At 42.6% G+C, this 72,089-nt stretch overlaps 1 long non-coding RNA gene and 1 other non-coding gene across 7 annotated transcripts; both read right to left on the reverse strand.

The window, feature by feature from the left end:
- Positions 1–4,982: 4,982 nt before the first annotated feature.
- Positions 4,983–5,064, reverse strand: TRNAK-CUU (transfer RNA lysine (anticodon CUU)). The gene has a single exon. It is a non-coding gene; the product is annotated as a tRNA-Lys (tRNA).
- A 22,175-nt stretch (positions 5,065–27,239) lies between these two features.
- Positions 27,240–51,691, reverse strand: LOC129624753 (uncharacterized). 6 transcript variants are annotated; one of them, XR_008701148.1, is made up of 8 exons: positions 50,547–51,691; positions 49,530–49,657; positions 49,149–49,400; positions 48,329–48,657; positions 32,498–32,723; positions 30,448–30,585; positions 29,112–29,235; positions 27,240–27,564 (listed from the first exon to the last, which is right to left on the reverse strand). It is a non-coding gene; the product is annotated as an uncharacterized LOC129624753 (long non-coding RNA). The 6 variants fall into 6 exon arrangements; XR_008701149.1 differs by lacking the exon at positions 48,329–48,657 and adding an exon at positions 42,016–42,204 and having other exon boundaries at positions 50,547–51,689; XR_008701151.1 differs by lacking the exons at positions 48,329–48,657; positions 49,149–49,400 and adding an exon at positions 42,016–42,204 and having other exon boundaries at positions 50,547–51,686.
- Positions 51,692–72,089: the final 20,398 nt, after the last annotated feature.

Genomic DNA, 72,089 nt, shown 5'->3' on the forward strand with positions numbered 1-72,089 from the left:
GATCATCCTTCCCAGGGCCAACCCAAGAAAAGCCAAGACTCATCACTGGGGAAGAGCCTAGAAAAGATGGATGGAAAGTGAGACTCGTACTCGGGCGCTCATCTCAATGTTTTGGTTTTTTTCACTGCTGTTTTACTATTTCCTTGTGCCTTTATTTCCTTAAGGTACGTTTGACAAACCAGAAAAGGGTATTTGTTCAATAGCCACACTCCACTATATATGGACTAGCTATACAAGCACCTACTGTGCAGCACAGGGAACTGTATTCAATACATTGTAATAACCCATCATGGAAAAGAATATGAAAAAATACATGTGTAACTGAATCACTTCCCTGTACACCTGAAACTAATATAACATTGTAAGTCAACTATACTTCAAAAAAACAAATATATACTCAACAAAACAGAATGGCTGGGGTGCCCTCACCACCACCCCCCTTTCAAAGTCTTATCCAAGGTCCACTCCTGATAAAGAAGAAAGACTGAGCCAGAGAGTTAAAGAGCCTGCTGTCTCACAGGTAATACTCGTGCACTGTGGTTCCAGTACTCTTGCCTGGAAAATCCCATGGACGGAGGAGCCTGGTAGGCTGCAGTCCATGGGGTGGCTAGGAGTCAGACACGACTGAGCGACTTCTCTTTCACTTTTCACTTTCATGCATTGGAGAAGGCAATGGCAACCCGCTCCAGTGTTCTTGCCTGGAGAGTCCCAGGGACGGGGGAGCCTGGTGGGCTGCCGTCTCTGGGGTCGCACAGAGTCGGCCACGACTGAAGCAACTTAGCATCAGCAGCAGCAGTGGTCCCAGTATTCCAATAACTAAGTGGATATCTTTGCCATTGTTGTTGTTGTTTAGTTGCTCGGCCGTGTCCCATTCTTGGTGACCCCATAGACTGTAGCCCTCCAGGTTCCTCAGTCCATGGAATTCTCCAGGCAAGAATACTGGAGTGGGTTGCCATTCCCTTCTCCAGGGGATCTTCCCGACCCAGGGACCGAACCCTCATCTCCTGCGTTGGCAGCCAGATTCTTTACCACTGAGCCACCAGGGAAGCCGTAAGTGGCTATCTCCTTGATCTATAAACAGACTCATCCACTGCGCTTCCTGTGTTCCAGTAACTGAGTATCTGTGACATCTGAGTGAGACCACGTGGAGGATACACGCTTCGGCCGCTGCTTCTCCAGATCTCTTGCTTGATCGCTCCTACCCTCTCCCTCCCTGCTCCCAACCAATTCTTTAAACCATCTCCAAGCCACATGAAAGAATGAGTTCCACCAGGCTTGACTTCCTTCCTTCAACACCTCCACTAAATCACAATCAGAAACTAAAGACCCCCAGATTCCTCTTCTGTATCCTAGACCACATTCCAGTTTCGACTCGTATGTGGAGGCTACTTAGGCATCTTGATTTCTTCAGATAGTTTTCTGACCCAGCTTCGTTGGAAACGACTTCGAGGTAAAACCTGGGACTGACCCTTTCACCCAGTGTGACGAAGCCCTTCAGAAGTCGAAGGGAGTGTCTCTCCAGCAGTTTGTGGTGAGGCGTTCTCCTTAATTGCAGTCTTTAAAACGTCTCCCTCAAGACTAATGGCTTCATAAATTGAAGTCTTTTCTTTCTTCATTTATGCTTCCAATAAATAGTCTTCTAATTCTTTGAGGGAGAGCTTTTGAATAGCTAATGTTTGGAAAATAGTCCAAACCTGTTTACGTAAAAAAAAAAATTCCAATGGCATGATGTAAAAGACAGTGTCTATGAAAAACTGATTTAAAAAATTAACTCTTAGATGACCTCTTTTATGAAAACTAGGATACACAGATGGATTTTAATGAGGAATGACATTGGGAAGTGCGTGGAAAACTTTAGGATAAAACTAGGATAAATCCATGTATGGAGACGAATATAGAATGAGGTAGTTTGTCATGAAAACAAGAGTTCTACTGAATATGCTTGTTCAAACTGTATCTGACCCCACCTCACTTGCTCAGAAGGGCAGGATTTCCCATCCCCAATCACTGAGACATCATCTATAGGGACCTCGGGAAATGCCCTTATCAGATCAAGCATATCACTGCAGCCTCACAGTCTTATTGGAAATCTCACTTGTTTCCAGGCAAAAAGCACATAATAGCTATCAACGTTTGAGGGAACCGGAAGATCTGAGACATCACAAGCATTTGAATTTCAATTTCTCCATCTCCGGACTTGTGATGCAATAAAATAAAGCCTCCCACTGTAGTCCAGTCCACAGCAAAGTCAAGCCCCAAATGGCTGAATGAAGATCTGAAAGGCTTGGAAAAAAATAAATGAACTGCCTGCTTTTCATTATGCTTCCCTCTCAGGATGGAGATACATCTGGTTTTCTGATTACACTTTACCGTAGTAAAGAAAATTCTAGCCTAGCAGGTCAAACCAGCTGATGACTAGCCAGCTCCAATTACTGACCTGACCTGCTTCTAACCTCAGAGGAGGAGGGAAGGAGAAAGCCCTTTTCTCTCATTCTTAGAAACTGAAACATGGGCATAGAACGTTGTGGGGTTTGTTCCTTGATTAATTAAAGTTGCTTATTCAAATTGTGCTTTAGTACATGGTCTTTAATTATAAACAAAATAATGCCTGACTTCCTCCATAAAACACTCAAAGGCAAAGGGAAAGACTCGGACTCTTTTCTTCTTGTAATAAAACAGACAACAAAAACACAGGAGCTTCAATATGGCATTTGGAACTTGATTTGTTCTATTTAATGAAGAAAAGATAATAGTACTTCTCAAAGGAGTCAGTGTCTCCTAAAATAAGGCTTTTTTGAGGTTTTTCTAAACAGGCAGTCTAAAAGCCATTTCTAACTTCCGAATAAACTTCAGTGTAGGTTTTGATGAGCTTTACTAAACAGTGCCTGTAGTCTTGCTTGTGTATTTTAAAATATGTTCATCTGATCTAACTTTGACTCAAAAAAAACGTCTTGCCTTCAGTTCCCAGTTTATGGAGGGATTACACAATACTTGAACATTGTTTCGGTCAAGCCTTTCAAAGTAATAGGAAAAATATCTACCTTCATGTTGAAAGCATGCTATTCAGGCCAATGGCTCGCAGCAGGATATACACAAGCCCAATATTTCTATTTTTAGGTGACAATTTGAAATGTATTTTTTAGATGAAGGTAGCTCTGTTTGTTTGAACCAGATGAAGGTGCCAATACTCAACTTTTTGACCTATAAATATAATTTCAAATGATTTGACCTAATTCTAAAGAGAACCAAATATAATAAAGTCACTGTATTAAATATATCTAAATAGTCATCTTTAGCATATTACCATAAGTGACTTTTGGAAACAGTTATTTTCCAACTGAGGAGGGTGATGAATCCCCACGATCCCTTTAGCAGGGCTTTGCAGCTTCCAGGATCTAATGCCTGATGATCTGAAGTGGAGCTGATGTGATAATAAAAGAAATAAAATGGGCAGAATAAAGGTGATGCACTTGAATCAGCCCCAAACCATTCCTACTCCTTGGCCCATGGAAAAATTGTCTTCCACAAAATAGGTCCCTGGTGTCAGAAAGCTTGGGGACCTCTGCTCTGCTGCATCAAGATGTAAACACTCTGAAAAGTGTTTTCTGGAATACTTTACAAAATAAGCAACCTGATCCCTCCTTCTAGAAAGAGCACAGGTGCTCACTTTGACTCACACTTTGCATCATCCCTGGGAAGCAGGGTGTGCTTTGCCATGCTACAGATGAACCAGCCAAGGAGAGCCTGTGTACAAGGCAGGAGTTACTCTTTAGATCTGTTGTTGTGGAGTCCACTCCTAAAGCCTGGATTTATTTCCTTTGGAGTATTTAAAAGGCACCCAATAAATGAACACTGATGTTCTGGAAGCTTTTAATGACAGTAGATTTGAAACAGTCCATAGATGCTTGCTTTATAGGCTTTTAATTAAATTAAGCCAGTAAAAATACCAGATGTGTGCATTCATTTTATCATATCTGGTATGGCTTCTCCCTTCTTTTTATTCTGGATTCCAGTGTGTATATTTCAGCTCAGTTTCAAACCATTTTTGGCCTGATGTTATGTTCCCAGCACCTCCATGGCTGCTGTTAAGTCTGAAGCGTTACTGGGAAAGGAACATGGTACTGCATATCTAGAATCTAGGAAGTCAGTGGAAGAACTTTAACAGAAATGTAATGAACAAAATAAGCATAACATCACAGGATAGATAACAAATCATTATATTACAGAAAGCCATAGGATTCTTTTGGACAGTTGAGCGTGGCTCCTATTGAAAGACCCTCTCTGCAACCATTTCTCTCATTTTAGATAAAGATGCTTCAGCAGAAACTCTGATCAGAGTATTCCCACATCCAAACAAACATTTATAATTAAAAGCTTTCCACCGGCCAAGCAGGAAGTTTCTCTCTGGGCTGGGTTCCTGCTTTTCATTCTGACCACTCTGTTGTTAAAACCAGCAACAACTTTTAAGAAAAAGTCCCCTCCATCTTGCCTCCTGCTGAGCAATTCACAGCTTCTGTCTTTGTCCCCTTACGTCCCTCTACGAAAAACAAACTGCACCCATACTTCTCAAACGCTTGTCTCTGAGGATGAACCGCTTTCCCACCCGAGGTTCATTTAATCCAAAAGGAATGTTCCTTTTGTTGCATCGAAGCTGGAATGTTGAATGTTTTCAATCAAGCCTACATCCTTTCAGGCTCTCCGTATTATGTCTAGCAGAGGTAGATGGTTCAATCCAGCCTTAATTAACAATTCTAATCTCAAAAATAGCAATGTCAACTATGAAAAGAGGAGGAGGAGATAGCACCGCTGGCCTTGCCACGTAGCAGATAAGCCTACCCACATCAATTCCAGCTTTGTTGTTGTTCTGCCACTAGGTTGTACCACTTCTTTGCCATCCCATGGACTGGAGCCCACCAGGCTTCTCTGTCCCGCACTATCTCCTGGAGTTTGCTCAAATTCATGTCCAGCTGAACTCAGCAAACAGATGAGGATGGGATTCAAACCTACGCGTGCATGGCACAATGGATTAAGAGTCCATCACCTTATCCACTGGGTCACCTCATCACACAATTGCAGCTTTAAGCATTGCTATTTCCCCTCTAGCTCTCTCTCCATTTTCAGGCACATATCCCTATAGAGAGCAGCACACTCACCCCTCACATCTCCACTCTCCCTAGACTCTTCTTACCCCACCGTCATCTGCCCCATCCCCCACCCCCCTCAGAAATGCCCCCTTGGAGATGACCAGTGACCTCTACATCGCCCAGCTCCGTGGGCTCTAAGCAAGCTGACGTCTGTCATCTTCAGCACAGCATCTTTGTCACGAATGAGAGGACTTTCTAAGTGGACTCCAACTGCCTTAGTCTATTCAGGCTGCTACCACAGGACACCATGGACTGAGACGCTTGTTTACAAGCCGCCTACAGTTCTGGAGACTGGAAGTCTGGGACCAACGTGCTGGCAGACTCAGTGTCTGGTGAGAACCTGCTTCCTTGTCCATAGATGCCTGTCTTCTCCACGTGTCCTCACACTCCGGTGGGCAGGGAGACTTCTCTGGGGTCTCTTTTATAAGAACATGAATCCCATTCATGTTCTCATGACCTAATCACCTCCCTAGTCTCCTGATTTTGTGACTGCATAGGGAGTTTCCTCCACTAGAAAACCCAGCTCTCTTCATTTGTCAAGTGAGTTTCTATTTGGCATGTAAGCCTAGACTAAGAAGATACTTTGTTCAGGAAGTCTTACTTATAACCACACCTCTACCCACTATGTGTGTGTTAGTGGCTCAGCCGTGTCCAACTCTTTGCAACCCCACGGACTCCAGCCTACCAGGCTCTTCTGTCCAAGGAATTCTCCAGACAAGAATACTGGAGTGGGTAGCTGTTCCCTTCTCCAGGGGATCGTCGTGACCCAGGGATCGAATCCACCATTGCCAGGATCAAATGCTGCCTCCTCTAAGCTGTGAAGGCATGTTAGAAGCAATAGCTCCATGTTGGTGCTTACTGAGCTGTAACTGTTCATGTTTTGCCTCTTCTAGACCAGGATTTCTCAATCTTTGCACTGGTTTCATTTTGTACTTGTTAATCCTTTGTGGTGGGAGATAGTCCAGCCCATTACGAGACCTTTCATAGTATCCCTGATTGTTACTCACTAGACACTTACCCTAGTCCTGACAATCAAAAATGTCTACAGACAGCACCAAATGCCCCCAACCCTGAACAATCACTCCCAGTTGAGACCCTCTGCTCTGGACTGAAGAATTCACTTTAGGCAAAGCTCTCATCCTCATCAAGCATGGGATGCGGAAATGCAAGTAGTCCATGCATGTTTATTAAATGAAATCTACTGACCAGATGATGTCCTAAGCCTTATGAATCAACTATTTAAAGATAAATCTTGAAATGACACTAACTTTACTATGAACAGGTCATCCTTTGTGTATGGCATTGTGGACTCGTGAAAGGAAATGATTATATCTTAGTTGATTCACAAAAGATGACTCAGTTTCTGCTCTGGAGATAATAACTCATTATATAAAATAATTACTTTATGAAAGTATTCTATTTATTTCAGTGGGAAAACAGGCAATTAAAATCAGGATAGGTCAGCATGTCGTTTCAATTTTTATTCAAAGAAAAGAACATCTTTGCAGTATGTATCATGTTTCAATTGATACTTTCCCCTGCATTGTTACATTAAATCTGGCTAAAGCGAGGAACTTGAGAGATAATGTAACACACTTGAAATACAGTCTAAATTACCTTACAACGAATCGCTGGCAGTGACCCTTATGCTTTAAGATCTGTGCTTGATTAAAACTTACATTTTAAACCTTAAATGAGGCCCACCAATTTCAAATCTCTTTCCTCCTCTTCCAAACCACACAACCAATTACATATGCATTTTCCTTCAAAAGCTTCATCTCTCAAAAGGATCCTGCCTGCCTTTATCCAAGGATTATGATGAGAGGCAAAACATGAGCTTGCTTCTCTTCTGAGAGAACTCCTAAGTAATTAAAAGTTTCGCAAGTGGAGAATCTGTCCGTTAGTTTGGGACAAAGTTTGGCTTCAATCAACAAACCAAATTAAATTAAAACCTAAAAGTAATTGGTTGTAAGTGTGTATGTATTGAATCTTACCCCCTGGTCTTTATTCTCCATAATCAATGATAAAATTCTTTTATGTCCTCTGAAATGGATTAACCAACTCAACAAGCCTGCCTCACTTTTCCCAGCTGTTCAACGGAAAGTTTTAAGACACCAAGTTCTGCGTGGTCTGGTGGAACGCAGTAACAGGAAGCCTTCTAATTTTGAGGTTAGTTACGTACTACTTAGAGAAGACTGAAGCAGTCCCAGGGGCTGACAGAGTGCCTATGTGTCAGGTGTCACTAATAATGTCACATTTAAGGCATATCTTCTTCTCTCCTTTAAAGATTTTTCAAATAATTAGCATTTTTGATCACTTTGTGATCTTATTGTCACCTTTACGAATGCTTTAATTGACGTGCGTTATTCAGAAAGTAGAACTCTTAAAGATAGAAAGATCCCTTAAATTGTATAATTCTTCCAAAATAAGTACACAGTAGATACCAAAAGTAAAAATCAATAATAAATACCAACATACTTGAGAGGTAACATGTGCATTATCGTCAAATGTAATAATCTGAAAGTTAGGACACACAGCAAACTGAAGAAACTCTGACATAATGAACTGTTTGGTAAACTATCTCAGATCTCAGCCCTTAAAACATCCCCAGGTCGGTCTAGATTTCCCCCACAATCCCAGAACTCTTGTCCAGTTAACTATTTTACATTTTCTTGAGTGTGGGAATAGATGATTCAAATCTCACACATCAAAAGTTAAACCCCCCAAAGGGCTAATTAGAGAGTCTGAAATGAACATGTACACACTGCTATATTTAAGTTGGACAACCAGCAAGGACCTACTGTAGAGCACAAAGATCTCTGCTCAGTGTTAGGCGGCAGCCTGGATGGGAAGGGAGTCTGGGGGAGAAGGGATACATTATATGCATGATTGAGTCCCTTTGCTGTCCACCTGAAACTATCACAATACTGTTAACCAGTCATACCCCAATATAAAATAAAAAGTTAAAAAAAACTAAACCGCCGGCTTCCTCCTGAGTCTAAGAGCAACTCCTACTTCTCAATGCATCCTTCATCTCAAGTGACTGGCAAGTACGTGGTACAGTGGGCCCCACCAGGAAAAATTAGATTGATTCTTTGATTTATGAGAATATCCCTAGTCTTAGAAAATATACTGATATATTTAGGAGTAAAGAGCCATACAAAAGTAACTTATGCTCCAGGGATTCAGGACACAAATGATATCGTTTATGTATATTACACTGTAGACCCATACCAAGAGGGGGAAGAGACGTGAAGCTAACAGGGTAAAATGTGAGTAGCATCCCTTGCACTACACTTGCCCCTTTCTGTCAGTTTAAGGTTATTTCCTAGGACAGTTTTTTTTTAATGGTATTATCACCCACTCTTCTCTCCCTCACCCATGTTCAGGTCATCAGAAAAGCCATGCTGACTCTGCTGTAAATAGGATCCACAATCTGGCCATATCTCCCCCTCCGCCACGCTGGCCCCGGCCTGAGCCCCAGATCCCTGCTGCAGGAGCCTCCAGCCCAGCCCCGACCTCCTGCCTTTGGGCCCAGCCCCAAAGGGCCTCATTCTCTGCTCGCAAGCTGCACCTGCCTCGCGGTAGCATCCTGCTGACGGCCTACTCCACCCGCGTGACCTGCCTCCTCTCACTCCCCTCCTCTCAGCTGTTTGCTTGGCTTTGCTTTTTCTTTCTTCCTCAACTGTTCTTCCCCCAGGTGTCTACACAGCTGGCTCCAAGATCACAAGTCACCTCCATCAGCCTGGTTTCCTCTGAATGGCCTCTTGGCCTCAGTCCTCTCTTATCTTTCTGGATCAGGGATGAGAACGCTTATCCTTCAGGACCAGAGCCAGTGTTTTCAGCCACGTGGTCTCTGCACAGTTACTCAGCTCTCCTTGTAGTGGGGCTTCCCTGGTGGCTCAGTGACAATGAGGCAGCCTGCAGTGCAAGAGACCCAGGTTCAGTCCCTGGGTTGGGAAGGTCCCCCGGAGGACGGCACGGAAACTCACTCCAGTATTCTTGCCTGGAGAATCCCCATGGACAGAGGAGCCTGGTGGGCTACAGCCCAAAGGGTCGCAAAAGAGTCAGACACGACTGAAGCAACTTGACATGCACTCTGTGCGTCAGAATACTTAGAGAACGTCAGTAGATTTGTATTGAATGAAGAAATTGATCGTGACAACAAGATCAGGGTAAAAATAAAGAAGGCTAAGCCGCGGTTGGCGAGAGGAGCCTCCAGGGGAAAGGACACCTGACGAGTGAAGTTGCTAACGATCTTCATCAATTACAGAAAATGCAGATGATCGTTCTGGGTGTCGTTGGTCAACCACCACCTGGAGGGCTTCATTCCACCACCAATGCCCACACTTTTCAGGAAGTTATAACAGTGTCCAGGTTTTAAGAGAAGCACAGCCAAGACACTGAAAGGCAGGAAACTTGACATTTGAGGAAGAGTTGGAAAAACCTAAAGTGGAGGCACTTAGCATTGAGGCTTAGCCTAAGAAAGCAGAGATTTAGACTAACATGCTCACAGTCTCCAAATACTTAGAGTTGTCAGATTGGAGGATTAAATTCTCCCTGTTGCTCCAGAAATCAAACCACCTTGTGAAAATTATAGAGACGTTGATCTTAGTCCAATAGAAGGGAAGAACTTTCTAGGGACTCGAGTCATCTGAAAATAAGATGAGTTGCCATCTGAAGACATGTGCTTCTTATCACCAGAAATGTTTCAACTACTTGTCAGGGCCAGCCTGGGAACACTTGGGCAGGAGGTCAAGATCTTCGCCCAACCAACCAAGGTTCCCCTAGACTCTGTGATCAGATAATTCTACAAGAAGTCTTAAGGAGGAAACGCATGCAGAAGCAGAACTGATAAACCAACATGGCAGCTCACAGGCAGTTGAGGTTATTAGGTTGGGCTCCAGACTAGTCCAGTAGACATGCTCAGAGGAAACAGTTTCAATTAATCATCTTGAATTCAGACAAAGCACAAAAGACGTTGGGGCAAAAAATCTTAGGACAAATAAGGATGATGGGTGAAAAGCCACGCTACAGAGAATATGAAGTCTTTCAAATGTTAGTTATGTGTGTGCATGCATGCTAAGTCACTTCCGTCATGTCTAATTCTTTGTGACCCCATGGACTGTAGCCTGCCAGGCTCCTCTGTTCATGGGATTCTCCAGGCAAGAACACTGGAGTGGGTAGCCTATCCCTTCTGCAGGGCATCTTCCCAACCTAGGGATCAAATCCATATCTCTTATGTCTTCTGCGTTGTCAGACACATTATTTACCATTAGCACCACCTGGGAAACCCAGGTCTATGTATAGACAAAGAAAAATGAAAAAGTGAATATTATTGACTTTCCCATCCTGTGTCACAGCCAAAGGAAGAGAAAGGAGAGGCCCTCAGGACATAGGCTTTTGTGACTGGTCTCCAAGGAAGCCTCAGAGAAGGGCCAGAGGTAAGACCAGGCCAACCGCCAGGCCAGCCGCCAGGCCCAGATCTGTGTGAGGCACGGGATCCCAGCCCAGGCCCCCGGGAACCCAGCTCTGACTTAAAAGTCCTGCTGGACAGTTTTCATCAATATCCCTGACTTTGCAGAGATCTTTAAGCTCTTCAGAAGCCTTGCTCTCACTTTCAAACATCAGAACCCCTTCTCCTGATCATATGCTCTTCCAACACCCCAGCAGAGAAGGCTCCTAAATGGCTTGCCTCCAGTTTGCCTTCCTCAGTCTATCCAGGCTACTGACATGCTTTTAACACAGCCACGCCATTTGCCAAGCCTCTGCTGAGCAACCCCCTGGATGCTTTGCGCATGCTGTCTTTATTCGAAGCTCTGAGAGCATCTGACGCTGGCTAAGCCTCTGCCTCTTTATAGAAATGCTCTCTTCCTTTTCACTGAGAATTCCTTTTGGAGCTCTGTGTGTCAGACACTAAGTTAGCATGCAGAGACAGCTCTGGAGATGATGTATATTCCCTTCTCCAGGGGATCTTCCCAACCTAGGGATTGAACCCAGGTCTCCCACATTGCAGGCAGAATCTTTACCAGCTGAGCCACCAGGGAAGCCCAAGAACACTGGAGTGGGTAGCTTATCCTTTCTCCAGGGGATCTTCCTGACCCAGGAAATGAACTGGGGGTGTCATGCGTTGCAGGTGGATTCTTAACCAGCTGAATCCCAGACATATATATAATGAAATACTACTCACATATATATAATGAAATACTACTCATATATATATAATGAAGTACTACTCATAAAAAAGAAGGAAATTTTGCCATTTACACCAACATATACAGAACTAGAGGGCATTGTGCTAAGCGAAATAAGACAGAGAAAGACACAGTATGATATTATTTATATATGGACTCTAAAAATGCAAACTATGTAACACAGCATAAAAGAAACTGACTCACAGATACAGAGAACTGGTGGTGATGGTGGGGGTGGGGCTGTAACATAGCGTGGGGGAGGGGAGGCACAAGCCATTGGGTATAAGATGGGCTCAAGGGCATAGTGCATAACACAACATGGATAATATAGCCCAGATTTTGTAATAACTGTACATGGAAAATAACCTTTAAAAATTGTATACAAATTAAAAACAAAGAGACCAGAAGGCAGTGAATCTGAGACTTGACTCCCAGGCCACGGCTTGGTGCCCTGCAAATAAACCCCTACTTCGCTACAAACAAACACGCAAACAGATGATGTGTGTGGTCTCGGTGTCGAGTTTACGTCTCCGGGACAGTGGGTACGAGTGCTGTGGCTTGTGTCTCCCAGCTGGATAACCCACAGAGCTGCTCCCTCTTGCAGGCCAGTCATTAGCAGTATTCGTTCCACCTACCTCCTTCCCTGAGCACCCCCCGCCCCAACTTTGCCATCTAACATATTCACAGGTTTGTCACGTGACCCTGATTCTGCCCATGTCACCATTCATATACGCCATGCAGATCCCCGCACATTCATGCTTTTGCTCCCATCTGGGTTATTTTGTGGGCTCTTGCCCTGCCAGGGGCACCCCTTCTCTGATATTGCCTGCTTCACTCCTTTGCTCCTCTGATTCACCTCCACATCTCTCACCATCTTCCCTGTTGGCCCCTCCCTGCAATCTCTGTAGGTTGGGGTGGACAGTCCAGCCCTCAGTTGAGTCCTCTGTGCTCATGCATCTTGTAGCACCTGTGATGAGTGCTTGACTGGCCATCACTAGCTGTATTCTCTATACCCCTTTAACTCTACACCCAGAGTGACTGGCAGAAGTCTTCGCTCTTAGTAAGTCCTGGAGGGTTTGGCACAGACCTGGCACTCCAGATTCAGTCCAGACAGGAGCATTAAAGCCGTGGGATAGGCTGGACTCCAAGATCTACCATGATCCATCCAGAGGATCTTTGGGTATTTTTGTTGTTGTTGTTGTTGTTTGGTTGCTCAGTCATGTCCAACTCTTTTTCGACCCCCTGGATTGTACCCCACCAGGCTCCTCTGTCCATGAGATTTTCCAGGCAAGAATACTGGAGTGGGTTGCAGTTCCCTCCTCCAGGGGATCTTCCTCATCCAGGTTTTATGTGGTGCTAAACCACTTATTTTTCTCCACTTTCTTCTTTGCTTTTTACAAAAGCTTACATGTATACAGTCATGATTTTCTTCCTCATATTTCAAGTGATGCTTCTTAAAAAGGACCCCAAGTTCCTGGATCATCTGTAGATTCCCGGTAGTAACCTAGAAAATATCTAGACGATCCCTTCCTGTTGTCAATATTTCTTCATGTCTAAATGTTGTTAACTGAGTGATACAGACTCTGAGCCTGTAGGACAGAGCTCGTGTATAATGCACTCTGTTTATGTATGAGCCCACCAGGAACAGTCTACAAACCAAGGCTACAATGATTACCATATATTATTTGTACAAACCAACACATGCCTTTATAATTAGCACATTTGTGGCAAGTTTTGTTATTTGCAAAGATGGCTCCCACTGGAGGCTACTTTCCTAGAAACTAGGTCAGAGTATCAAATATCAGAATATTGGATTCAACATAGGATTTGATTTAGAACCCTTTTCTCTCCTCTCCCCAATACTGTGGTACTTCACAGAACTTAATTTATTAATAATGTACGAATTAATAAAATTTGAGGAAGTTAAATGGTTAACATTAATTATACTGCTAATTGTATATTCCTTAAAAGATAACCATTTTGCATTGCAGTCCTCACAAAATCGAGCGTATCATAGGAAGTCAGTACAAAGCTGCACATCAACAAGCATAGAATACTGAAGTACAATTCAGAAACTAAATACAATTATTAGCATCATCTATTTTTAAAGTGGAGCTTCCCCGATGGCTCAGTGGCAAAGAATCCTCCTGCCAATGCAGGAAATGTAAGAGACACAGGTTCAATTCTTGGGATGGGAAGTTCCCAGAAGGAAATGGTAACCCACGCCAGTATTCTTGCTTGGAAAATGCCATGGACAGAGAACCCTGGCAGGCTACAGTCCATGGAGTCACAGAGGTGGACACAATTGAGCAACTGAGCACAAACACACATGTTTAAAGTGAATATAGAATTCTGTGCATATTGAAGAAAATCATGAATAATCAGATTATAATAGAATTACCCCTGGAAAGTTTTCCTCGGGGAAAAAGTGTCTTCCAGGGGAAAAGCAATGGGATAGGACTGAAAGACTGAGCTGGGCTAGTACATTATTTAATAACCAGGGAAGTAAAGAGAAAGAGAGCTAAAGCCATGTGACCACTGTGTCTCTAAGATGGAAGAAGACAAAAGCACAGTAGGTTCAAGGAAGACCAAGCCAACTGAGAAACTCTCTGGTTAAATGCAATGAGATATCACTGGAGAGGGAAAAAAAAAAAAAAAGAATGCTGAAGAGTCTTAGGAAACCTGTGGTTTACACCTGATCTTTAATCTTTGCGCAAATGTTCATTGATCACCTACTATTGCAAACCACTGAGAAATCCATCAGCTTCTTTTAAGGGGAGGCCTTTATTAGATAAGACCCATTTCCTTCTCTGATGCTTAAGGCTTTATGCTCCCAGGATAAGCTGTAACCTCTGTATTAGTTAACCGATGCTTAAAAGTTGAATCATAAGACATTACGCTTAATGCCATTATCCTTTTCTTTCTATTTCTGGTCTATATTTTTACCTGTTTACACATCTGCTAGCCTCCGGACACTGCCGTCCACTGTAGGAGCTACTTTCAGCTTTGTGCAATCCACAAATATCAGTGTGGTTTCTTTGGTTTGACTCACACCATTAACAAGAAGGGGAACTGGCACGTGACTTGAAGCGTGGGCTCTAGTCAAGAAGGAGGCACACATATGTCCAAGGATCTCTGCTGACCTGGCGAGTAAAGTCCTTGAAGATAAGCAGCGATTCCAGTAGCACAAATAAAGGAAAGGCCCAGAGAGGCGTGGAAGGAAGGAAGCTCCTGGGCCTGAGCAACCATCCAGTTACAGAGAGACAGTCACCGATGGATACCCTTTCCTTTCAGAGAGTCTGTTCCCTTCTTCTCGGATAACTTAATAAGCCAATATAGTTAAAGTTCAATCACCATGTTTCTTCTTTTAAAAGCTATTTATTTTTTTTATTTCTTTAACTGGGCCAGGTCTTAGTTGCCACACACAGGATCTTCAACCTTTGTTGTGGCATGAAGGTTCTAGTTCCCTGATAAAACTTGGGATAGAACCTGGGGCACCTGCATTGGGAGCACAGAGTCTTAGCCATTGGACCACCAGCAAAGCCCCCCAATCAAGATGGAGGGCTAGATATAGATACAGATAAATGATTCATTTAAAACTCAACATTCAACATTTAAAACTCAATGTTCAAAAAACTAAGGTCATGGCATCCAGTCCTATCACTTCATGGCAAATAGATGGGAAAATAGTGGAAACACTGATAGGCTTTATTTTGGGGGGCTCCAAAATCACTGCAGATGGTGACTGCAGCCATGAAATTAAAAGTCGATTGCTCCTTGGAAGAAAAGCTATGACCAACCTAGACGGCAAAAAAAGCAGAGACATTACTTTGCAATGAAGGTCCATCTAGTCAAAGCTATGGTTTTTCCAGTAGTCATGTATGGATGTGAGAACTGGACACAAAAAAACCTGAGCACCAAAGAATTGATGCTTTTGAACTCTGGTGTTGGAGAAGACTCTTGAGAGTCCCTTGAACTGCAAGGAGATCCAACCAGTCAATCCTAAAGGAAATCACTGCTGAATATTAATTGGAAGGAATGATGCTGAAATTCCAATACTTTGGCCACCTAATGCAAAGAACTGACTTATTGGAAAAGACCCTGATGCTGGGAAAGATTGAAGGCAGAAGGAGAAGGGGATGACAGAGGATAAGATGGTTGGATGGCATCACCAACTCGATGGACATGAGTTTGAGCAAGCTTTGGGAGTTGGTGATGGATTGGGAAGCCTGGCGTCCATTGGGATGCTAAGAGTCAGACACGACTGAGCGAGTGAACTGAACTGAACTGAACTGATAGCTGATTCATGTTGTTGTACAGCAGAAACTAACATAACATTGCAAAACAATTTTCCTCCAATTAAAAAAAAATTCACCTTGCTTCTTGCTGTTGGCCTGACATTCCTAGGTAGGAATAACTAGGTAGTCATGCACATCCTTTCCAGTATGGGGGAAAAGCTTGAGACTGTATTCTTCTTGTGCAGACCTCAACTTCCACAAGCCAGAAGTTCAAATCTCTGCACAGATTAAGAAAACGTTTATCAGCCTGGGATTCCCTGGGTTAACATTAAGCTAGGATGAACTTCATAACCAAGACTTACTATAGAGTGGAGCCCTTGAGAAATTTATGAATTTCTCTGTTTCTCAGCTGTAGATTTAATACTTCGTAACTCAAAAGCTCATCAGTTCAGTTCAGTTCAGTCGCTCAGTCGTGTCCGACTCTTTGTGACCCCATGAATCGCAGCACGCCAGGCCTCCCTGTCCATCACCATCTCCTGGAGTTCACTCAGACTCACATCTATCGAGTCAGTGATACCATCCAGCCATCTCATACTCTGTCGTCCCCTTTTCCTCCTGCCCCCAAAGCTCACAGAAAGGTCTAAAATGAACTTTTTTCCCCTCACAGTTTCTTTAAGCCACAAGAGTTGTGGAGTAGTTCATCTCTAAATTATGACCAGCTATTGAAAGAGATGGCGCACAGAGCTTCAATACTTTAGGTTCACACGTTTCCTATTTTTCCCAAAGAGTATCTTAAGGACTTTCTCTCAAAGATCTCCTGAAATCCATCATATGCAAATTGAACACATTATAAATATCCTCTCTGCCTTCAGGCAAGGCAACACCTAAACCGTTATTAAAGACCTTCAGTAAAGACTTTGCCATCTCCTGTGTTTCAGTATTTTATAAACCTTCCCATCAGCCAGCTCTTAAGTCTAACTTAAGTCCTGCTTCCTGGCGTTTCAGTTGAGAAATATCCTTCTATGAAGGGATTTGAAATTTGGGGAATTACTCATCAGCATAGGTATCACTGCCAGAGATTAACCACACATGGAAATAACTGAAGCCTGATGCTTTTGAAAATAGAATCCCATTATTCACACTTTCTGCAGCCAAAGACAGAGCCACAAGATATTGTGGTAACCTATTTGGGGAGCCAGTCTAGCTGTTAGATTCAGCCGTGAGATGAAGCTCCCACCTCCAGACTAACCTCAGTCCAGCCAGCACGATGCAGAGAAGCAGTTTCTACATTACAATACAGAACTCTAGGCTCTTTACTGTCTTTGATACCCTCAGGGTGGTAAGGACCTGCTTACACATCTTTTCAGATGAATATCAGTAGGGATGGTTATTGACCACAGAGTCCCTGGAATTTCCCCTGGGGACCCTTCAGAATTGGAATGCAGCTCGTCACTTTGCTCCCCCTTCATCTAGAGGACCCTGTGCAAGGAGCATCATTCTGTCTGCTTTCCTGTCCCCTGGTGCAGACTAGGTTAGTTCCATCTGATGGTTGCTTTTCATGGTGAGAAAATCCTTATCTGGCCTTCCCCCTGAAATTCTGAAAGATCTAATGTCTGTCAAACTGACTGTGCAGTGTGAACAATTACAAGGGCAAGAACAGCACCTGCAAAGTTGAGTTCTACAGCCATAATAACATGGGGCATTTTTACACACAGATCTTCCTTTATTTATTACATCCTGATAAATCCACTGTTAGTTGAAAATATCCTAAGTCAAAAATGCATTGAATACACCTAACCTCGCAAAAGTCATACCTTAGACATGTTCAGAACATTTACATTAGCCTATAGTTAGGCAAAATCATCTAAGACAAAGGCTATTTTATAACAAAGTGTTGGATATCTTGTGTAAAGTATTGAACAGTGTGTGTGTGTGTGCTCAGTCTCTTAGTCAAGTCCCATTCTTTTGTGACCCCATGGACTATAGAATACCCAGCTCCTCTGTCCATGGGATTTCCCAGGCAAGAATACTGGAGTGGGTTGCCATTTCCTTCTCCAGGGGATCTTCCTGACCCAAGGATCAAACCCACATCTCCTGGGTCTCCCGCCTTGGCAGGTGGATTCTTCACCACCAAGCCACCTGGGAAGCCCATTGAACAGTGGACTGAAAGTGAGAAGCCGCAGGGTTGTCGGGATCCAGAATGGTGGTTGGTGTATCAGTTGTTTGCCCTTGTAATCATGTGCCTTGCCACCTCTCCCCAGCATCACCAAGAGCCTTAAACTGCGAACCTTCAGCTGGGGAGAAAATCAAAGTCCAAAATTTGAAGTACGGTTGTTACTGCATGTGTATGGCTTCCACACTACAGGAAAGTCGAAGAATCCCAAGTCGAACCATCATGTCCGGGGCCATCTTTATGGTCCTTTGGAAAGAGAGCTTTTACATATTTCCAAGCAACATTGCAAAGAAAATTCGACAAATCCCTTCAGTAGGTGCTAAATACCATCAACATCTGAATCATCTTTAAATCATTTCCTTAACAATAGCTCCATTTTGAATGGTACAAATTACTTGGCTAAAAGAGACGAGGAGAGCGCCAGCATGCTGGTAAACTCTCAAACTCAGATGACGTCGGTGTGGCTGTCACTTCAGATACGTTCGGCAAGGGAATGGCGGAGACACCTTGGAAATGCTTCCAGTTGTTTCTCTTGAAAATTTCCAGGACTGCTTACGAAGCAGACTTTGCCAGACTGGAAGGGACTACATACTTCTCTAGAGGAATGTAGTGTTATTAGGAATGGTCTTCTCCCTGCCCCTCTCCAGTGCTCATCGTCACTGCTGTGGCAGACAGAAGGATGCTCCCGCAAGGATGTCCTCATCCGAACCTGGGGGCGTAGTACCTTCCAGGTGAAAGGGACTTTGCAGATGTGCTTAAGTGAAAGGTCTCGAGATGAGGAGGTAACCCAGCGTTACCTAGGTGGTCCCAACGTCATCCCTTAGAGGAGAGAACAGCAGATGAAAGTCAGAGATGTGGCCAGAGAAGCAGAGGTCAGACGGATGGGAAGGGGCCGTGCGTGAAGGGGTGTGGGCAGCCTATGAAGCTGGAAAAAGCAAAAAAAAAAAAAAAAAAAAAACCGATTCTTCTCTTTCAGCCTCCTGAAGGAACACAGCTCTGCGGACACCTTGACTTTAGCTCACTGAGACGTCTTCCTCCAGCACTGAAGACAGTGGGGCTGTATTTTTGCAGCCACTAAGTTTGTGACAATTTGTAACAGCAGCAATAAGAAGCATCCAATCGGTCTGATGTTCAATGTGTTCTTACTTTGTATCACCTGATAAGGCACTCACTTTTGGCCATTTTGTCTTTCTTTTCTCCTTTCAAAAAGCAAAAAAAAAAAAAAAAAAAGAATCAATTATTGAAGGCCTTCCATATGGTCGGTACTCTGTGTGGCAGAAGGGTATGTCAAATATGAGACAGGAACTACTTCAAGGAACTGTTTCGGTTTGAACTTAGATTGGAAGATAATATATATATATATATATATAGCAAGACAACTCTGCAAGAAAAATGGAATAATAAAAGTAGGATTTACATTAAGAAGAAAAGAATATATAAATTCAAAAGAAAAGAAAAGGAAGGGAAACATACATTGCATTTCTTCTCAGAATTACAATAGTTTGGGGCTTCCCAGGTAGCATTAGTGATAAAGAATCTGCCAAAGCAGGGGATGTAAGGGATGCAGGTTCAATCCCAGGGTGGGGGGTATCCCCTGGAGGAAGGCATGCCCATCCACTCCAGTATTCTTGCTTGGAAAATCCCATGGACAGAGGAATTTGGTGGGCTACAGTTCATAGGGTTGCAAACAGTCCAACATGACTGAAGCAACTTAGCACGCACCCACATTAACTTTTTTTTTTTTTAAGAAAACTAATCCTGCCTAATGGCTTGTTTTGAAAATCTATGGATCATTTCATGTCATCTTTAGTCATATGATGGAGAAGGAAATGGCAACCCACACCAGTATCCTTGCCTGGAAAATCTCATGCACAGAGGAGCCTGGTGGGCTGCAGTCCATGGGGTCACAAAGAGTCGGGCACGACTGAGGAACTAATACACACACACACTGTTCACAGAAACACAGCAACTAAGCAACAACTGTTCATAGAGTCAAAACGTACACCAAAGACTTATACAGACAAGGACTAAAAAACTTCCATTTTTAGAGAATGAAAGGTTATCACATGATCCAGCTTTTCTTTTCCAGTTTTAACTCTCATCCTCTATTTAGCTAACTTGGTGTTCTGAGCTCTTAAGTCTCCCCATATTAGCTAAGATGAAAATTCCCCCCTCTTCCTGCACTTCCCTAAACAAGAGGCACTAAAGGGGGTTTTATTCAGTGGCATTTCATCAAACTTTCTAAGGGAGCCATTAAGTTAAAACCTTCCATTTATCCAATAGCTTAGAACTAACTTAGAAAAGAGACCTCCCTCCCCCAAATAACTGGAACACCAGAGTGTAGTTCACAGCAGATGTTGGCTACCTACAGATCCTGGGCCAAATGCACCATTTTTGTGTATGAAGGTTTATTAGGATGCACGACACCATTTGTTTATGTACATGATTGCTTCATGCTGTACACACAAGCTGAGTCTTTTCACAGAGGCAGTATATCGTACGTGAGCACCTATATGATATTCCCATTTTTTCCTCACAGCCTATAAAACCTAAAATATTTACAACTGGGCCCTTTACATAAAACACTGGCTGACCCCTGAATTAGAGGATTCACTCTGGAGTCAGACAGACCCATAAATTCTAATTTCACCTCAACCATTTATGAGTTATGTCATTTGGACCAAAGGATTTAATCTCAGTGGACCTCAGTGTTCCTTATTTGCAACACGGAGGTTTCAGCACCTAACTGAGAGGAGACTGAATTTTTCCAATCCTTAAATATGCAGAAGACTTGATGCTCTTTCTAAATCAGGAGAATTAATTCTTCAGGGTCGTCGAGCTTTGACTATGCCTCTTTCCAATACTTCACTGCCATTTTTGTCATTTCTCTGAAGACAACCTTGGCTGTCACCAGTGAAAAAAGTTAATTGGATTTAGAGTCAAAACATCCTGGTCTGAAACCAGCTCTGTAACTTCCTGTTTTTCTTGTTGTTTAGTTGCTATGTCGTGTCTGTTTCTTTGAGACCCCATGGACTGTAGCCCGCCAGGCTCCTCTGTCCATGGGATTTTTCACTCAAGAATACTGGAATAGGTTGCCATTTCCTCTTCAAGGGGATTTTCTCGATCCAGGGATCAAACTTCTGTGTCTCCTGCATCTCCTGAATTGGCAGGAAGAGTATTTAGCACGGAGCCACCTGGGAGGCCCCTATAACTTCCTACTATAGTCATTTTAGACAAGTCTCTACATATTCCTAACTTTCCACTTTTCTGTCTGCATAATGAAGCTAAAATACTTAAATCATGGAATTGCTGTAAATATTAAATGAAAAATGAGATAACTTTTATGGAAGCACAAAAAAAAACATTATTTTGCATGTTTTTTATTAAAATAATTATATGGTAAAAATGAAATGAGGCAAAAATGCAAACATACTCTGCAAATGCTAAAGACAATATAAACATCAGCCATGTGTGGGACTTCCCTGGCAGTCCAGTGGGTAAGACTCCAAGCTTGCAGTGCAAGGATGTGAGTTCAGCCCTTGGTTAGGGAACTAAAATCCCACCCGCTATGTGGTGCAGCCAAAAAAGTATAAAGAATAAACAAACATAATTAAACAGCCATTTGTATGCAGCAATATATGGAGTAAAATTGATCACATTTTAGTGTGACTTGAAAAGTCATATTAAAAGCCATCTAATTGTCATGGCTCATGACAGTTATTTCTTATATGAGACAAAACATGGAAGGAAGCCAAATGTTCTTCAACCAGTAAATAGATAAAACAATTGTGGTATAGCTGTTCTATGGAATACACTTGAATAATATAAAGAATGTGTTATTAAAACATGCAATAACATGGATAAATCTCATAAACATCATGCTTGAATGAATGAAATTAAACACAAAGGGCTATGTGATAATTCACTTTGCATGCCAATTGGGTAGGCTATGGTGCCTAGCTGTTTGGTCAAAAACTCATACATATGTTGCCATGAATGTATTTTTTAGATGTGTTTGACACTTAAATCAGTAGTCTTTGAATAAAGCAGATTGCCCTCCACACTATGGGTGGGCAATAGATGGGTGGGTCTCAGCCAATCATTTGAACACCTTAACAGAAAAGTCTGAGGTTTCCTGAAAAAAAAAAAAAAAGAGCCCTGTCTCCAGACTACCTTTGAACTCAAGACCATGACATCAGATCTTCAACTTTTGTCAAAACGTCCAGCCTACCCATCTGCCTTGCAAATTTCAGACTTGCCCATCATGATAATCAAATGAGTCAATTCCTCAAAATAAAGCTCTAGATCGACACATAGAAGAAAAAAGCTCTATTGCTCCTCTTTCTCTGGCTGCCTATCCTAAAATTCCATTTATATGAAATTATAGAAAAAATAAAACAGTAGCAACAGAAAGCATATCAGTGCATATCAGTGATTTCCTGGAACTTGGAGCATGAGAAACTCTTTAGGATAATGGAAAAGTTCTAAATATTTATAGTGGTGGTGATTACATGACTGTATAAATTAACAAATTCTATCAAACTGTAGATTGAAGGCAGGAGGAGAAGGGGATGACAGAGGATGAGATGGTTGGATGGCACCACCGACTCAATGGACATGAGTTTGAGCAAGCTCAGGGAGTTGGTGATGGACAAGGAGGCCTCGCATGCTGCAGTCTATGGGGTTGCAAAGAGTTGGACATGACTGAGTGACTGAACTGAATTGATTAAACTGTATGTGCTGTGCTTAGTCATTCAGTCATGTCCAACTCTGTGACTCCATGGCCCACCAGGCTCCTCTGTCCATGGGGATTCTCCAGGCAAGAATACTGGAGTAGGTTGCTAAGCCCTCCTCCAAAGGATCTTCCCAACCAAAGGATTGAACCCAGGTCTCCCGCATTGCAGGTAGATTCTTTACTATCTGAGCCATCAGGGAAGCCCAAGAATACTGGAGTGGGTAGCCTATCTCTTTTCCAGGGGATCTTCCCGATCCAGGAATTAACCAGGGTCTCCTGCATTGCAAGCGGATTCTTTACCAGCATGTACCTAAAATGAGTGAATTGTATTGTATTTAAAATACAGTTCAATCGAGCTGGGAGGAAAAAGTCAGACTGCAAACCATATTATAATAGGCCATATATGACTGTCTCTTATACATCACGAGTAAACTTAATTAAAAATTACGTTTTGTATAACTTCATTTTTTCACGACTAGACTGGGGTTCACTGAATGTGGATTACTGTCTAATACATTGAGATGTTCAAGGTGAGCAAACAGACTAATACATCTGTCAGGCAGAAGCATGGGTAATTCACATATTCATTATTATGAACAAGTTAATTAAAGTCATAATATTAATAAATCGCATCTACTAAAGCCATTATTTTATTCGCTTCTGATTTATGTACAGTCTCTCTCTTGAGTAAATGGGAATTTTTATGTGGCAGTAAAAACTTAATGACTAATATATCAATCCACAGTAAACATCATCCAAAGGCAACTGTGATAAACATGAAGCCCCTACAGTATCAGGGAAGGACAACAGTATCAAAAAGAAAAGTGTTTATTTATAACTTCAGATGTAGCCGGAGCATTATCAGTTCTGATGGGGATCCTTTGATCTCTGGCTCTGAAAGCATTTTACAGCAGTTCAGGAGTTATCATCAAGAAATCACACACTCAGGACAAAGCCCTTGACAAATGTATGGGAGCAGCCAAGAAACAGCTAAAAACCTTGGCTCCGAAGTTTCACCTCTGCGCACAGCTGCCCCTCTGTTTCAACAACTCCACAATAAACAAACCAGCCTACCCTTGGTGTGCTACAGCTTGCCTAGCCATGAGTCCACTCGCAGAATGTCTCAGTGCAGCCATGAAGAGTGATCACCCTATGAATCCAGACACGCCACATCCTTCTGCTACCAAGACAGCTGGGACCATGGTCCAATGTCGCTCCTGCGGTTGATTCAGAACACAAGAAAACCCCAGAAATGGAGAACTCTGTGTCTAAAAACGCCTAGCCATGTAGCTTATGGCACTGGTCCCCCAAAACTCCAGTCTAACCTTTCACTTTCAAAGACGCTAAATCAATAGATGCCAACTAAACTTGTAACTGGGCTTACTTGTAATTCAAAAAAAAAAAAAATACTCAAAAGGGTTGACAGGTGTCAGTAGGTGCTGACTGATTTTTAGGAGATATATTACAAAATGAGGGTGCCAACTTAAACTGTCTCTGCTGATGACCAACAGCAATTTCAATTTCTTAAAATACAACTGCCTCCCTTTCAGACACTGCTGTGATTGTTCAGGGTTTCTCTACACCTCTCTTTTTCTGCAGGTCTTTTCCGCTATTGAATATGTCAAGACTCGCCAATCGGTAAGAGTTATGGCTTTTTCACACTGAAACCCATTTTTAGGAACTACCGCTGTACCATTAGCACCCCTGAAATCTCCATCCTCCACAGTGATGACTGGTTTGACAATGTCCACCAATTAGGTATAAAGTCAAAGTGAGAGCTGCTCAGTTGTGTCCGGCTCTTTGTGACCTCATGGACTGTAGCCTACCAGGCTCCTCTGTCCATGGGATTCTCCAAGCAAGAATACTGGAGTGGGTTGCCATTTCCTCCTCCAAGGGATCTTCCTGACCCAGGGATCAAACTTGCATCTCTTGCATCTCCTGCATTGGCAGGCAGATTCTTTACTACTGTGCCACCTGGGAAGCCCCTAAAAGTCTGCATAATAGTGCACAAATATGAAGTTTATTAGCACATATACAGAGAAGGACATGGCACCCCACTCCAGGATTCTTGCCTAGAGAATCCCTTGGACAGAGGAGCCTGGTGGGCTGCTATGCATAGGGTCTCACAGAGTCGGACATGACTGAAGAGACTTAGCAGCAACAGCACACATACATGTACAATAAGCTCTTTCAGGGTGAATGTATTATCTTTCTTTGGGTTCCGAGCACTAGCAAAACATCTGGCGCAAAATAAGTGTTCAGTTAGTACCTGATTAGAAGATGAGTAAGTCCCATAAAAAAGAATAAAATAATGCCATTTGCAGCAACATGGATGGACCTGGAGATTACTGAAGCAAACCATCATAGAAGTGAAAGACAAATATATGGTGTTACTTCTGTGTGGAATCTAAAAATTGAGACAAATGAAGCTATTTTCAAAACAGAAATAGACTCACAGACATAGAAAACAAACTAATGATTAGCAAAGTGGAAGAGGGAGGTGGATAAATTATGAGTTTGGGATTAAAGATATCCACTATTATATATATATATATATATATATATATATATATATATATATATAATAGATAAACGGGCTTCCCTGGTGGCTCAGAGGTTAAAGCATCTGCCTGGAATGCAGGAGACCCAGGTTCAACCCCTGGAGAAGGAAATGGCAACCCATTCCAGTACTCTTACCTGGAGAATCCCATGGAGGGAGGAGCCTGGTAGGCTACAGTCCATGGGGTCACAAAGAGTTGGACACGACTGAGCAACTTCACTTCATTTCAATAGATAAACAGCAAGGACCTACTGTATAGCACGAAGAACTATATTCAATACCATGTAATCACTTATAAGGGAGAAGAATCTGAAAAAGAATATACATATCTGTATATATATATATGGTGGCCCTTGTGGCTCAGGTGCTAAAGAATCTGTCTGCAACGTGGGAGATCTGGGTTCAGTGCCTGGGTTGGGAAGATCCCCTGGGTTGGGAAGACCTACTCCAGCATTCTGGCCTGGAGAGTTCCATGGACTGTATTGTCCTTGGGGTTGCAAAGACCCGAACACAGCTGAGTGACTTTCACTTTCACGTGTGTGTGTGTATGGAACTGAATCACTCTGCTGTAGACCTGAAACACTGTAAATCAACTACGTTAGAGGCTCACTCATGTCTGTTTCTTTGTGACCCCATGGAATGTAGCCTGCCAGGCTCCTCTGTCCATGGAATTCTCCAGGCAAGAGTACTGGAGTGGGTTGCCATTCCCTTCTCTGGGGGATCTTCCTGACTTGGGACTGTAACCTGGGTCTCCTGCATTGCAAGCAGTTTCTTTGCCATCTGATCCATCAGGGAAGCCTCTGTAAATCAACTATATTTCAATAAAAATTTTTTTAAAAAGAATGAATAGGCCACGTCTCACACAATATACTGAAGAATGACAGAAACAGAATAGCATCTTTTTTTTTTTCTTTTCTGTCAAAGGGAAAATGTCTGAGGAGGTGCAGTGGAAGAGCTTCTCAGAACGTGAGTACTGTTTAGCTTGGCTCTTCTTTCCTATGAATACAATTTCTCTGAAAAATCTCCTTGGGTCAGATAGAAGCACTAAAACCTGTCTGTATCTGGGGGTCAATAAATTAAGGATCTCTAAGAACAAATTTTGGGGGGCTCCAAAGTCACTGTGGATGGTGATTGCAGCCATGAAATTAAAAGACGCTTGCTCCTTGGAAGGAAAGTTATGACCAACCTAGATAGCATATTAAAAAGCAGAGACATTACTTTGCCAACAAAGGTCCATCTAGTCAAGGCTATGGTTTTTCCAGTGGTCATGTATGGATGTGAGAGTTGGACTGTGAAGAAAGCTGAGCGCTGAAGAATTGATGCTTTTGAACTGTGATGTTGGATAAGACTCTTGACAGTCCCTTGGACTGCAAGGAGATCCAACCAGTCCATTCTAAAGGAGATTAGTCCTGGGTGTTCTTTGGAAGGACTGATGCTAAAGCTGAAACTCCAATACTTTGGCCACCTGATGCGAAGAGTTGACTCATTGGAAAAGACTCTGATGCTTGGAGGGATTGGGGGTAGGAGGAAAAGGGGATGACAGAGGATGAGATGGCTGGATGGCATCACCAACTCGATGGACATGAGTTTGAGTGAACTCCGGGAGTTGGTGATAGACAGGGAGGCCTGGCCTGCTACAGTTCATGGGGTTGCAAAGAGTCGGACACAACTGAGTGACTGAACTGAACTGAAGAACAAATAATCAAAAAATAGCATTTGACAAAAGGGCTGGGTATATATGCCTATAGTCTCTCTCTTTGGGACCTTGGAGGCTCAGCTGGTAGAGAATCTGCCTGCAATGCAGGAAATATGGATTTGTCCCCTAGTTCAGGAAGATCCCCTGGAGAAGGGAATGGCTACCCACTCCAGTGTTCTTCCCTGGAGAATCCCATGGACAGAGGAGCCTGGCGGGCTACAGTCCAAGGGGTGGCAAAGAGTTGGACACAACTGAGCGACTAACACTTTCACTTTTACACTTTGGGACCATGAAAAACAGTTGCTTCAGTCTTTGAAATGATGGTGATCTCAGGTGGCCTCAGCCTGCAATGGTTTGGAGCTTGGCTTGGGTTCCCAACCAGAGACTGGGCTTGGTCCTAGCACCCAGACCTTAGCCACTAGACCAGTGGTCAGTGACAAGGGCCCTGGCCCTTCGGCTTTGCAGGAAAGAATTCTCACAAAGACAGAAAGTAGGGAAACAAGTATAGTATTTATTAAAAGGAAAAAGAGTACAGTACGTGTGGACAGACACACGGGCAGACTCAGGGTGAGAGAGTGGCACCCTCATGGCAGTTCGAATTACTTTTATGGGGCATTTCTTCCAGGTTTCCTTTGGCCATTTTGATTTACTTGGTTCACAGCCCCTATTTGGTATATCTCAGTATCTTTCCACACGTGCAGATGCATTTCTTAGCCAAGATGAATTTTACTCGAAAGGGCATCTGGGTAGGGAAAAGCGCTTGACGTGACTCCCCTTTGGCGTCCAAGGAGTCTTTTCCACCCATGTGTGGTCAAGGAGGTCTCCTGAGTTTGGGAATAAGAAATATGTGGTCTGGGAAGAAACCAGTCTCCTTCCTTAATTGTTCTGTTATTCTAGTCTTGGAGTTTCTGCCCACAGGGAATGAATCTTCAATCACTTTATCCTGGGGGGTGCCCATCTGCCTCCTCCCTCAATGGTATTCATGACTTCCCTTCAAGAAATTATTTAGGAAAGTTTTCTAGAAGTTATTTGTGCAGTGAAATGCATATGTGCTGAAATACTATGAAATTTAGACACGTCTTTATCCATTCAGGGGATATTTAGGTTGCTTTCATGTCCTACTTGACTTCCCTGATGGCTCAGATGGTAAAGTGTCTGCCTACAATGTGGGAGACCTGGGTTCGATCCTTGGGTCAGGAAGATACCCTGGAGAAGAAAATGGCAACCTGCTCCAGGACTCTTGCCTGGAAAATCCCATGGATGGAGAATCCTGGTGGGCTACAGTCCATGGGGTCGCAAAGAGTCGAATACAAGTGAGCGACTATACTTACTTACATGTCCTCCTGTAAATACTGCTGCAATGAATTGGGATACATGTGAACTTTTGAATTATGGTTTTCTCATGGTATATGTCCAGTCATGGGACTGTTGGGACACGTGGTGGCTTTATTTTTAGTTTTTGAATCAATTTGCAGGGCAGGAATAGAGACACAGATGTAGAGAACTGACTTGTGGACCCAGGGGCCGGGCAGAAGAGGGTGGGGTGGATTGAGAGCATAGCACTGACATATATACACCACCGTGTATAAAACAGATGGCTAGAGGGAAGCTTCTGCACAGCACAGGGAGCTCAGCTCTGTGCTCTGTGATGACCCAGAGGGGTGGGATGGGAGATGGGGCTGGAGGAAGTCCAGAGGGAGGGGATATATGTATATACGTATTAATAGCTAAGTCACTTCATCAGAGAGCATAAACTAGCACAGTATTATAAAACAATTATACTCCAATTTAAAAATAAAAAAAAATTTAGAAAAGCAATGAACATAACCAAGCTGATACAAAAAAAAAAAAAAAAGAAGAAATTTAAACACAATCCTTTGATTTGATTTTGTTAGAAAGTTTTCACATTACCCCAATATTTAGGACTTTTTTTTTTTCTGAGTGTTGTTGTTGTTCAGTCTCTGAGTCATGTCTGATTCTTTGTGACCCCATGGACTACACAGCACGCCAAGCTCCCCCGTCCTTAACTATCTCCCAGAATTTGCTCAAATTCATGGCAATTGAGTCGGTGATGCTATCTAACCATCTCATTCTCTGTCATCCCCCTTTCCTTTTGCCTTCAATCTTTCCCAGCATCAGGGTGTCTTCCAATGAGTCAGCTGTTTGCATCAGGTGGCCAAAACATTGGAGCTTCAGCATCCAATACTTCGAATAAGTATTCAGATTTGACCGTTTGTTTTTGGTTTTTGTTTTTGTGAGTGGGGTGGATATAATTAGATGTGTCTAATATTGCTGTTTTAATCCACACATAGGCAATTGCTGAGATGTCTTAGACTTAATGTCTCATATAGGTAAGTCTACTCAAGGTTACCTCAATTGGAAAGAAAAAACCAGCCATCATATCCCACCAGAATGGTGCATCTTTTATGTTGGGTCTCAGCCAGCTTCTCCCCTGCTGCCACATGAAATGATCCTGACAAATTCAAGACATGGATCTGAAAACAGGTCAAATTCAAATTACTTTTGCCCAGGGTCTTTGGTGTTTTAATCATTTCATCTCAAGAGCAAAGCATAATTTTAAGTGCTAATAATGAGTAAAATTCTCTTTGTTTTTCTCTCTTTACACCCTACTTGTAATTATTGGTTTTACACATCTGTCCAACAAAAACTTGAAGGCTAATGGCAAAAACCTTTATAAACACCAAGAGGTTTAGCATGTAGAACATGAATTTGAAAATGTTTACCTATGCAAATATTTGGGCAGTAGAATTTTATTCTTGGCTTATGAACTATGTTATTTTTCCTAAGTGTGTTGCTACAGAAAACTGATATCCTGGGGGGATTGTTTACTTGGAAGAGGCTTAGGGGGTAAATTACACCATTTCAGGATGGTGATCAAATATTACTTTTACATTAAAAGAAGCTGAAGGATTTTACTTTAAACTTCTACCTAACTGTTCTTTTTTTTTTTTTAACGAATAAAAGCTATCATTTTAAAGATGGACTATTATTATAACATGGGGTGCATTTCTCAATTTCACTGGCACCAGTGAAAGCAAAATGGAATGAAATTGTATATTCACTTGGGTCATTAAAAAAGTAAACTATGTCATTTCAGTATTTACTCAATAAATGAATTGAATGATATCCACACACTCATTTTTGAAGGAGTCATTTGAATTTTCACTTTAGTGAAATAGAGTCAAAACCTCAAGCTCTGTTGGCCACAGGCAGATCCCAAAGTTGCCATGAAAATGCAGGTGATAATAAACGTCTGTCCTGAGATTCTCAACTCTGCATTTCTCTGTCTTGACTGAAATACCGGAGGTACTTATGTTTTATTCTCAGACATCAATTTCATGCTCCCTGTGAATGCTGAGAAAAAAAAAAAAAGGTTTTCTGGTTGCATATGCAGTGTTTACCCACTCATATATGAAAATAAATGCTTGAGATTCCATCCGTGAGTTCCCTTTTGATTTCTGCTCAGTGAGGAACCTGCTCAACCAGTTTTACCAAATTCTTAGAAGAAGGTTTTGTGACACAAAGAAAAGTATTGTTCAACCGGACAAGATAGGTAATTATGAGATAATGGATAAGTTTGTCTTTCACTGTGAAATCACATAAAATAGAAATAAAATAGGTGATTATGGATTACAGAAGTTCTCTTACCAGGGAACTTGGAAGAAAAACAAAGGAAGTGCACTTACCAAAAAGGGCATTCAATAAAGTCTCGGTTTGTAACTCAAGCTAATGAAAACAAGGAAATAGAAAGCTAAGGCTGACTTCCATCACCAGCTCACACCGGGGTGTCTTCTGAACCTCTTCCTTCAGATGTTCCTCCGAGCCTATGGAAGGGAGAGAAGCTTAAACTGGGAATTCCCTTATTAGCTTCTGTCATGACCTTAATGTACTGTGAGTGACTCGCTGGTTAGTTCCTTTAATTTCCTCTCTGTAACTACACAGGTATGACCCTCCTAGAATAAGCTACCACAACTGAGATTCAATTATCACCAAAGGCAGAGATCTGCTCTCACTGGAGTCTCAAGCATGGTGGTTTTCCTTCGCTACCAAATGCCACTGACCACCCTAAAGGGCATTTCTGGAAGGCTCTATCTTCATAAAGTTTGTTTCTAATATTAAGCTTTTTATGATGTTAATAAAATTTTATATTCGAGTGCTTTTTCACTTCAATGTTTATTGTTTCAAAAATAAGACCCAGAAGGCTAACTTCTGTAAAATTGTGTGCTTTATGAGAACAGACCTATGACCTTTGTTGAGCACAAAGGGCAGGATCCCACTGGACACAAGGAGAAGGGGGCGGCCTCTGCGTTTCAGCACGTTCTTCTCTTCTTGCCCAACCCTTGTCTCCACCAGGCTGCCTCTGGGGCTTACTGGACTGGGGCATCTTCAAAGCGTGTTTGCCTTGAAGGCATTTGTGAGTCCTTTGGAGAAACCTCCCCCCATGAAGTTCTCACCTTATAGTCCCCTCACTGAGGTCAACATTTCTCCCCTGGCTGTTACTGAGGATGCCCCACTGCAAGGGCGAAACCCTGTTAAGCTCTTTCCGTTGGCAGTCAGTGCTCCCAGATGAGGTTGCTACTACAGTGAGCCTCATTCAGGTCTCCTTCCTGAGGCTGACCTCTGCTCTTCCAGCTCCAGATAAAGCCATAGCCCTTCACCGAAACCTGCTACATAATCTACAGGGCCCAGTGCAAAGTGGAAACGCAGAACCTCTTGCTCAAAGCTTGTGAGGCATTTCAAGATGGCCGCAGTAGAGCCTCAAACCAAACGTCGCCCCACGTGAGTGTGCGGCTCAGCTCTCCACTCTCCTCCACACCAGCAGCCACAACCACCCACTGCCCTTATCTCACAGCTCTTCTCACCACCCCCAGTGTTTTCTTCCGAGTCCCACTCAGTAAGCAGAAATCCAGCCAATGAAGGAGGCAAACACCAGGTACTTTTATAAGGAAAACGTCTTGATTCCATCAACCTCACTCTTTGCTATCAGCTTCATTCTTTGCTACCTGAACCAGAAGTTGCCAAAAGTCACCTGAGTCTGTGCTCTAGTGAATATCCAGCAAATCTTCCACTAACTGCATTGGATTTTTTTCTTAGGAATCGGTTCCCTCCACAACCCTCAGTCCATGTGGCTCAGGCTGACTGTGGAGCTCACATAACTTACAGAATATTTTCATATAACTTGAATAATATACATGACTTTTCTTAAATATAATTTTCAATATTCTTTTAAAAAATTGTTGCTCTGTCTTTAATAACTGTCATTTGGGGAACAAGTGAAATATAAATGGAGAGAAAATTATTAGCAAAAACAACACAAAGAATATTTAAAAGCTTGACCTTTCATTTCCTCCCACCAGTGAAACTCTATGTTAAGGTGAAACTATAATATACCTTCTTCCACATTTTCTATCCATCAGAGATATTGATGGTTATATATCGTCTTTTCCTCATAAACATGAACACTTCCCTGAATGACAGCCAAGTCAAACCTTACAAATTTCATTTAAAAGCCAGAGGAAGGCTGTCTCTAAAAGAAAGGTAACTTAGATGGCCTTCTATTCTAGAAATTCTTCTGCCCTAGCTTCTCACAACTACAGTTCTACATTTGATTTTTGTTATTTAAAAGGCAAAATTAGAGGTGACCACAGTGGTGGGAATAATATTTTAAATGCCCTGCAGCTGCATTCGTGAACTACATGTTCTTTGAAGTATAGAATTAATAGTTAAACTATATACCTCAAAGAGGGCCCCTACAGGTGACCAGAGCATGCTAACTCTGCAATTTTAAAATGTGAACATTTCCAGAGGTATGCACACGTGGGTGCTGATAACATTTCCATCTGGGGCCTATTCCTCCTGCCAGCTACTCATAGTCTTCTTTGAAGTCCAAAGAATCCTTGAGGGAAGATGGCGAGACCTTTTTTCCAGGACGAGGGGCCAGGAACACTCTTGGCAAATTGCTCTAGAAACAAACAAAAACGTTGTGAATCACAACTGTATGGTGACTTAAGTACAGCGTTTTCCCCATGAAAACACTCAAAGTCCCTAGATATGTCTACAGGTTCTCCCAACACAAGTAAATTAAATTTCATGACTCGGATAATGGTTTCGAAGGGATTTCTTGAAAGCATGGTGGGCGGGGGGAAAGTTATAGGTTGAAAATAGTTTTGGTGGAGACATAACAAAAGGGGATATGTTTAATGACAATGATAAGATTAATTATCAAGTGAAATCTCATGGTCTCTACCCACCAGGCCACCCCACACAGACACAAATTCCTGAGAGACCAGCTCCAAAATACACAAGTCTGAGCTGGTTACTCTCCTGTTGAAACCTCTCCATGAGATTTCCGCCAACATCAGAAGAGGCCCAGTCTTCATCCTGGTGTCCAAAATCTGTGCAACCTCATTTCCTGATATTTCTTGGCCCCTTCCACACATGCACACCCCTCTACCCCCTGCAACACACACACCTCTTACATTGAAATCAAGCTGAATAGATTGCAGAGAGAGCTTTGCAGATGCTGTTTCTACTAACTTAGGAACCAGAAAGGTTTTCCTTCTCTGTCAAGGGGCAAATAGTGAATAATTTTAGCTTTTGAACTATTTACAATTTCTGTCATAACTGCCCTGCCATTGAACACAAATGAATGGACATGGCTGCGTCCCAATAAAACTCTGTGGCTACTGAGTTTAAATATCATATAGGTTTATATATGTCATGAAATATTATTTTTCTTCTTTGGTTGTTCCATTTATATACAGAAAAAAAAATTTTTTTTTTTTTAGCTCCCAGGCCACAGAAATACAGGTAATGGGGCCAGATTTGGCTCATGGGCCATAGTTCCCAAAACCCTGCTGTAACTGTATGGCCTTTCCTTACTTCAGGGCCAACTTACTCTTAAGGACAGCTCTGGAACCTTCCATGCCTAAGCATGATGCTGCCATGGTCATGTTAGAACATCTAACTCCACTTGTTGCAATGTTTTAAATGATTTTTGCACCCTTTCCTCTGAGCCAGGCTCTGAGCTCTTTATGTTGCATGCGTGCTCAGTCATGTCCAACTCTTCACGACCCCATGGACTTGTAGCCCGCCAGGCTCCTCTGTCTATGGAATTCTCCAGCAAGAATCCTGGAGTGGGTTGCCATTTCCTTCTCCAGGGGATCTTCCCAGCCAGAGGCTCACACTCATGTCTCCTGCATTGGCAGGCATATTCTTTACCACTGCACCACCCGGGAAGACCTCTGAGCTCTTTACAAGCAAGGAAAGTTTTAAGCAGTTCTGTATACCCTCAGCAAGGTCCAAATGAATCATTGCACAAAGCCAGGGGTCTCTTGACTTTTAAATTCCTCTTTCTGGTCTACATTATATTTCTGCTGAGTCATTCCTCTGTGAATAAAAGGTGTTAGGTACAGCGGGACTGGGAGACAGTCTGACTGGGAAGCTGGAGCCTGTCAGCATGGAATTGTTTGTGGATGAATGATAATAGACCTGGATCAGGGTGTGGCCGACAGTCATCCCTCCCACAGACACTCCACGACTACTGGGCATTAAGGTTCCAGCTGCAACAGGACAAAGACACTCCTCACCCTGAGGAATAAAAAGACTGGTCAACAAGAAAGACTCCAAAAGCTAGTCTGCTGAGAAAGTAAGAGGGTGCAGGAGCGCTGAGCAGTGGAAGCCAGTCCTGGGGGAAGGGAGAGGTTCAGGAAAAATCACTGAGGAAGTGATAGGCACACCAAGACCTGCAGGAGAAGTCCAAGTTAGCCAGGTGAAGACAGAGGTAGGGATGACCGAGTAGAATAATACCATCGTCTGGAGTAATGCATTAGAAACGGATGTCCTAAGCGCTTTCACAGTACAAATAAAATTGCATTTTATTAAGAATATGGTTTGGCTCACTCTGTTCTGACAGTAAAACACAAAGTAACTATGAGCATCATCAAAGTGAAAATCACACACACACACATATTTCAATGGAAAGATAGTGTAGAAAATTCTATTTGGTAACTTCGACTCTAATTTATAGCCTAGATACAAAACAGGAACCAGAAACACAGGGACAAAAATAAAAGCCGACTGATTGTGGAAGGAAACAGCAGCTAATGGGTCACCTCCCTGGCCTGGAGAGGGTTTCAGGGCCCCAGGAGCAGCGTCGACAGACATGCCTCCCTGGGCAAAGACCTTCCTGAAATTGACTTGATTTTGATGAACTCCCAAAGCTGGAGAGCAGGAAGAGATCAAAGGTCTCAGCACATCAACGCCTCCCTTTCTGCACTTAGTCTCAGTGCAGCTCATGCAGGAATCCAAACGGCTGCATCACCAGCAGAAAAACAATTCTGTAACATTATTTTTGGAGATCTTGGGGGAAAATATTTTCTGTGCTCAAACGGGTCAGGTCCAATAGCGATGGCGACGACACCAACCCAACCCACGGCCAAAACGTATCTCAACCCATTAGTGAGAGGCTGCATGATCACAAGGGCAGCAGGGAACGTGCACCCCCGTCCAAAATCTACCTCCTGCTCCTCGTAAAAGAACATGGCCCTTTCCACCAACACACTGCGTAGGGTCTGAGGGGGAAGGTTCTTCGTGCTGCAGAAAGACAGAAGGAGAGAGAGACAAGCAAGACTGTGAGCTCTCACCAGGCATTAAGGGAAAATTGCTCGGTGCTTCGGCAGAAATCTTTGCTTCCCAGGTGGCTGAAGTGGTAAAGAATTCGCTGGCCTATGCAGGAGTTGCAAGGGTAACAGGAGATGGGGGTTCGATCCCTGCATCAGGAAGATCCTTTGGAGAAGGAGATGGCAAACCGCTCCAGTATCCTTGCCTGGAGAATCCCATGGACAGAGGAGCCTGGCGGGCTACAGTCCACGGGGTCGCAGAGCCGGAAACAACTGACCACACACGCATGCATGTTTGCAAAGACTGAAAAGCAGAGTTCCAGCCCTGCTGGAACCCTAAACATTCTGAATGCAAGTTGCCTGACTGTTTTTCCCCTTCTCTTTTATCCTTTCTTTTTTTCTTTTTAAATTACAGCCCTGAAATTTACCGAAGCTGAAGGCACTATCTTCCTGACAAGGTAAGATGACTTTTTTGCGGGGTAGAGGATGGAGTGTTCTCATTTCTCCAGCTCTATTCATAGTTCTGACTGTGCTGGTGGGGAACGACTGTGTCTGGAAGCCCGCAAATATATGCCATAAACGTGTCATTTCTACTTAGACTCCATAGGAATGCTGTTATCTCTTGGGAGAATAATATTACTATCATTACAGAGCACGTAAGCCAGCTGTGGTTTCTTAAATTAAAAATATATATTCACTAGAGTTTAAACGAACATCCCCTGAGTGGCAGCAATTGTGTTCACCCTGCAGACAGTTATTTAGGCAACATTTAACCAGGTTTGGCCACTCTTAAACTACTTGGTTAGTACCTAACACGACGAATTTCAAGGTTCCATATTGTTATCAATAGGGAAAAAAGTGAACACGCTGTTCTTGTTTTACATTACCAATAGTTATCATTTGATGAAGAGAAAATGGCTAATGGGTGAAAAAGAATCGAATTATTCTTCTAGGCTTATTAAGTCACTTACGTGGGATTTTAATTTCCTCTGCGACTCCTTTCACTTTGGATTCGGGAAATGAGGAGTAATAGCGGATTTCAGACTGCTTCCTTATTCAAACACAGTGGAATATTCCTGATAAAATTCTTCAAATCCACTGACAATTAGCACATTATCTTGAAAATGTATTTTTAAATAGCAACCTCATAGTCTTCCCTGCTTTTGTTTTTTTTTTTTTAATGAATTCTATTTTACTGTGTAACTGAGGTACACATTTCATAAATAGGCACTTAAAAAAAAGACCCAGAACACATCACATTCTTTTTCAATCAAAAGAGTGACAAGTTAGGGCAGAAAGAATGAGAAACAACCTCAGAAGGAGAAGGGAATTCTCCTTGTGCGTCCTAGTCATTGTCAGTTGCAAGAAATTCCCCAAGGAATGCTCCTGAATGTTGAATGCAGTCTGGCTTTAAATGACTCAGGGGTGTACCAATCCTCCAAGAATTCCATTACATAGACTCTTCCTCAGGTGTGCCGAGCATCATTTTCTTCTTTAATGCATGAATTTAAAATCAGCAAAATTTTAAATACACCTAATAAATTTCCTTCCTGGTCTGGCCCGAAACAAATTTTTCAGCACAATGAAGATGTTCACTTTACTGAATTCCTTCCACATCAAGCAGGGAACAGGTGCTATTTTTAATAAATTTCATGTAATAAACATGGTATATGTGGCAAATGCTAAAAAACCATTAGGTTTACAAGGCAGAAACTGCATTGGGTGTTTCTGTTTGTAACTTTAGTGTAAAATATTCCGTTCCTGGCTCCTTCCTGTATTGAATTCAACACATAGCTTGAAAAATAAATGTCAGTGACTCCTTCTGTGCCTGTGTGTTTTTTTTACATTTAATATCTTCTTATCCACTTTAGAACACAGAGAAATTTCCAGAGCCAAAGACAAGGCCTTGAACTTTAAAGAATTTTTTTTTTTCCTTGCTAATCTGCGCCCCTCATAACCCTCAAAGTCCAAAGGCAGTTAAATTAGATATCCTTTTTTCTGACCATGACAACTCCTAAACTTTAACTTTCATAAGTCAGAAACTCTCGTTCTAGAGGAGCCTTCGGAAGGCTGGTACTGGGTGTGCCCAGCAGCTGTTCCCTGAAGTCTAAAGGGCAGGGCTGAAGTGCGCTGTAAGGCTGCTATGCAGAGCAGTAAATAAGGGTTATAAAATCCCTGGTAAAGGCTTTTAATGTGACACAGAAGTGCTCTGTAATGAAAGGATCCTCCAGCCGGGCACAAGGAGACCCTGTGGGGTAGAGGCGTTGCCCTTCAGATGAGTAATAACCACGAGCTGCAGAAACCTCACGGCTCCTCTGGGAGAGAGGTGCCATGCCATCCTGAGCTCAATGCATTCCCCCGAAATATGGGGACGTTCTTCCTTCCCTCTCCTAGAGCTTGACTTCTGACGGAGAGCAGTGGTGCGGGTGCTTGCTCTCTGACACCATCCGAGTGAATCAGCGGAGGAATTACAGGATGTCGGAAAGGAGGTTGTCTCTTTCTTTGGACTAAGAACCGGAGGCCTTAGCAGAATGCTATCTGGTTCTCAAACCATGCACCACACCTCTTTTCCTGAGGTCCCTTTCTCAATTTATTTCTTGTCAATTTGATATGGGTGCTAAGTCACTTTAGTCATGTCCTACTCTTTGCAACCCCATTGACTGTAGCCCTCCAGGCTCCTCTGTCCATGGGATTGTCCAGGCAAGAATACTGGAGTGGGTGGCCATGCCCTTCTCCCTTGGATGTTTTTTGCTTTCAACATAAACCTATTCTCCTAAAGCTCAAAAAATAACTACCCTTAACGCCAGATTGCTCCTCCAAATGTAAGTCAGCACACATTCCAAAACCCAAGAAAAAGGCCCTTAAGCCTTAATGCTTCATCTAAAACCCTTTCCTTTAATCAATAAAGTTAATCATTTATTGCTATCAAAATGATCTCTTTTTAATTTTCTACAGTTAACTTTTGGACTAATTTTTGCTTCATGTTCTAGGTTCCCTCCTGTTGCAAGTTATTAAAAAGACTTTGTTCTTATATTTTTATAGCAATTTATACTAACATTACTATAATTTGTCCCATAATATATTGTATATGTTACTGATGACATTTGTCACAAGATTTAAATTGCTTTCCTACCCACAACCCTAATGATGTTTATATCTCATGTTCCCTGTTTTTATTGCATACAATTTTCCATCAAGTCCGTTTATCCAGTACTATTCATTTGGTTCAACCTCCCCCTTTATTTGGGTCAGTCTGCAATTAAGTTTCTCATGTTGGGGCCAGAGAGGCAACGAGGAGATGAACTGGAGGAAGAAAATAGATTTGTGATTCTCTGGGAGACAGAATCTTCTGGGGACAGGTTTCAAATACATTTACAAATACAAATTCATATGCATATACACACCACAGGGATTTCAATATGCTCCCTCTTTTACCTTATTTATCAATTCAGCTAATATTATAGATATTGAGCATCTTCTATAATCCAGGCTTTGCCCTTGGCACAGGGGGTACATCCTTGAAGAAATGGGAGCTGCTGAGAGACGTATATTGTACATAGAATCATGAGGAGACCTCGTGGGCCCCGTAAGCATCATTTAGTTTATTTATTTACTTTGGCTCTTCTGTGTCTTCTTAACCACTGGACCACAAGGGAAGCCCCAGCACCATTTATTTTATTTCAATATTTCTCAGCCAGATACTCAGTCTTTTCAAAATTTTTTTCTTCTACAAGAAATCTTCCTATGAAATCTTGGATCAGTCATTAAACTTTCTAGGTTTTGGTTTTTCTACTATATGATCAAGCAGTTGACTTGTGAGAAGGCATTCAAATATGGATACGCAGACTTTCAATCGTCAAACGCTCTTTTACACAGAGTTAGTATGTGTATATCACTATCGTTAACACACAGCAGCTAAGTCAACACTATGTCCTCAAAATGTACAAAAATGGCAAAAGTGGTCTTGTTCACAACTTTCCAGGCTCTCTGCTTTAACTTTACAGTTTTGGTAGTGCATGCATGCTAAGTCGCTTCAGTCATGTCTGACTCTGTGCAACCCCATGGACTGTAGCCTGCCAGGCTCTTCTGTCCATGGGGATTCTCCAGGCAAGAACGCTGGAGTGGGTTGCCATGCCCTCCTCCAGCAGATCCTCCCAACCCAGGATTGAACTCAAGTTTCTTATGTCTCCTGCATTGGCAGGTGGGTTCTTTACCACTAGCGCCACCTGGGAAGCCCACTATCTCCTATGATCTTATCATAATGACATTTCCACATACATTGAAGTGGTCTTTGTAAAATTTAATTTATTGAAGTATAGTATATAATTGAAAGCTAATTGATTTAAAATGTTGTGTTAGTTTCTGGTATACAGCAAAGTGATTTAGTTATACATATATATCTATGTATTCTTTTTCATATTATTTTCCATTGTGGCTTATTATAAGATACAGAATCTAGTTCCCTGTGCTATACAGTAGGGCCCTGATACTTATCCGTCCTCTCCATAACAGTCTGCTAATCCCAGATGGATGGAGACTCTGGGATTAGCAGATGCTGAAGTGTTCTGAGCACTCACCTAGTCTCTTTCCTCTTGCTTGCACAACAAAAAAAAATTTCAATCACTAAATAAAAGTTAAAAAGACTAAGCCCATTGACCTTTGGGAAGAATTTAGGGGAAAAGAATCCCCATTCATGTTGGCAGGCCTCTATCTCTTGCAGACACTTTGGACAGCAGTTTAGCGATATGGACGACAAGATGGGGAAATGCCTGATCGGTGAACACGTGCAATTTCATCTCCAGGGAAACCCTCAAACGTGCACAGGGAGGTGTCTCCGGGCACGTTTACGGTGGGGTGGTTTGGAGTAGAAATGCCATAGCCCGGATCACAAATCGGGAGCCCAGACATTTAGAAGTGACCATCTGGACAAAACATGTTACGGGCCCACAGTGTATCACTGCACGATGGCTAAAATGAATGAGCTAAATATATGTGTGTTTCATCTCAGCAAAATGATGTTAACAAAGAAATCAAGGTTCCTGATGACCTATAAAGTACGACAGGGGAGCATTCCATGTAAAACAATACTGTGCTCTGTTTATGGCTGTGGAGATGTAGGTAACCCTGAAGGGACTCTCACCAGACTGAAGCTGCTTGGTGTTTAGTTTCTGAAAGGGAAAGGAAGGCAGCGAGGCGGTGGCAGGGGCTGGGCAAGGCTGGGCATTGGTGTGACTGCTGTACAGTCTGTTCTCTGCCTTTTTCAAGAGGCTTAACGCGTTCATTCTTTTTCCTATTTTTGCCTATCTTGTTTTCCCCTAAGATCACGAATGCATACTTTTCCTGCGTGACTTTTAAATCTATATGATTTTCTATCAGATAGATAGAAAAAAGACACAAGAGTATTGCAAAATGTTTAACAGTTTTAAACATGAGTGATGAGGGTATAATTGTTATATCATTTTTTGTACTTTTCTGTATTTAAAAAAATTCTCCAAATGGGATAAAAAGGCAACTCTAGAAGAAAGCTACCAATGTTCTAGTTTCTCTCTCTCACGCACACTCACACACACACAGACATACGCACATTCACACACACACACAAGCACACACACTCTCACATACACAAATTCACACACAGATACACATAAACACATATACACATCCATACACACTCTCACACACACACAGACACATTCACACACAGACACACATTCACAGACACACACACACACACACACAAACACATTCACACACATGCACACACATATACAAACACATTCACACACAGAGATACACACAGACACACACTCACATACACAAACACATTCACACACACACATGCTTTCACACACAGATACGCACACACATTTGCACACACAAGGCCACCTTTCATTAGCTGTGAGATTCAGAGCGGTTCGCTTAACCTCTCAAGACCGCAGCTGCCCCTTTAGGGTAATGATACCTCACTCCCCTGAAAGCCGAGGGTGGCACCCAGATGGTCTCCTGGGATGCTCAAGTTTTCAGCGCTGTGGTATCAGCTTTGCTTGCCTTTCCAGGGACAGAAGTCACAAAGCTCCCCAAGTACCCGGCACCATGGGTGGCTCCTTCACCCTGCCACCCTCACCCCAGAGCAGCCACAGTACACCTGGTCCCAGACGGCGGCCAGACCCTCTGGAGCTTCCCTATGAAGGACAAGGGGGCCGGGGATCGAGAGAGGGGGATAGAGGCAGACCAGATGGGGGCAAAACTCAGCCCCAGGGAGGGTGGGGGCCAGGGAGGGGACGTGGGGAACAAAAGACCCCGGGACAGCAGGCATGCACACCACACTCAGGAAGCAGGCAGGACAAGCCGGGGAAATGTTTCCTAGGCTGACATGCCAGCAAGCATGGGTGTGAACACGGCTGCAATGATGTGCGACCACGCACATCTGAGCGGAAGAAATAAGAGCCGAGCAAAATGCTTAGGAAATGAGTCTCACAGAAGCAGACACCTGCAGGCTTTGTCACCTTGATGCAACGGTGCTACCCTCTCACCTGGTAGAAACCAGCCAGCCAACCTCTCCGCCTCCCACTTCCTTTATTTCACTCCATCGTCACGCTTCAACTCAGGAGGGCAAAACAGGAACCACTTTACCTGTGGTGCCTAAGCCAGGGTTTAATTCCAACTGAGTGAATTTGTTCATACAAGTCTTGTGAACAGCTCTGGATATCTCTTTTTGTCCGCTTCATAAAGTAGGGGGGGAAATACGAAAGATCACCTTCCACTGCACATTTTTTACATCATCCTTCTGTATGAATATGAAAATTTTCAATGTCATCCTTCCTAAAATAAAAAGCAAAAACATAAACCTCTCTCTACCCCGCCAGAACAGCTATGTCACTTGCAATGGCAGCTAAGTCAATATTAATTTCTGATCACCTAGGAGGAACAATTAGACTAAGCAAGTATTCAGAGAACGATTTCTTGGCCCAGGTTCGACCAAGCTCTCTTTGGCAGCCAGCAGTGCGTGTATAATATGTAACAGTAAGAACTAGACAGGAGTTATTTCGACAAATCCCAGGTGACTGGCCTCAAGTGACTGTTACAAGTAAGATTTCACAACATGGGAGCTTGGCTCTGTGAATTGACTTTTCTCCACCGATTTAAAAATCCTTTCACCAGATGTAGGTTTCAACTACACTTAGATATACCATTTTCTTATGTCTAATTTTTCCCTTAGTTCTCAAATTCCATCATAAAATGGGAAGAGTGATACAGACACTGTTTCTCTATTTGGAATTTAATATGTAAGATAGAGTTTTTTTTCCCCTTCTGGAAAAATGTGAATCCACATTGTTCCAACAGTTGGAAAATTATTCGTCTCATGCCAAACCTATAACAGAGCAATAAAGTGTGTAGCAGTTGGGTGGAGCGCCCCAGATTCCAGAAGTCTGTGAAAGGCAGAGGCCCCCAAGTTTAAAAAATAAAATGTCTGTTTATTTTGTCCTTAACACATTTCTAATTTGTTTTTGCAGATTGTTCTTTATTAACAAGGGAAAGCTATTTTTGTATTGTTGCCAAGAGACTTCAGAAACCAACAGCCTGATCAAAATAATAACTTCCTGTAATGAACAGTCTTGCTGGTTCAAAGATATTTAATTCTATAATTTTTTTTCTGAAAATGTAAATTAAGGGCTTTTAAGCCTTCGTGACATGACAGTGGAGCTTCGGAATCTTACACAAAATCAGCTTGCCCTAGTTTCATTGCTATATTGGGCAAGGTAAAGAACAATGCTTTTCTCTTTGAAACTCTATAGCCCTTTTGAAAATACTGACAGATTTATGTATTAGTTCTAAATGCTATTTGTTAAAGGTTTCTTTAAAAATGATAGCCTAACAAAAAACATACTCCAAAAACCCCTCTGACACATTGACAGTATAACATAACTTAATCAATCCTAAAATAAAGTTTCAAATTTAAATTTTGTGTCTTTATTTTTCTGCAACTTCACATACACACTGTAAGAAATAAGTTGCCAGTGAGACAAGGGGTAATATGATGAATTCTTCTCCCACAAAAGAAACTATGAAATGCACTTCCTGTTGTAACTTCTCTACACTCAGAATGCTAGGTCTTCTTCAATAATGTACACTAATTACTTGTAAAGTAAAATCTTATAATATGACACTATTATAATAGGGTTTCCCTGGTGGCTCAACCGGTAAGAATCTGCCTGCAATGCAGGAGACCTGGGTTCAGTCCCTGGGTTGGGAAGATCCCCTGGAGAAGGACAGGGCAACCCACTCCAGGATTCTTGCCTGGAGAATTCCATGGACAGAGGAACCTAGTGGGCTACAATCCATGGGATCGCAAAGAGTCAGGCATGACTGAGCTATTGACTTTCACTTTCATTATAATAGTTGGGCTTCCCAGGTGGCTCAGTGGTAAAGAATCCACCTGCCAGTGCAGGAAACATGGGTTTGATCCCTGGGTTGGGAAGATACCCTGGAGAAGGAAATGGCAATCCACTCTAGTAATCGTGTCTGGTGATTCCATGGACAGAGGAACCTGGTGGGCTACAGTGCATGGGGTTGCAAAGAGTTGGACATGCTGAGCAACTGTGCTGTGCTGTGCTTAGTCGCTCAGTCATGTCCAACTCTTTGCAACCCCATGCACTACAGCCCTCCAGGCTCCTCTGTCCATGGAATTCTCCAGGCAAGAATGCTGGAGTGGGTCGCCATTTCCTTCTCCACAAGGTAAGTAGCTAAGTAATTGAAAACGTAGTCTGGAGTTGATACAACAGCAACATGCAATGATGTCCATGAAGAAATGTCTTAACCTTAAGTGTGTTTCACCTGGAATTGCTGATGGGTCAAAAGTGAAATGAAGTGACGCTTGTTTCCTTCTGGGCCATGCTTGCTCTATGCCTCGCTTCTGAAGTGAAGCAAAAGCAAGAGTTCACCCAAATTATTCCTAAAATTACAGAAAAGTGCTGTCATTACAACTTGAAGAAGTCATTAAATTTCAGTTTCGATCCAAGAATCTTTTCCATTCCCAGGGTCTTTCTCCTATGAAATCAATGGAAATAAATCCTTGAAAATTCATACTCTTTTTTTTTTTCCTTTTCTAAACTTATTTTATGAAAGCACAACATTACAGTCCAAATTAGACCCTGTCCTAGCAAAATACCTGTGGAGTCAGAGGTGATGAATACATCTTCTAACCTCATTTTTCTCTAAGAGAGCATTCCAGGCCCAACTCAGAGGCTATATGCAGAGTTCTGGCAAAGCCACTACTCCAGAGTAGCGAGCTGCTTTGCTAAGACCCAGTGGGCTGAGAGCAATTCTTGTGATTCTCTTGTTCCTACACCAGAGCTATGGCATGGACCTCGCGACGGTTTAGAAAGATGCTGCAGGCATCGTGCTTGCCAGGAAACCAGAGGCACTACATATTAACACAGGACAGCCTTTCTCTTTCCAAAGCAGTGTTAAAATAGGCAATTAAGCCAGAAATCATGTACAGAATAAAGGAGGCATCTAAGTCAACCAAACGGGGGGGACCCCCTATCAGAAAACAACCAACTATAGCTCCTAGTTCTCATCAGACACCAAGATTACCTATATGGTTAAGGAGATTAATGTTTATGACATTAAAACAAAAGGTTGAAAGATGCTAAGAAGACATAATTTAGTTTTTTCTCTGACTCTAACAGAGGGGAGATTTCTGAATACCACAGCAATGAAAGAATTTAAATGTCTTGATATTTTAAGATAAACTTCAGAAAAAAAGATAACTAACAACATTCAATATAAGCAAACTAATAACTACATTTACAATAAATATACATTAAATGTGTTAATATTTGAAATTTCCAAGAATACCTGTATAGAGAATGGATAAACAACAAGGTCCTACTGTATAGCATGGATAACTGAATTAATTTGCTGTACAGCAGAAATTAACACTGTAAATCAACTCTACTTCAATAAAATAAACTTTAAAAATAAAATGAAGAACACCTATACATCATTAAGAGGAACACTAAGACCCTCAATGAAAAATAGACAAAATTACCAGCATGGAGATTACAAAGGAAAAATGCAAATGGACAATGCAAGTATGTAAACAAATGTTGAACTCACAAATGCTCAAGGGAATGGGAATTAAATTGCAATGACTTTTTTATGGCCAACAAATAAGCAGAGAGTTAGGATAGTGATACTAAGCAACGCTGGTGACTATTTATCAGAAAATACGTGTTGTGGCAACATTGGTCAGAAAGCATATCAATTAATTAATGACTGACTTGGTATGGGCCTCACCAATCAGATCAGACCCAGGCCACAGAGGCTGAGAAAGTTCTGGAATTTCTCCTGAGCCTTGGAGAAGTCTGAGCATTCCAGGGAAAGAGCAGGATGGCCAAAGACCCTGCGGAGGGGCTCATCCAGTTGCTATTTACTAACTAGTTCCAGGCAAGTACTTTAGTATTTTACCAAGCCTGTCCACACCCATGAGTTATGGCTAAAAATCAGGTCAACTTATTATTTACAGAAATAATTGCAAAAATTAAAAGACCAAAATGATGATTTTATGCTTCGACCTAGTAATTCCAATGCTGTATATCTAATTTCTAAAAATTGGCATGAAGTATGAAGTGAAAGTCATTCAATCGTGATCGACTCTTTGCAACCCCATGGATTATACAGTCCATGGAATTCTCCAGGCCAGAATACTGGAGTGGGTAGCCTTTCCCTTCTCCAGGGGATCTTCTCAACCCAGTGATTGAACCCAGGTCTCCCGCATTGCAGGCAGATTCTTTACCAGCTGAGCCACAAGAGAAGCCCAAGAACACTGGAGTGGGTTGCCTATCCCTTTTCCAGAGGATCTTCCCAACGCAGGGATTGAACCAGGTTCTTCTGCACTGCAGGCAGATTCTTTACCAACTGAGCTATCAGGGAAGACTATCACAGTATAACAGTAACATAATGACAAAGGGTAAATTTACGATGTGCCTTCTATCTGCTTGGCCATCTAAGTGATATACATGAGCTTACTTGCTTGGTCGTGTCCAACTCTTTGCGACCCCATGGACTGTAACCCCACAGGCTCCTCTGTCCATAGGGTTTCCCAGGCAAGAATGCTGGAGTTGGGTGCCATTTCCTTCTCCAATGCATGAAAGTGAAAAGTGAAAGTGAAGTCGCTCTCAGCAACCCCATGGACTGCAGCCCACCAGGCTCCTCCATCCATGGGATTTTCCAGGCAAGAGTACTGGAGTGGGTTGCCATTGCCTTCTCCTTAAACAAAGTTAAGTTCAGTCCATTTGCTGACTTCCTCACAGACTGAGAGAACGAACTTATGGTTGGTCAGGGGGAAGGATGGTGGGAAGGGATAGTTCGGGAATTTGGGATGCACACGTATACACTGCTGTATTTTAAATGGATGGCCAACAAGGGCCTCCTGTACAGCACAGGGAACTCAGCTCAATGTTATGTGACAGCCTTGATGGGAGAAGGACTGCTGCTGCTGCTGTTAAGTCGCGTCAGTCGTGTCCAACTCTGTGTGACCCCATAGATGGCAGCCCACCAGGCTCTCTGTCCTGGGATTCTCCAGGCAAGAACACTGGAGTGGGTTGCCATTTCCTTCTCCAGGGAGAAGGACTGGGGAAGAATTAATACACGTATATGTATGGCTGAGTCCCTTCGCTGTTCACCTGAAATTATCACAACATTGTTTGTTAATCAGCTATACCTCAATACAAATTTAAAAGTTTTTTAAAAACTTGCTGACTTCCTCCTTGGCTTTAAGGGAAAATGCAGAGGGGGGAAAAGCACAGCCTCTGTGATTAGACTGTCATATACAGCACGCTTCGTGGTCTTATGAGACAAATAAGGAACACTTTCATGAAAGATATTTTAACAGTGGGCTATTTCCTTTATAAACATCTTTTAAAAAAATCCTCTCCAGAACATCATTTTACTAGAATTAGATATTTTTCTTTTCTAAATTTTAAACCAAAGTTGTCTTTCACGGTCAAAATCATGACACCAGTCTTTCTAAACTCTTGTTATTATGGAAATTTGTCACAGGCATATCTCTTCAAATAAATCTTGGTCATATTTTATTCTTTGCCTGTCTGTGGCTGCAGCAACTAATATTTCTATCCCCTGTGGGGAGTGTATTAGAGAATTAGCTTCCTGTGTAAAAAAAAAAAAAAAGAAAAATGTGGTTCATCAAGAGCGTCTCATTGGAATCCCCTGTGGGAACAACCCTCATGAGAACTACTTAGTCCATTAATACACCCTTGAGAAAATGATACGAGAAACTTACATCCATCTCATTTCTCAGATTTTACAAGACATTCTCTGGGCTAGTTAAGCGTTTGTGGATAAAAAGAACTCAGTGACACAAACCTGGCTTTCTCTCTTCCTGAGCACCGATGACCTCTGCATTTGTTCCAGAAATCTGTGTTTAAACATGAAGACACCTCACCTAATCTCAGGCTCTTCCCATCCACCCTTCACTCAGCACCACCCAGAAAGCAGACGTGCCCCAATCGCTCTGGAAAGTGATGATGAAGCTTGACAAGCAGGGCAGGCTGCAGGCCACGGGGGCAGCACTGGACCATGGGGACGGCACGCAGGAATCAAGAGGAGCCTTGTGTGTATCCGCTGCCAAAAGGGGATAAAGAAGATGACTTGCTAGTTGGAAAAGTGACGACAGGGAGGATGTGAAAGCTGACGTTATCTGCGTGTCTACTGGCCAGGAGGCCCTAAATTGCCTCCTGTGGCCGAAATCACTCCAGTCACAGCTGCCCTGTGAGCCAGGTACTGTCGTGAGCCCCATTTGACAAATGAGGAGGCGGGCAGGCGCCAGGGCATCTGCTTGGGTGGGAAAAGCAATTTTGGCCCCAAATCTTCAGCATCCGGAGCCCAGGCTCCTAACCAGTCACTGAGGGTTGAATCCTACCTTCTGTTCAAGCGTCAGTGGCAGGGGCTGTGCTCGGGTCAATCAAAGTGTGGAATTCCTTGAGACCATTCCATTCCGTCTCAGGTAGGGAGTTAGGAGTTAACCAACATTTGGAGAATACTGTTCCAGAAGGAAAAAGCAGTCTCAAATACCAAGAGGACATAGGTTCCTTTAGGATTTCCCTGGTGGCTCAGGTGATAAAGAATCTGCCTGCAATGCAGGAGTCCTGGGTTCGACCCCTGGGTTGGGAGGATCCCCTGGAGAAGGGAATGGCTATTCTCTCCAGTATTCTTGTCTGGAGAATTCCATGGACAGAGGAGCCTGGTGGACTAAAATGCATAGTGTCACAAAGAGTCAGACACGACTTAGCATGCACACACACGCACATACACACACATACACACCCCTCGATTTTAATCCTTCATAAATTAAAGTGTCTGAATTCCACAAGGGTTTTTGTGTTACCACCCACCCATCCCCTAAATAAAACTCTGACTTATGAGATGTTTTGGTGGGGAAGAAAATTCATTGTGTTTCTTTTGGATCTTCCATACCCCAAATTAGTGAACTCCATTTTTTTGTTCTTAGCTGTGAAGTTATCTTAATATGAAAATGAACACATACCAAACAGAGGTGATGTGAAGAAAATGGGGAAATAAAACAATTTATATTTTGAGCTGAGGAGCAGAGATAGTACAACCTGTTAATCCTTCTAGAAATAAATATGCAAGCTATAACAGTTCTAACAAAAAATTTTAAGTGGCTTCTGTACGTGGAAAGCAAAGGAAAGCTTAAATATGTCAGTAATCCTAATACTCACAGTTCTCCTCATAGAATTTCTTCCAGCAGAAAATAAGTATTCATTCGCCTCTTACGAGTCTGTAAGTTTCTAGGCTTCTAAGATATCCCTGCAATTTTCTCATCCTTTAGAGAACAGACTCTGCAAACTGCTCGCTGATGACGAGCACCAGACATGAAGGATTTTGGCCAGGAATCTGTACAGGTTGCAATTTCAGAGACTCTGTTTTTCTGTCCTTTTTTTTTTTTTGCCAGACTTACTTTTAATATCTTCCTATCAAAGAGGAAAAGAGAGAAACCTGAAATAATAGTCAGATTCACAGGAACTGCTCTGTCAGCAGCCCAAGCCCTTCCTATCAGCAGATGAACAGCAAATGAATATGTTTTTTTCCCTCATACATACCTGAAAACTTCATGCTCCTTCCTTGCTTTAGCAGTGAGGGCATATCTGCCTTTGTGGACAACCAGGTCTGGGGACTAGATTGAATCTTCCTGCTGCCAGTACCTCTCCCAGAAAATCTCACCTTTTCCCTGTTTGAGAAAAAAATTCCATAGTTCCCGACAGTTAGAGCCCCAAATTGTCTACTTTCCCACTGAATAGCAAGAACATTTATGTAAGTTTGCCTTGAAGATTTTCATCTTTCTTCTACATGGTCTTAATCCAGAAAACTGTAAATTGTTTAGACTAAGAACTTCAACATAAGCCATTTCCAACATAAAAGCTGAGATGCAGCAACTAGGAATTCCACTTTTTTCTTTTTCTCTTTTTACGGTCTCTCCATTCAGAAACTTAAAACAACTTGAAAAAAATTTTATTAAATGAAAGCAATGTAATCACTTCAGAGGACATAACATAATAGACATCAAAGATACACACAAATAAGATACGGATTGCTGTAGTTGGACAACATGAAAGTGTGCATGCTTGCATTTGGATTCTGTTTTACATGCACAGGCTATACACAACAGATTTGCTTATTTGAGTCAGATGTGGCTTTTGGCAAACGACTCAACATTTTAGGTGGCCCGTTTAAAAAAAGAAAAGAAAAAAAAAAGCTTTCACCTTATCTACTGCAAGAGATCCCTTTTAAATAAGGGGGAACTGTGTTGTTCTTCCTGTTGTAAAAATATTCCCAGCTCCTTACGATGCCTGAAATTCCAATTTTTATATAGATTTCCCACCTGCCTGCAGAAAAGGAGGATTGGACTACTGATTCAGAACCCTGGGTGGAAGAATGTCACATCGACTGTCTTTGCAAAGTGCAATTGTATCCAGACCGTAATGAATCTGGGCTCACAGTGTCCTCTGGAAGCTTCTGCAACCTCTAAGAGTTATGGTCTACTCATCACTTCTGGCCAGTCCCCAGAAGAATGAAGTTATGGAAAAGCATCTTTGAGATGCCCCGACATGCCAGCCTACCCTCCTGGAACGTGTGCCACCTCGTCATCCAATTTCCAGGGGCAGAACCCTTGAGACTTGCATTCCAAGGCAGTGAGGCCGAACCAAAACTCTTGTCACAGCCGATGGCTTCCACGACGCCCGGAGATCAAAGTCAGGGCACACGGGCCGGGGCAGCCGGTGAACGCGATGCAAGGTGGGGCAGTGGGCGGAACTGAGCCTGCGCGCTCCCGCCGGTCACCCAGCCCTGCAAAACAGGTGTGGGCTGCAGGTGGGATCAAAGCGTTGCTTAAACGTGATTTTGACGAATCGAGTTGGCCCATTTGTAAGAGTCACACCGTAGTGCCTCGAAGCCATGACTTAATTATCATTTGCCAGAAATACCTTATTAGGGACATGGGAGGAGAGCGCTGAGCTCTAATTGCACCTTGTTGAACTTGAACGTGAAGCCAGCATCTTTTCTCTCATGCTCCCTCTTTGCGATAAGCCATCTGGGGTGATTGCATCTTCCAAACAAGTGTTTCTAGGTCCTCAGCCTTTCACATCGGAAGGAACGTGACAGAAGCTGAGAGGGAACCAGTTTGTTGAATTGTATCCCCATCCTCCCGAGTGTATACACATGGAAATGGCTACACAAGCAAATAGTCGCTGGTTGTTTTATGTTTCAGTGAAAGGAGAAGAGACCAAGGAATGCCACAAAGGACCCCAGGGTTCAAAATATTTAGAAACTTTCTTTACTCTCCAAACAAAGCCAGAACGGTGAAGAGAGGAACAGCAATTAGAAACAGCCGTCCCAGGGAACTAGCTGCCTCCGTGGTTCAGCCACTGCTGTTTGGCACAAGAAGAGTCAACTGTGGTCTAATTCCTGTGTTCTTGGAGGTGTCTGCGACCCAGAAAGCCAGGGATGTGCCCTGAGAGCATGAAACATAATTTATCTACCTCCCGGGGTTGAAATGTCCCCCACCAGGTGCCAAGAGCCAGTTCCAGAAACCGGTGACGTTTCAGGAAGAAATCATTGTTTTGGTAAGGTGTTGCCCATGTCCCGTCCTCCACTTGGTGCCAAACAGAAACGAGGCAAATAAAACAAGATAAGGAGAACTTTGGAAGCATGAAGATGCTTCGTTCCAACAGCTAGCTAGCTGATCTCTTATCAAGTCTTTTATGTGGTGTGGAATGGTTTCATATTCAGCCAGGACATAAAAGGCGTGCGCCCAAACAGAAGTTTGCGTTCCAGGTATTTCCTGGAAGCTTTGTGGGGTCCTCTGCTTGGTGCCATGGACCCAAGGGAATGGAGGAGGTCTCGGTGGGGAACACCCCACAGCCTGTTGCCACATTGTCACTTACAAGGGCTGGAATGAAGAAAAAAAGCAGATGTGCCGAAGCCCCCCGCCCCTCCCCCCACCCGAAGGAAGAAAATGATTAGCAAGACCACGTGGGCTTGTCTTGAAAAATGCGCAAGAAACAGAAAAGCTTTTTAGGACTGGGGAAACAAAGCCCTTATATTTTTGTTCCCTCTGCTTGGAATATGCTTTGCTAGCAGTTCCTGTCTTTAAGGTTCAAGTCTCTGCTGAAAGGGCTCGTCTTCACATAACTCCCATTTGACGCCCCACCTCCATCACTTGCCAAACTCCACTCGGCTCTATTTACTTCATGGACCTCAGCCCATCATGATGGGCTTCCCAGGTGGCTCAGTGGTAAAGAATCCACCTGCCAATGCAGGAGACATGGGTTCGATCCCTGGATGGGGAAGCTCCCCTGGAGAAAGAAATGGCAACCCACTCCAGTATTCTTGACTAGAGATTCCCATGGACAGAAGAGCCTGACGGACTACAGTCCATGGGGTCACAAAAGATTTGGACGGGACTTAGTGACTAAACAATGCCTGTAACTCATCAGATAGGAACAGCAGATGCTTTTAATTATTCTGTTTGCTGTTTGCTTATGGTGACTCCTACTTTGATGTAGTCTCTGTGAGGGAGGAGACTCAGCTTCTCTTGTTCATCTTGGTCTCTCCAACATCCAGGGGCTTGGTATGTCATCAGGGCTCAATAAGTATTTGAATAACTAATAAAGAAATCAGCTGTACTTTATTAGTCTGTTTTTAGCATGGGCAACTTGTTTTCATCGCTGAGAAAAATAAGGCAAAATTATGCGCCAATGCAACAGAAAAGGGCTTTAATGTTAGCATGTCAAACAAGCATGATTTCAGCCTGATGTAGGAATCACAGCCCCATACGGAGTTTTCCAGGTGGTGCAGTAGTAAAGAATCAGCCTGCCGATGCAGGAGACACAAGAGATGGGGGTTCAATCCCTGGCTCGGGAAGATCTCTTAGAGAAGGAAATGGCAACCCACTCCAGAGTTCTTGCCTGGGAAATCCCATCGGCAGAGGAGCCTGGAGGGCTACAGTCCATGGGGTCGCAAAGAGTCTGACGCAACTAAACAGCTAAGTACAAGCCTGCAGACCAAGCCATGCTTTGAGACTTCAGGCTAAAGGCCCCGAGGAAGGGGATTACCAGCCCCTTCAGCTCCCTTCACATGCTTTCTGTAATAGGCAGTACAATCTGGCAACTTTACTGTTGCAAATTACTGTCTGAACAGCTTCATGGTCAATGTTTTATTTCTAGAGTGTAACATTGTTTAGGGGAGAGAAAAAAGTGTTGTTGTTTTTTTTACCTCCACAGATTCAGAAGAGTTTATTGCATTCTCAAGTGTGATTTTTATTGTGAATCATCAGCTTAAGAATAGAAACCAAAAGATTCAATTTCTACATCTATTATCATCCTCCATCTAGTGCTGAGTGAGTGAGTGTCTCTGTGTCAGTTTCCCTAGCTGCAAAATTAGGATAATAATAGCATCCCTCCCCTATCTCAGTGAGATGTTGGGAGGATTAAAAAAAATATCGCCTTTTTAATTAGTGTAGAACACGCTGCGATTTTTAAAGAAGGTGTGAGGTTCACACGGAATAGTATTCATCTCAACTTCCTGGAATACTTTAATGGGAAAAAAAAAAAAGGGTTAAAAATGCAGCTGCTGAGAGAGAAAACACCAGCTAACGAATCATGTGTGATTGATGGGGTTGGGGAGAGTCAATGATAATAGTATACACATTGGACTTGGCGGGGATTTTCCTTCTAAAGAAGTTAAGTATTTTATAAATATTATCTCTTTCATCCTTTTAAACTTCCCGTGATGTGGCATTTATTACTCTCAGCTTCCAGATGGACAGCTAACCGCAGAGAAACGTACAAGGCTCCCAGAGGCTCGTGATGACTGGGTCTCTGTGTGCTGGGCAAGACAGGCTCTGACGGATGGAGTCACTCATTCACTGGCTCATTCACTCATTCACTCAACAGGAAATGTGGAGGATCCGTGCTATGGCAGGCACCACGCTCAGGACACGGGGAGGAGGCAGGGATGAATGAAGCCCATCAGCTCACATGCAGGCCAGGAGGCTCACGGAGGCAAAGACTGGTAATAGGAAGAGAAGGTGAGCTCTCCAATGAAGAGCTGGAAATTGTTGTGATAAACAGTGAAGTATTGGGATGATGATGTGCTTAGTTATAGAGATACAGACATGCCTTAACTGGTGTGGAAAGATGCACAGCAAATATTACTAGGTAATCCACGCTCAGTCACTCAGTTGTGGCCGACGCTTCACAACCCTATGGACTGTTGCCTGTCAGGCTCCTCTGTCCATGGGGTTTCCCAGGCAAGAATACTAGAGTGGTTTGCCATTTCCTCCTCCAGGGGACCTTCCTGACCTAGGGATCGAGTTGACATCTCTTGCTTTTCCTGTATTCTTTGATAACTGCACCACCTGGGAGAGACTAAGTAAAACCCAGGTTGAAAAAAAGAATAAGAAGGTTATGCTTGGCGTGTGCCCTTCAACTAAACATGTGTGTGAGTGTGTGTGTGTGTGTGTGTGTGTCCACTTGCATTACAAGATAAGTAAGCCAAGTGTTAAGCTGTTAGGACAGAAAATATCAGTATGTAGAACTATGGGTCATTCTCTACTTCCTTTTTTCTACCGTCATGCATTTTCTGAATCTTTTTATAGAAAGCATGTATTGAGTTTTCAAAGGTGATAGATTACTTTGCTGATTATAAAACAGCATGTTGATTGACAAATATATCAAATAGTGTAGTACAGAAGTGGTTAAATAGGAAGTAAAAGTTTCTCATTAATCTCGATTCTCAGAAATAATGACCATAATCAATATATTTTATAGAAATCTACATTATTATTTGTCTATATTTTGAAAGGGAATTATCACTGGGATTCTGTTACAAAATTAGATGTTGAGATTTTTGTGTTTTTTTAATGGACAGACCAAAACATGTTTAACCAAATTTCTATTATTAGACTTTCTTTCTCCTTTCCTTCCTTCTTTTCTATCTTTCTTTCTGCCAGCAAGTTGGTATTACATAACACTGTGCATATATCATCTGGAACTTTTCAGAATATTTCCTTAAATCCTACAGATGGAATTAATGAGCCAAAGACCTATTTGCCTATCATATACATTGCAAATACTTCTTGAAGCTGTATTAATGAAAAGGAAAAAACTTCAAATAAGTGCAATTATAATCCTCAGATTTGGAAAGCTTATATCACATGCAATTACTTTAAGCAGGGTACTACAAGAAAAAAAAGTTGATCAGGGTCACAAGAAATTAAAAACATTATTTTAAAAAATGGTAAATGATCTGAGAAGCAGAGAAAAGTAGATAAATAAACAGAAGTACATGAAACAAAGTGACTCTTCCAAAACACATAGAAAATGTGAAATTATTGTTTGAGAGGAAGCTAAAAGATAAAAACAAGAGTTACAGATCATTACTTTAACCATATGTCAAAGAGGTATTTTAAAAGAAGAAAGTGATAAGAATTGGGGGGTGCAGGATGAATTAGGGGTTTGGGATTGAGAGAGGCACAAACATTAAATATAAAAGGAATGACAGGGTCCTCCAGTAGAGCACGGGAGACTGCATTTACTACCTTGTAATAACTTATAATGGAACAGAGTTTTTAAAAGAATATATATGTGCATGTGAGTATGTATGTTGTGTGTGTTAGTCGCTCAGTCATGTCCAACTCTTTGTGACCCCATGGCCTACCTCGCCAGGCTCCTCTGTCCACAGAGTTCTCCAGGCAAGAATACTGGAATGAGTACCAATTTCCTTCTCTAGGGGATCTTCCTGACCCAGGGACTGAACGAAGGTGTCCAGTGTTGCAGGCAGATTCTTTACCATCTGAGCCACCAGTATCAGTTCAGTTCAGTCACTCAGTCACGTCCAACTCTTTGCGACCTCATGACCACAGCACCCCAGGCCTCCCTGTCCATCATCAACTCCCGTCCACCCAAACCCATGTCCATCAAGTCGGTGATGCCATCCAACCATCTCATCCTCTGGCATCTCCTTCTCCTCCTGCCCTCAGTCATTCCCAGCATCAGGGTCTTTTCAAATGAGTCAGCTCTTCGCATCAGGTGAACAAAGTACTGGAGTTTCAGCTTCAACATCAGTCCCTCCAATGAACACCCAGGACTAATTTCTTTTAGGATGGACTGGTTGGATCTCCTTGCAGTCCAAGGGACTCTCAAGAGTCTTCTCCAGCACCACAGTTCGAAAGCATCAATTCTTCAGCACTCAGATTTCTTTATAGTCCAACTCTCACATCCATACATGACCACTGGAAAAACCATAGCCTTGACTAGATGGACCTTTGTTGTCAAAGTAATGTCTCTGCTTTTTAATATGCTGTCTAGGTTGGTCATAACTTTCCTTCCAAGGAGTAAGCGTCTTTTAATTTCATGGCTGCAATCACCATCTGCAGTGATTTTGGAGCCCAGAAAAATAAAGTCAGCCACTGTTGCCACTGTTTCCCCATCTATTTCCCATGAAGTGATGGGACCAGATGCCATGATCTTAGGCCACCAGGGAAGCCCCAATATATGTATAGACACACACACATATATATAACTGAATCACTTTACTGTACACCATAAACTAACCCAACATTGTAAACCAACTATATTTCAATAAAAAATTTAACAAATAAACAAAAAAGAACTAAAAATAAACAGATTCTTATTCCAAGTTGATCCACTTGCAAAAGACTCAAAAAATAAAGAATGACCTCAGGATGAACATTAAATCTGGTAAAGCATGGTCTCAGTGTAAAGACCTTGACTGCGTGGCTATACAACCTTCAGATGGACTCTCAGAATATTTTATGTGTGTACTTAGCAAGGCTTCCAATAATCTGAAGGCCATTACTCAGAGATTTTTTCTCTTTGATGGTGAGTACTGTTAAGAATTAAGATGTCTCAAGGATTCTTCTAACTAAGCAAAAATGTTCTGAGATCTTAAGGGTGTTTTCCCATAGCATCCTGACTCTTGGCTCAAATGAAGAGCCTATGTGACTTTTGTCTGGTGAAGTGTACTATTAAAATAATGTGATACACAAGGAACCTATGACATTTTTAAGAGAATTATATCAGCTTGAACTGAAGGAATCAGAGGGAAATGGGTTACCCCCTCCCCAACTACAATGGGCAGAAAGAAAGTAGTAGAAACATTCAGATGTGAACAGTCTATGTATTATGGAAAAAGAAAGATGGCTTGAGGGAAGAAAGGAGAAACTGGGGCCCGGAGCCACGAACCATGGAAAATCATTCCCAGGAAGCAGAATAATTCAAAGAACTGGCAGTACGTGCCCAGCTGGATTTGATAACTGCTCTAGACGAGTGACTGGCATCATGCACCTCCCATCTTCCTCACTTTTGAACGAGAATGTCATTTGTGGTTTTGCTTTGCCTATCCGACATTGTGTTAATATGTCTAGTGTGTGTGCATAGATAACGTGTCTCTTTGATTCACAGGTTTTCAAACACAGAGGGCCCACACTCAAGGAGCTTCATCTACACCTGGGCCTCATTTAGATCATAAAACCTTGACCCTTGAACTTGGACTTGAAGCCATCATTGTACAAGTAAAACTTAGGTGGAAAGGAGGGCTTAGGAAGTGGTGTGGAGGGCAAGGGCAGTGCACATTTTGCATGTGGGAAATATGTACATATATTAATAATCTGCAGTAAGAGAGTTGATCCTGGTGAATTCAAGAGAATGAGATTTTTAAAATGGTCTTCCTATCTCCCACACTGAATCTGGTTGGGCTCCCTGACTACTTTATAACAAATCATAACAGAAGTGGTGTTGTGCTACTGTCCACGCCTAGGATTTCAGACTGGCCATTCTGCATCCTGTCTCTTAGAATGCTTGCACTTAGCAATAAGCCACCAGGCTGTGAAAGCCCAGACCACATGCACAGGCCACCTGGAGGCACCGTGGCAGGGAGTCCCAGCTGAACCCCCCGGAGAACTGTGAAGGGCAGATCACACCCCTGCCTCCCTGGGTGGGAGTCTCTTAGATGGCCAACCCAATAGACCTTTAGATAACTCAGGTCCTGGCTGCTCCTGACTGCAACTAGATGAAATATACAAAGCCAGAAGACCTCATGGCTGAGGCCAGGCAACTAACAGAATTCCATGGGATAATAATATCCTGTTGATTTATGCCTCTATGCTTTACATATATATATATATATATATATATTATATATATATATATATATATAATCAATATCCATATTATGTAGAAAGCTGCTACAAGTCAGTAAAAAAGAAAAAGCTCAATACAAAAAAAAAATGGGCAAGGAATTCAGTTCAGTTCAGTTCAGTTCAGTTGCTCAGTCATGTCTGACTCTTTGCGACCCCATAAACCACAGCACCCCAGGCCTCCCTGTCCATCATCAACTCCCGGAGTCCACCCAAACCCCTGTCCATTGAGTCGGTGATGCCATCCAACCATCTCATCCTCTGGCATCCCCTTCTCCTCCTGCCCTCAATCTTTCCCAGCATCAGGGTCTTTTCCAATGAGTCAGCTCTTTGTATTAGGTGGCCAAAGTATTGGAGTTTTAACTTCAACATCAGTCCTTCCAATGAACACCCAGGACTGATTTCCTTTAGGATGGACTGGTTGTGCAAGGAATTTGAAGAGGCAAAAACAACAACTATATATATATGCATAATAAACAAGCCCATAAAAATGTTTATCAACTCTCAGAGAAATACAAATCAAAACAACGAGAAGACTGTGTTTTCTATCTGATTAGCAAAAATTAAGATGACAGATAAACCTAAAATAAATCTGGAAAATGACTGATTTGATATCAAACGTTACCAGCAATGGAAAAAGAATTGACATCATGTTGGAAGACAAAGGGTGCATGGGTGTCTACAAGTTCACAGCCTTACAATGAGCAGGTCATGGAGGGCCATCTCTGAGGTTTCAAGATGCCCCACCCACTACCACCAACCCACGTCCCCCACCCCACCCACACACACACACACCAGCTGTTGGGGAGTAAGTGTCTGCACACAGGGGCAGTGATTGAAAAGGAAGATAGAATCAAGGAGAGAATTTTGCCAGCCAGGATCAGTTCAGCTTGTCTGGATGTTGAGCAGCAGAAAAAGGTAAAGGAACCAGGGTGTGAAGTTGCTGGAAATGACTCAAATAAGCTCTCTCTCAGAGCAGAAGGTGGAGAAAGCAATGGAAACCCATTCCAGTACTCTTGCCTGGAGAATCCCATGGATGGAGGAGCCTGATGGGCTGCAGTCCATGGGGTTGCGAAGAGTTGGACATGACTGAGCGACTTCACTTTCACTTTTCACTTTCATGCATTGGAGAAGGAAATGGCAACCCACTCCAGTGTTCTTGCCTGGAGAATAGCAGGGATGGAGGAGCCTGGTGGGCTGCTGTCTATGACGTCACACAGGGTCGAACACGACTGAAGCGACTTAGCAGCAGCAGAAGCAGCAGAGCAGGAGGGAAAGGGATTCAGAGTCCTTGGGATGATGCTGGTCATACCTGTGAGCCTCAGCAGACTTCCAGACGGAGGGACTCAGCCTGCAGAGGCACGGCAGATACAGAAAATATCAGAGGTTTATCTCTTTCACTTGCTGCAATATAACTAATTGTACTAGGCTAAAAGAATATGTCAACATTTGTATTGAAGTTTAGCCCAGATATCATCTTAGCTATTGTACCAAGTACTTCACCACCAAAATAAAATCCCCTCTGACATCTCTGTCCCTACCTCCTTGCCTCCAAAAGGTTGTGGGGACCACAATGAACTCCCAGGATGAACTCCTGCAGGGCAAAGCCATCTCAGCGATAAGGAAATAAATTTGAAGTTCTCCCTGACTTGAGCAGGAGAAAGGATCTGCCCATCCAGACTTCACTCTTCACAAGAAGGTGCCCCAGACAAGTGTCTGCTCCAACCTGGTTCCCCTGAATCAGGACCACAGGCACTTGCTTGTTCTCCAGCTGGAAAACCTCACCCACTTTCTGTCAGGGGTGGCTCACAGATGGTTTTCGCCTCTTGTTCTTTTTTTCAGAGTTGTTTTCCTTCTCAAGCTGCAACCCCGACACATCTGAGCAAGCACTGCTGTTTGCTTTCTCCAATGTCAGCGGCATTCTGGAATAACAGGGTGGAGGTCAGGGTCCTCCTGTCCTGGACCACTCTTCTCATCAGTGACCGCTGGGAGCCTCCTGATTGCCCTGCAGAGCCATCTATTCATTAAACACGTCTCCTCAAATGTTAAACCGTGTAAGTACAGCATCTAATTCCACTTTTGGGAGAAAATGGAGTCTATTTTCCAAGCTCTAGCTTCTAGGAATGATAAATTCCTTTTTGATCTTAGGGACCCTGACCTCTGCCCTGTGCAGACTGCAGTCTCACTGCCAAGCCATGCCAGCTTCCACTAGCCCCTCATTTGCTACCTGTGGTGATGGCACCTCTGGGTTGGGCAATGCTTAGTCACTCAGTTGCATCTGATTCTTTGCAGCCCCATGAACTGAAGTCTGCCAGGCTCCTCTGTCCTTGTGGATTCTCCAGGCAAGAATACTGGAGTGGGTTTCCATGCCCTTCTCCACAGGCTCTTCCCCATCCAGGGATCGAACCCAGGTCTCCTGCATTGCAGGCAGATTCTTTACCATCTGAGACACCAGGGAAGCCTGATCGCACCGCTATTGTGCTATATTTATCCAACATGTACTGGAAGTGGTTTACCAGTTCCTGGCACCATGTAATTATCACAAAGCCCTCACACACTGTAATAAACGCGATTTCTCCAGGGCCACTACATGGCCCATTCAGGCAATGATTATTTTTAGATGGAGGTTCTAGTGGCCGGTTTTATTCCCAAAGCCATCTCCTATTTGAGTGCTCCATTTGGCTTCAAGAACCAAACCATGCCCATCACATTCCCACGAGGTTTTTGCAGAAAGGCAAGCCTACTCCCACTCCTGAATTAATGAACCCCTCTTGCTGTCAACTGTAGCTTAATGGATTTCACCATCCTGTGTATTTTCATACCCAGAACAGAAAGTCATACAAAGGTAACTTAATTCAGGAGTGACCTTTCAGTTCATTGCCTGGCAGGGCTGTAAATCTTACGCGGTGGCAGGTTTATTCCTCTGTCCGTGATTTCCATAGGCAGCTTCACCTTCTGTGTGGCAATGACTTAAAATGGTTGCAAAAATGTTATCTCTGTCTAAAATGGCTGGTAGTCAAGGCGTTTAATCAACCCTGGTGATCACTTATCCCCATTCATTCCCCAAATTTAACATTTCACTAGACGATCTTTCAAAAAGATAGCATCTCCCTGGTACATGCTATTTCAAGTAACTGGAAAAGTAATTCCTCTTCTCATCCCTTCGTGTCTTCATCTTTCTTGGTGACTTTCACGCTAAGCCTCAAAAATGACCAAATGCGGAGCTTTTCTTTACTCTTTCATCTTTCTTCCTACAGAGTCACTTCATGATCAGTTGGGAGCCTCATCTTTAAAATTAAATGCAAATGAGCCAGTTGAACTTGAGATGGAAAAAAAAAAATCTCCAAAGTGGAGTTGATTAAGAACAGAGTTTTGTGGGTCAGATATAAACCATTTTAAAACAGTGAATTCCAAATTTTTCCTCCTTCCTCCACTCTCTCCACAGGGATTGTCGGTTGCATGATTTTTGTTGAGCATTAGGTAAACAGGTGGACAAAAGTGTACCAAGAGTTTTCCTTATATTAAAGATTCCCAACCAGTGGGATAGATAATCACATTTAAGAAGAATTAGAGTATTTTGTTATAATTACCATGAGACAAAGTATAAAGTGTTTTGGGAGCAACTAGGAGAGGCAAAAAAGCCTCTTGACGAACGTGAAAGAGGAGACTGAAAAAGTTGGCTTAAAGCTCAACATTCAGAAAACTAAGATCATGGCATCTGGTCCCATCACTTCACGGGAAATATATGGGGGAACAGTGGAAACAGAGTCAGACTTTATTTTGGGGGGCTACAAAATCACTGCAGATGGTGATTGTAGCCATGAAATTAAAAGACACTTACTCCTTGGAAGGAGAGTTATGACCAACCTAGATAGCATATTAAAAAGCAGAGACATTACTTTGCAACAAAGGTCCGTCTAATCAAGGCTATGGTTTTTCCAGTGGTCATGTATGGATGTGAGAGTTGGACTATGAAGAAAGCTGAGCACCAAAGAATTGATGCTTTTGAACTGTGATGTTGGAGAAGACTCTTGAGAGTCCTTTGGACTGCAAGGAGATCCAACCAGTCCATCCTAAAGGAGATCAGTCCTGGGTGTTCACTGGAAGGACTGATGTTGAAGCTGAAACTCCAATACTTTGGCCACCTGATCCAAAGAGCTGACTCATTGGAAAGGACCCTGATGCCGGGAGGGATTGGGGGCAGGAGGAGAAGGGGACGACAGAGGATGAGATGGCTGGATGACATCACCGACTCGATTGACATGAGTTTGGGTGAACTCCGGGAGTTGGTGATGGACAGGGAGGCCTGGCATGCTGTGATTCATGGGGTTGCAAAGAGTCGGACACGACTGAGCGACTGAACTGAACTGAACTGAGAAGAGGCAAACTGAACTGAACTGAGAAGAGGCAAACAGAACGTGCAGCAAATTGTGGCTGCTTCTCCACCATCCATCCTTCTCTTTCTGGAGACAGCATCCTTCTTTGCCTTTATTGCTGCCCCATCATCCCCTCCAACCAATATCCCCACCTCCCGGACCTTCCGCCACAGAAGTGAGCATGTAAGCCAAGAATGCGGCATCCTCCCACCCACAGTGATTGGTCCAGAATGGGCACATGACCCAGAGTGGACCAGTCAGAAATATTTCTTTTTTTTTTTTTTTTTTTTATTTTTATTTTTATCAAAATTAATCTGCCACAGGTATACATGTGTTCCCCATCCTGAACCCTCCTCCCTCCTCCCTCCCCATTCCATCCCTCTGGGTCGTCCCAGTGCACCAGCCCCAAGCATCCAGTATCGTGCATCGAACCTGGACTGGCAACTCATTTCATACATGATATTTTACATGTTTCAATGCCATTCTCCCCAATCTTCCCACCCTCTCCCTCTCCCACAGAGTCCATAAGACTGATTTTCTTCACAGATGCTTTTCTCTGAGAGAGAAAAGCTCTAATGATGGCAAGGAGGCACACATTTTTTGTAAGTTTATCCAACTTTGTTTTTGTTCATTCTCAATGAAATCAGTCCTGACTAGCACAGAGCCATTCTAAAAAGAGAAAAACTTGTGATGGCAAGAACATGGTACAGCAAATACAGAAAAAGGACATGTCTACGCTCCCATTCCAACCCATCATTTTGACCATATTACCTTGGTATGTTGATCCTGCCATTTTAACCCTGTTCCTTGTTCTGTATTCTGCCAGAATAAGGGCTGTGAGTATGGGTCCCACAAAACAGTAGGACATATACAAAAGAAATAGATTATTAGCACAATAAATCAGCTGACCATTCTGTACCATCTTGGAATGCCTAAGAGAACCGTTTATTATAACCTTTTCAATTAAATGAAGATACATGAAATAAATCCATAATTCAATTCATAATAAATAATATTGGAGATTATAATGAACAAAATAAAAACTTTAATAAGGACTAACAGGCTAATCCTATACATGGAAAAATTGTAATCTCCAAAATTCAACCCAGAAAAATAAAAAACCCAAAAACTTGAAAGAAGGGACAAGTACCATGTGAATCTTACAAGGGAAGAAAATTGAATTAGAAATTTTAATTTTGTGAAGGAATGTTAAGTACTCTGACACAGAGATGCCCGATTAATTAATCAAATATTAAGTATAACATTAACATACAAGATAATCTTCCCAATGAGATTGTTTCCACTAAATAAAAACTAGAAAACATGCTGTATACAATTCAATTGTACTGTATAAACATTGAGACAAGCAATAATTCGACCTACTGGATCAGCCAGAGAAAACATTCTCTCGATACAAATTCACTTTGAAGTTCATTCAGCAGGAGGAGAAACTATTGATTCCATATGTGCATCGCTTTGGTGGAAATGCACATTTCAGGGGTAGAAGTGTCAAAAAACGCAGCTGACTGAGTCCGAGGCTAGAGATTGCGAAGGATCAGGCAAGCAATCCTGAAGGCTTTGGACTTTATCCTGAGGACTATTAGAAATCTATGAATCACTTTTAAAAGGGGAGTAATCTGATCAGCTCTTTAGTCAAGCCAAATCCCCCCAGTAGCTCCACGGAGAGTGAAGTGCAGAGGGGTAAGATCAAAGGCCAGGACACGAAGCAGCATCCTCTGATCCGCTAATCCGGGACCGAGTGGGCGTCTGGACCCAGGGAGGGGCTGAGGGGGTGGAGGGAAGATAGAAAGGCAGGCGAGGTGGTGTCAGCGAACCTGACGGGACCCGATGACTGATTCGACATGAAAAGGAGGGAGAATGAAAAATGACTCCCGAAATCCCACCTGGTGCATTTGGACACCTTTTGCCAAGAGAGAAAATAAAAAAGGACTAAAGCGAGGTGGTGAGTTCATCCCAGATGACTGCGTCTGAGCTAAGTGAAGATGTCCATTCTCCAGCAGGAATCTGTGCTCACGGAGGTGTGCGCTGGAGCAAGGTAGTCCAGTGTCTCCGTGCATAGTTGACCGGGCTTCCCAGGTGGCGCTACTGGTAAGGAACCCACCTGCCAATGCAGGTAGATGTAAAAGACGCTGGGTTCAATCCCTGGGTCGGGAAGATCCCCGGGAGGAGGGCATGGAGACCCGCTCTGGTATTCTTGCCTGGAGCATCCCATGGACAGAGGAGCCTGGTAGGCTGCAGTCCATAGGGTCGCACGGAGTCAAACATGACTGAAGTAACTTAGCACGTAACACACAAGTATAGTTGACCGAAGAAGCCATTTGAGACACTTCGTTTAGAAAGGCTGGTAACAAAGAAAACAGATCTAAGCCGGAAAATCTGAGTTGTGTTTGTTTTGTTCTGAAATTAATAGCTATATTGAGCTCTGTGTGCTTTATGTATTGTATTTCATTTAAAAGACATTTTTGGGAGCCTTTATGTTCTTTTGTTTGTTTGTTTTATGTATTTTAATTTGCTTAATCTTCACAATCTGTATAGGAGACAAATTCATCCTTATCTTTCTCATGGTTGAGGAAACGGAGGCCCAGATGGGTCAAGTTCTCTGCCCAAGGTACCATAGACCCTGAATGGCACAGTGAGGAAGCAGACCCACACGGTCCGGGCTCGGTCTTCGTTCTCACCATCCGGCAGTACTGACTCTTACTGTGTTGGATACCACATTTAAGGGACCAGCAGAGGAAATCCAACAGATGGAAAGCCAGAAGACATATCAGAGGAGAGAGAGGGAAAGCAGACGGGCGTGACGTCACAGACGAGAAGGGATGGCGTCCAGGAGGAAGTCACTGAAAACGCCGTGGCGCGCGGGGACCTTGACGATTAGGGCTCTGGGCTGGGGGGCGGGCCCTTCTGTATTTTCTGCGGAGAGTTAGAGGCAAATGCCATGAGGCAAAAGTCTCTGCCAGTAGACAGAGCATAAGTAGCGAGGAACGGAAATGAAGATGACGAGCATAGAAAACTCTGCCCTTCCCTTCATAGCAAAGGTTCTTCAGAGAAGTGGCATTGGTGAAGAGGGACCTGAGGCCCATTCAGGCTGTGACAGGAGGGAAGGGCACAAGCTGAGAGGTCCAGTGGCTAGGACTCCACACTCCCCAAACCAGGGGCTGCACGTTGGATCCCTGGCCTGGGAACTAAGGTCCTGCCTGCTGCACAGTGGGGTCAAAGGTTAAAAAAAAACACTAAATTTTAAATAAAAAATAACCCCAAATCCCAGAAACATTTCACAAAAAAGAAAGTTTGGATAAGGCAGCTAGAGAAAAAAAGGTCAGACATATGGGGACAGAGTGTCTGCCAAGAAACTTTCATTTTGCTCTTGAAGTTAGAGATGAGGCCATGTGCAGAAAATGACAATGTGGATGATGGGCTAGGGAATTTAGAGAATACAAAAGGGCTGAGAGGTCTATTGTAGAGATCACGCACAGACGTGTCTCTTCTGAAACGATGGCTCCCTCTGACACGGACGGGCAGGCAATGTGCCCTGGTTTGCCCAGGAAGGTGCCAACGGACACTATCATGTTGGCATCACTGTTTCTCTCTCCAAAGCGTTCCTGTTTGGAGATTATTGTAACCCTAATATTAGGGCATGTCTTCTAAAAGAGGCTTATAATTATGCTCATTCTCAGAATATCACCAAGGATATATATTCATTATACACAGTGTGATTTCAGTGGGAATCCATGGGAGAAAGCTTACCAATCTCAGTGTTAACCTAGTAATTATTTAAGTATGGGTACTGTGTGTCTTATAATCAATAGGACAACTCTCTATGCATTGATTTCTAAGAAATTTAGAACAAAATCTATGGCACGCTCCAAACATATGTATCGAAGTCATTGGCATGTCTCCTGGGTTCTGACTTTATCATCTGTAGGTCCTTTCTTTTCAACTTTTATGTTTCCATCATCTGTCCCTTTAATTTTTCACTTATTTTATTAGATGTATGCAGATTTGTAAAAATACCTTAAATTATTTCCGGAACTAAAGGTTTCCCTTCGTCTTTCATTCACTCATTTTTCCACCTTTAAAAAAAAGAAAAACAGTAAGTAGGACAGAATAAAATGTGGAGTCCTGAAAAAATTCAGATGAGATGTTTTTATTGTTTTAAGTTGCAGCAGATCTTTCTAGCTTGTTAAAGACAAATGACCTTGGAAACGGAAATGCGAGCTTCACCGTTAGGCAGAGTGATGGGGATGAGAATCAGGACATGAATCTGATGGCCATTTGCTGAGCTGAAGTGGTGAGCTATGGCAGGTACCATCTGCTTGCTACAAGCCTCTCTTGCCCTTTTTCCTTCAGTTTACAGAAACCCAGTTTGTTGAATGGAGTCAGACTCTGTTCCACACCAATTAAGATGTCATCCAGGCATCTTCCTGGAAAGATGATCCTCCCTGATGAGACGAGAACTCCTGTCCCATCCCAAGGATGTCTGGCCCCCCTCACTGCACTCTCTTTCCACCTGTAGGGAGGATTGTGGAAACTCACAAGGTCTGTAGACACAGCCATTTGGAGACAACAAGAAGTCGAAAGGGAAGTGCACCCAGAGTCCTGAAACTATCCACTCAAGTTGACTGGTCTTCTTGTTAGGTTAAGAAAAGGAAGCCCTCTTTGTCCACCCTTCTCTTAATCAGGTATCATCACTTGTACTTGAAAACAACTGATGCACAAGCATTCTAGATGCAAAACAACGACAAACAAGCACTCCACGAGGGTCAGCCCCGTTGTTCCCGGAGGGCTCATCTGTAGCCTGTCAGCTTGGTGAGGACCCTGAAGAAGCAGAATGCCCCTCCTGTACTGAAGTCCACGCCCCGCTCCACTGCCGCCCTGGAGAGCGGCAGTGGAGCTGCTCGTTTCAAAGCTAAAACACTAAAATCAAAGCACGTTTCTAAAAGAATCATTTCAAATAAAATAATTATACATATGGCTTACAGCAAGGCAAAACCCTTGGGGATGGGTTTCTGGTTGCACTGAATTTTTCTTTTGGGCTTCCTCCATTTTTAATCTGTTGTACTCTCACCATGGACCACTTTTATAATCAGGAGACAAAACAAATATTATTTATGAAATAAAAGTATCGTCTCCATATTATCATTTCAACACTTCGGATTGAAAATCCATCAAGAACCCAAATCAGGGCGGGGCCAACCAGCAAACCTTAATTTAAGAGGAAGTTTTCCCAGCCTCAGGAATGCAAGATACAGTTTAGGTGACAAGTATCTATTTACCCAGCTCTTTATCCACATCAACAGCTTGAAAGCACTCCCTCTCCCACCTCTTCCTCCCCATTCTGTTGCTTAATTTCTGTGTCTGGGATTGTCTGTTTTAATCTTCGTTTCTTCATATACATCCTATTCCTACTAGCCAACGCACTGAATTTTATACAGTGTGCATACTCCTAATTGGGGCCTCCTGAGATGTTATAAGGTGTTAGAAAGCACCTATCAAGTTGTTTCCTATGAAAAGCCTTAACTTTTCACCAGTGTAAGTCAATTTCACTGAGTTTCTTCTCCTTCGTTTCCAATCAGTCTACTGAAGTACGTTGAATAGGAGATGGTGGCCTATTTTTAATTTCCTGGAGTACAGCTGTAATGACGATTCAAAGGCTCATTAGGCGGCACTGTCTGAAAAATTTTGTTATGAGTATAATTTTAGAAGCAGAAGAATCTGGGGCTCAAACAAGACAAGAGGGCCCTTCAGAACTGACTGCCCTTTAAGCAGCATTTTTTAAAAACAATAACTTTCAGAACTTTGTACAGTATGTGTTTAGAAATGGCCTTTCCATAAAATCTCTAGGCTGAAAATAGAGCTCTCCAAGGAATATATAGGCAATCAATAAAATGCCACATTATTAATTCACCTTATAGTACTTTGATGCTTTTAACATTATAATGTTCGACTAGAGAAAAGAGAGCATGGCAGAGGGGGGTAGCCTTTCATTTAAATTGGTGCTTGAGCTTTGCAATTACTTCAAATGTCATTGCTGATATTTGAAGAGCTTTCCAGTGGAATTTTTCTCAAGTTGGGTGTTTGACTGATATGATTAACCTTAGGCCCCATCTTGATGCCACTAGACTGTGTGATGAAAAAATTAAATTTATCTTAGAATGTGGGCCAGACTTTCAAATGGTGAGGAAACCAGAATCAAAAGATGATTCTGGGACAGAGATCATCATTAGTGATTACATTTTAGATCGTGGGCAGCTTTTTATTATTAAATTGGTTTGTTTTGCCAAACTCTTCTTTGAAGATACTTTTTAAAGAGAGTTAAAATATGCATCAAGTTTAAAAAACTTAGTTACAAAAACAGGAAAACTTTATAAAAATTTGCTGTTATGTAGTATATTCATTAATTGAAGGATGATATTGGAGAAGGAAATGGCAATTCACTCCAATATTCTTGCCTGGGGAATTGCATGGGGGTTGTAAAAGAATCCAATATGATTTAGCAATAATATACATAAGATGGACGTGAGTCTCAGTGAACTCCAGGAGTTGGTGATGGACAGGGAGGCCTGGCGTGCTGCGATTCATGGGGTCGCAAAGAGTCGGACACGACTGAGCGACTGATCTGATCTGATCTGATACATAAGACACTCGGTCTTCCCAGGTAGCACTAGTGGTAAAGAACCCAGGTTCCAGTGCAGGAGATGTAAGAAATGTGGGGTTCAATCCCTGGGTTGGGAAGATCCCCTGGAGAAGGGCATGTCAACTGACTCAATATTCTTGCCGGAGAACTCCATGGACAGAGGAGTCTGGCGGGCTACAAGTCCATAGGGTCGCAAAGAGTTGGACACAAATGAAGCACGCACACAAAATGTTTGTCAGTAAAGTGGTTTCTATAATTTTTTTGCCTAAAAGAATCTTTGGAAAACGTTTATTTAATACATTAAAATTTTCCTTTTCCAACTTCACATTAATATTTGTTGATGATTTCATCCATTTTAATTACTCATTATGGTCTTGTAGGGCTTGAAAAGATCATTTTAAACATAGCCTCAATTGATTAAGCACATTCTCATATAACATTAACAATCGATTAAAAGAAAAATAGTACCTGAACTATGCACTGTTTCAGAGTCCTATTGATATTATGTCTCACTTAAAAAGCTTTCTTTCAATTAGCCTAAAGCACAAGAAAGTTCATGATTGGTTTATTATGTAACTCTGTCCAAGGAACCCAGATAAAGAACAAGTGTTGGGAATTTGGAAATAAAACAGGATTGAGGAAAGAATAGTGTGAAAATTAACTGACTTTCTGGATTAACAGTATCCTTCCAAATAGTACAGCTACTGAGGAATCACAGACTCAACCAATGGTATTAAATTCTCCTCCAGTGACACAATCTTGCTTCATATTCCAGAGACAGAGAATCTTGTAAAACATGGCGATTAAAGTACTATAACAGAACTCAATAGTAGTTAATGCCAACGTCTTCAAAAGGGCGTGTTTTAGAAATTTTGATCATAGTGCAATCTGCTCAAAGCTGTTAAAGTATGGATAATTTCACTCAATTTTCCAGTAGGTTTCTGCCTTGAATAAGTAAATAGTGGGTAATGGTTTGTGTCAAAGTCCCCGCAACACTCCATTAAACCCAGAGCATGACAATCTGATCAGATGTCTCTTTTATAGTCAGAGACTGACTTGTGACTTTGTGAGTTACTCAGCTGCACCAGGTCACATCCAAAGTCTGGTCTGCTCATCGTCCCCAAATCTGTGATGATTTCACATCTGACACATTCAGAACCTCGGCGTGTGACCTTACTCTGCAACCCAAATTTGATGTTCTGAGAGCTGCTATTGAAATAATGCTATGTTATCACTTAGGGAGCTGAATGGATCAGCAAATAACATGGGTGTTAGCAGAATTTCAAAGTGGTATGTTATTTTCTATCAATGTCTGGCCCAAATAAATAACAATGAATATAAATATACACACACATTTATATATACTGAATCTCATACAGTATAATTGGCACTAGGTAATTCACATCAGTCAAACCAATGCAAATACCACATCAAATAATTGGATGTACATTTTATGGATATCCTGCCTAAAGTTTTGCAACTTCATTGCTGAAATTGATATTCAAGTTTTCATTCTTTGATTACAATTCATTTTTGGATACACTGATTACAACCTTGGATTTTTATTAATTAATAAAATTATATGGGAGGAGGAATAAGTTAGGAATATAGGTTCAACAGAAACACACCACTATCTACAAAATAAATGAGAAGGAATTACTGTATAGCACAGGGCTTCCCTGCTGACTCAGCAGTAAAGGATCTGCCTGCAATGCAAGAGCTGTAGGAGACGTGGGTTGGATCCCTGGGTTAGGAAGATCCCCAGGAGGTGGGCATGGCAACCCACTCCACTTGTCTGGAGAATCCCATGGACAGAGGAGCCTGGCAAACTGTGGTCCATAGGCTCACAAAGAGTCAGATACAACTGAAGCAACAGCATATATGCACACACTGTATATAGCATAGGGAACTATATTTAGTATCTTGTAATAACTATGATGGAAAAGAATTTGAAAGAAAACATATATACATATGTATAACTGAATCACTTCGCTGTACACCTGAAACTAATGCAGTATTGTAAATCAACTGTACTTCAATTAAAAAAAAATTATATGAACAAATGTTGGCAATTCCTGAACCTAAGATGATGACTATAAAGCTGTTTATTGGATTTCCTCAGATTTTAGAGACTTATTTCCAGGAGATCCAACCAGTCCATCCTAAAGGAAATTGTCCTGAATATTCACTGGAAGGACTGATGCTGAAGCTGAAACTCCAATACTTTGGCCACCTGATGTGAAGAACTGACTCATTTGAAAAGACCTTGATGCTGGGAATGATCTAAGGCAGGAGGAGAAGGGGATGGCAGAGGATGAGATGGCTGGATGGCATCACTGACTCAATGGACATGAGTTTGGGTAAACTCTGGGAGTTGGTGATGGACAGGGAGGCCTGGCGTGCTGCAGTCCATGGGGTCGCAAAGAGTCGGACGTGACTGAGCAACTGAACTGAATTGAACTAAACTGAATTTCCTGCTTACTTTTAGCACATATTTATTGAGAGCTTGCTGTCCGCAAGGCTCGTACATCTAGGCATGGATTGTTGCCTTCTACACAAGCCTGGGAGGCCAATGTGCTACCAGACTCAGAGAGCACCTAGGGGCTTTTCAAGAAATAGAGTTCTCAATCATCTTGATATTCTAGCAGCCCACACCAATCACCAAAGAACCAAAGATTACTGAGCCTGGGAAGGATGTCAGTGATTATCCCCCATCTAAGAGGATCTTTAGAAACCTGTGAGTTGGAGCTTCTAGCCGTTCCTTGAAAAGGAAAAGGCAATTGATTTTTTGGTGAGGAAACCAACTTAACCTAAATTGTCATCCTTGAGTTGCAATATATTTGCCTGCCTTTTTGACTTTAATTTTTTTCAAACTATTTTGCATGGCAGCCTTTCAATTATTTCCATAAAC

Source organism: Bubalus kerabau, chromosome 12 (genome assembly GCF_029407905.1).
Source record: "Bubalus kerabau isolate K-KA32 ecotype Philippines breed swamp buffalo chromosome 12, PCC_UOA_SB_1v2, whole genome shotgun sequence".
NCBI classification, from domain to species: domain Eukaryota; kingdom Metazoa; phylum Chordata; class Mammalia; order Artiodactyla; family Bovidae; genus Bubalus; species Bubalus kerabau.